The 72,089-nt window shown below is 38.5% G+C and overlaps 6 protein-coding genes and 1 pseudogene across 6 annotated transcripts; 4 read left to right on the forward strand and 3 right to left on the reverse strand.

Annotated features, from left to right (window-relative positions):
• The first annotated feature begins 7,823 nt into the window (after positions 1-7,823).
• LOC115232264 (Bloom syndrome protein homolog) lies at positions 7,824-13,816 on the forward strand. The gene is given in 5 exon segments (XM_029802097.1): positions 7,824-8,411; positions 8,414-8,823; positions 8,864-8,983; positions 9,015-9,432; positions 13,649-13,816. Coding segments are annotated over 5 exon segments (1,704 nt in total).
• Positions 13,817-15,320: 1,504 nt separating this feature from the next.
• Positions 15,321-15,758, reverse strand: LOC115232265 (mediator of RNA polymerase II transcription subunit 13-like). The gene has a single exon (XM_029802098.1). The coding sequence runs from the start codon at positions 15,756-15,758 to the stop codon at positions 15,321-15,323; it is 438 nt and encodes a 145-aa protein (XP_029657958.1).
• Positions 15,759-25,301: 9,543 nt separating this feature from the next.
• Positions 25,302-26,308, reverse strand: LOC115232266. The gene has a single exon (XM_029802099.2). It carries the CDS (start codon positions 26,089-26,091, stop codon positions 25,342-25,344), a length of 750 nt encoding a protein of 249 aa, XP_029657959.2. The 5' UTR covers positions 26,092-26,308; the 3' UTR covers positions 25,302-25,341.
• A 16,218-nt stretch (positions 26,309-42,526) lies between these two features.
• On the forward strand, positions 42,527-43,016 carry LOC115232267 (uridine phosphorylase 1-like). The gene is made up of 2 exons (XM_029802100.1): positions 42,527-42,604; positions 42,807-43,016. Exons 1-2 carry the CDS (start codon positions 42,527-42,529, stop codon positions 43,014-43,016), a joined length of 288 nt encoding a protein of 95 aa, XP_029657960.1.
• A 15,633-nt stretch (positions 43,017-58,649) lies between these two features.
• Positions 58,650-59,522, forward strand: LOC115232269. Its single transcript, XM_029802101.1, has one exon. The coding sequence runs from the start codon at positions 58,650-58,652 to the stop codon at positions 59,520-59,522; it is 873 nt and encodes a 290-aa protein (XP_029657961.1).
• A 1,507-nt stretch (positions 59,523-61,029) lies between these two features.
• Positions 61,030-67,155, forward strand: LOC115232271 (annotated as a pseudogene).
• A 3,975-nt stretch (positions 67,156-71,130) lies between these two features.
• Positions 71,131-72,003, reverse strand: LOC115232272. The gene has a single exon (XM_029802103.1). It carries the CDS (start codon positions 72,001-72,003, stop codon positions 71,131-71,133), a length of 873 nt encoding a protein of 290 aa, XP_029657963.1.
• Between the last annotated feature and the right edge of the window lie 86 nt (positions 72,004-72,089).

Here is a 72,089-nt window from a genome sequence, read left to right on the forward strand (position 1 = left end):
ATGCCTTCACCCTGTCCTAAATTGCATGTCAATAGAGAGCTCTTTGCCTTGCAGCTTCCAGCCCGGTTTCATCACATGAGGTCTACCCAAACACATTTTTGGACAATCTCCAGCCGCGTTTATCATCAACCCCTCATATGAGGACCAGTAATAATTCCCGCAGTACTGGAAGCAACATGTCTTGTCAATGAGAAATGACTGATCCCATATTGTGGTGTAGGTATCTTCCTCAAGGTGAGACAGTGAGATCTTGCTAGGCTGAATACATTGATCTCTATATAGTTCAACATATATGGACTTATTGTCACTAAGATAACATGCCGTTGTGTTACAAACACCACCGTCAAAGACAGTGCCTGTGGGCAGGTATGTCATAGGGTCAATGATATAATGGGTGACGGAGACAGATAGGATATCATTAATCGGATATCATTAATTGAGATTTTAGACCATTTCTTCTCATCTATCATCGGAAGGAGAATGTTTCTTAACTCAACGGTAGAAAGGAAAGAGAGAAATATTGCAGAAGCAATTAAAGTGTTAACACTTAATCTCATTTTATATGTTTTTCTTGAAACTGCAGTACAAAGACTCAGTACAGTTGCTGTGAGAATCCAATTGCATGGTCAAGGAAAAGAATGAAAAAATGGTCAAGAATAATCAAAATCTCTCATCAATCAAAGCTTGTTCCAAAGTTCAAAAACGAACATCGGTAAAGCCACAGCCCTTTTGCGAACCCATCAAAGCTGAATATCCCACAGAACCTTTCGAATGCTTGAACAAACTTTAAAAGAAAAGCATCCTAGCGTTTAAAGTAAAGAAGGAGAAAGCGCACTTGGAGTCTTTATATTACAGGATATTATTTACAGATCTTAATTGGAGAAGAAGTCAATAAATTTGCTTGAGATAAGATGCTTCCCGCTTTGAACAAGAATAACTAAACTAGCAGGTAAATCAAATAATCCTAGGTATAGAGTCATTCCTTATAACATTATCGGTATATCAAGTGGACAGGTACATACAAGAAAGAAGCTTGTTGTGAGTCTCCACAAATTGCAACGTTTACACATGTTGGGAGGGTAGGGAGTTAGGAACTTCTTGATTCGAAAATTTGAGCTAGTGATCGCCAAGTTTCTGAGTTAGATAAAAAGGCTTGTGAAGTCAGGATGACGAGCGGGATCCGCTTGATGTGTTTTGCTTCCGAATTTAAAAATTACTTAAAGAGACTCTTGTTTGGCTCCTAATCTTAATACACTGAACGTGCTCAGAGCCTATCCGGTTTATGGAAAAACGGTTCTCATTCGGTATTGGCGTATATCTACCGACTGTACTTTGAACCGTCCATTTCCAACGCCTGCGGATCATGGGCACCGCAGCTATCGTGGTCCAACAGGAGGCGAATCGAGGATGTCCAACAAAGGGTCCACAGATTAACCGAACGTTGGTCGCACGATAACAAACGCTCGGATCTGGGTCCTCTGGAGGACCTGATGTAGCAGAATTTCAGATTGTTTGCGAATGCCGCGACAAATGCGGCCAGCCCCCGGTGGGATCTTGTGTGGGCTCGTGGAAAGATCAACGAGCAAGGATACGTTGAGTGCATCTGGATCACGTGATGTTTGTTCGGTTTTTACCGTGGTCTTGGTGTTTTAATAATAATAATTTAAACTTATAATTTTCGAAAGGCTCCTTGTGATCGTCTGATTAAATCGTTCAACAATTCCCTGACTCTTGGGATTGTTCTTCCATGTACTTCTTGAACACAAAACTCTGCATAGATGATTAAAAACCTCAAACTCAGTGTCAGTGGACATTATTTAAATGAACTGTTCGAACATTTATTTAAATTTGCAAACTAAGCAACGATTTAAATTATTAATGCTATTCAATGAATTCATCTTTATAACAAAAAAAATTTATGTTAAAAAAAAATTTATATAATAATAAATGTCACAGGTTTTATTTTGGACCAGGTTTTATTTTGGACCGAGAAAAAAAATCAATAATAAAAATTTTATTCCACTAAAAATATATTAGTTAATGTTAAATTATACTTTTGTATAGTTTTTTCTTGATTTCATTTAGTTTTTTAAAAAATGGAAGTATGCCCAAAGCAACCAATCAACAAATTTGATGATTACAGCGTTGCCGTTACGATATTTATTTAAAAATTGGTCTTCCATTCTAAAAAAATTAAAAACTAAATATAATTCTATTAATTAAAAATTTTAAAAATATAACCCTAACGCATATACATTCTAATAATAGCCCTAACACCCAAAATCCTAATTCTAAAACACCCTAATTTTTAATTTGATTTTAAAACCCCTATTTTTAATAGTTGTCCAAACGATAAAAAACTTAATTTAATTTTAATTATAAAAATCTTAATCTCAACTAACAAAATTTGAACCTTAACCCTGAACATTTTCTCCTTAACCCTAAACATTTTAACCCTAACCCTAAACATTTTCTCCTTAACCCTAAACAAAATTTTAACCCTAACCCTAAACATTTTAACCTAAACCCTAAACAAATTTTTAACCCTAACCCTAAACATTTTAATTTTAACCCTAAACAAATTTTTAACCCTAACCCTAAAAAAAATTTTAACCCTAACACTAACCCTAAACATTTTAACCTTAACCCTAAACAAATTTTTAACCCTAACCCTAAACATTTTAATTTTAACCCTAAACAAATTTTTAACCCTAACCCTAAACATTTTAATTTTAACCCTAAACAAATTTTTAACCCTAACCCTAAACATTTTAACCTTAACCCTAAACAAATTTTTAACCCTAACCCTAAACATTTTAATTTTAACCCTAAACAAATTTTTAACCCTAACCCTAAACAAAATTTTAACCCTAACACTAACCCTAAACATTTTAACCTTAACCCTAAACAAATTTTTAACCCTAACCCTAAACATTTTAATTTTAACCCTAAACAAATTTTTAACCCTAACCCTAAACATTTTAATTTTAACCCTAAACAAATTTTTAACCCTAACCCTAAACATTTTAATTTTAACCCTAAACAAATTTTTAACCCTAACCCTAAACAAAATTTTAACCCTAACACTAACCCTAAACATTTTAACCTTAACCCTAAACAAATTTTTAACCCTAACCCTAAACATTTTAATTTTAACCCTAAACAAATTTTTAACCCTAACCCTAAACATTTTAATTTTAACCCTAAACAAATTTTTAACCCTAACCCTAAACATTTTAATTTTAACCCTAAACAAATTTTTAACCCTAACCCTAAACAAAATTTTAACCCTAACACTAACCCTAAACATTTTAACCTTAACCCTAAACAAATTTTTAACCCTAACCCTAAATATTTTAATTTTAACCCTAAACAAATTTTTAACCCTAACCCTTAACATTTTAATTTTAACCCTAAACAAATTTTTAACCCTAACCCTAAACATTTTAATTTTAACCTAACCCTAAACAAATTTTAACCTAACCCTAAACATTTTAACCTAAACCCTAAACATTTTAATTTTAACCCTAAACAAATTTTTAACCCTAAACAAAATTTTAACCCTAAACAAATTTTTAACCCTAACCCTAAACAAAATTTTAACCCTAACACTAACCCTAAACATTTTAACCTTAACCCTAAACAAATTTTTAACCCTAACCCTAAACATTTTAATTTTAACCCTAAACAAAATTTTAACCCTAACACTAAAATCCTAATTTAAGTTAAAGTTACGTTTTCTTATTAGTAACAAAAAGGCACTCAACACATGATTTAATTACATTGAAGATTTCAGAACGTTTGACGCAGTAAATTTTATTTCTTAATAGGCTTAACATCCGATCACGCCCAAAATGATTTTCATTATGTAATAGCTTTAAATTCAATATATTATCTTACTTTGATAGTTTTTAGCTTAAGTTCTCTCTCTTCCGAACAAAAAAACGAAGATTTTTGTTATTCTTTACAAAATATGCCTTTTCGTCAACAAAATTAAAAAAATTTGCGATTTTTTAAGGCGATACTTTTCTCTTTTGTCCATATTGGAATCAATTAATATACTATTCTTAATATCACTGATTATTTTCAATTCTTCTCTGGTTAAATCCACTAGAACCATTATGCACCCGTTAATTAATTAAATAAATATCAAGATTTTTTATTAATTTTATATTTTTATCTTTTTTTTTAGTGGAGAAATTTTGAAAAAATATAATTTTATTATAATCTGAGCATGTCGGTCCAAAATAAAACCTGGTCCAAAATAAAACCGGTCACAAAAATTTTCTGCATTTTGGTTAAAATGAACAACTACGATGTCCTCGACTTACATGATGAGTTCCTTAAAACCTTCCTTCCAAATAAAAATTAAAAAAAATTTTCTGCATTTTGGTTAAAATGAACAACTATGATGTCCTCGACTTACATGATGAGGTCCTTAAAACCTTCCCCCCAAAAAAAATTAAAAAAAATTTTCTGCATTTTGGTTAAAATGAACAACTACGATGTCCTCGACTTACATGATGAGTTCCTTAAAACCTTCCTTCCAATAAAATTAAAAAAAATTTTCTGCATTTTGGTTAAAATGAACAACTATGATGTCCTCGACTTACATGATGAGGTCCTTAAAACCTTCCCCCCAAAAAAAATTAAAAAAAATTTTCTGCATTTTGGTTAAAATGAACAACTACGATGTCCTCGACTTACATGATGAGTTCCTTAAAACCTTCCTTCCAAATAAAAATTAAAAAAAATTTTCTGCATTTTGGTTAAAATGAACAACTATGATGTCCTCGACTTACATGATGAGGTCCTTAAAACTTTCCCGCCAAAAAATCATAAAAATTTTTCTGCATTTGATTTAAATGAACAACGTTAATGTCCTCGACATTCATGATGAGGTCCATTAAAACCTTCGAGGCAAAAATCTCACGTATTAAAAATATCCTTGATGAAAACGACAGCGAGAATATTAACAATGATGAACTCCCAATTATTCGCGATAAAGAAATTCAATTCATCCTATGTTTTTCTCTTTAAAATTAAATGCATATATCATTATCGACCATGAATCAAAATTAAAGCTATTATCATATTTGACTTGGACAGAATGTGCAATTACAGATTGCACGACCTTTAATAGAGTGTGCAATTAACAGATTTTGAAAAACACTTTGATAGTTTTTTTTTTCTTTGATAGTTGAAAACACATTAGCACAATCATTAACACAATTTACCACCATTTGACAGCGCAATCAGAAGAATTTGCGTAAAAAAATTAACTATTTAGTTAAGTTTTTCGTAAAGATAGAATTTATTTTCTGTATGCCTCTTTTCCTAAACTTTTTTATTATTCAAAAATAATTTTTTAAATAGATAACCGAAGGAGGAAAAATGAAGCTGAAGAAAAAACGGTCAGCTTAAGGTAATTAATTAAATCTTTTTTGTGCGTCGCTTTTTTGGCTGCTGCTACTTCGCCTGCCGCATCTGCGCCTGCCCCATTCCCTTGAACCTGTCTTACAATACTGAACCGGTTTGTAATGTGAAAAAAAATTCAGTTGCGGGTTATAGAATTATGAATTCTAGGTTAATTGTTTGGGATGAATGCACAATTGCTCATAAGGGCGCATTCGAAGCAGTCGACAGAACATATAGAGATATCAAGAATTGTGAGGAACTGTTGTTTGGGGGAGCAATAGTTGTATTGGCAGGTGATTTTAGACAAACTCTGCCAATTATTCAAAGAGGGACGCCTGCGGATGAATTGAATGCCTGCCTCAAATCGTCATACCTGTGGACACACGTCAAAAAGGTAAGCTTAGATGTAAATGTACGTGCACATTTACAAGGCGTCAATAGTATATTTCCAAATATCCTTTTAGATATTGGAAATGGGGCAATTACTTCAGATATACAGGATCAGAAAATCAGTCTACCGGAAGAATTATGTATATATGTGAATACAGCAGAAGAATTATTCAGTTCAGTATATTCTGAACTATCAGAACACTACAGGAATTTCGACTGGCTTCGTGAACGAGCTATATTAGCTCCGCTAAATGATGAGGTACTTAATATAAATTTAGATTTATTAATCAAAAATCCCTGGAGAAGAAAGAATATATAAATCGGTGGACGTTATTATATACCATGAAAGAGCCTGCGAATATCCTGTTGAATTTTTAAACTCCTTAGATCCCTCTGGAATGCCGAATCATCTTTTAAAATTAAAGATAGGCGTTCCAGTGGTTTTATTACGAAATCTTGCGCCACCTAAATTATGCAACGGAACGAGGTTAGTTATCAAAAATTTGATGGCTAACGTAATAGAGGCGACAATATTAACAGGTAAGTATAGAGGTGAGGATGTTTATATTCCACGAATTCCGATAATTTCTGATGAATTACCATTTAGATTTAAATGGCTGCAATTTCCTTTGAGATGAGTTTTGCAATGACAATAAACAAGCCCAGGGACAGTCATTAAAGGTAGTTGGGTTATTTTTAGAGAGTGAGTGCTTTTCACATGGACAGCTGTATGTGGGATGCTCGAGGGTAGGCAGAAGAGAAAATTTATTCATATATGCCAAGGAAGGACGGACGACAAACATCGTTATCAACAGGCGATAGAATAGGGTTACATTAAACCAGGTACTTTTATACATCTACATAAACTTATAGTTGTTTGATGAAACAGGCCCTCCGCAGGAGCTAGGTCGCGGTGAGCGAAGCGAGCTGCCGAGCTAGTACATAAATAAAATAAAATCAACGTGTGCTGCTCTCCAATTGTAAGTTAAGATTGTAAGAAATCTGTCCAAAACTCTTAAAAACACAATCGGCACCCTCAGAGCGAATCTATTGTTATTTTGCGAAGTTGCAGTACGTAATCTATGAACATGTTATCAGGAAAAATATTATGCAGATGATATGGACTTATAGGATACAAAACTTTCACGGGTTGACAAGAAATTCAACAGATAAATTGAGGGAATAATTTTTTTCGGTAATAAAGCCAAAACGGCAATTACTGGGATCCCTGCTGTGTAATACAGAAAACATCATCATAACTCAAGAATTACCAACAGTTATTTAGGATAATTAATTAGGTGATTCCAACAATCCTCAAGATCTTTCTCAGCTTTTCTCGATGTTCGACTCTGGACCCAACGCAAGTGCGGACGGCCGGGGAACAGTTTTCGTGAGGAATTGAATCGGGGTGATGTGCTTCTGGTTGGTAAGGTCTTTGTCTTTTGGCAGGTAGTCCTGTTGGATGGCTAAGAAGCCCTTTCCATCTTTCTTGATTAGGTGATCAAGCATGGTCTAACCATCAAAAAAAACTGTTAACATTATTAAATTTAACAAACTTTATTTCATATTAAATAAAAGTACAATTTGTAATTTCTTTAATAAATAAAATTTTTACCGAAACAAATTGACCATGTCCTGTAGTGTTGGAGTTGTTAATAATGAGGCTATAAAATATCATTATTTCAGGCATTTTTAGACTGCTCTAAGTTCTAGAGATACAAAATTTATTGAAACAAAAACAATTTCTGAATTAATATCAGGAAATTGGAAATGTGACGTATCCCTTGGACCCTCATGGAAAAGCCAAGTCTCCGACCTTAGCACAGTCATAATAAGAAAATAAAAATATAGCATTTTATTACATATTATGGATCGCACAGGCCACTAGTAGTCAATCGGAAGGTAGAAGACAACCAAGAACCCACTCAAAGCCCTGTTCGTCCAAAGAAGAGGCATTCGACATCCGGATTAATCACCAGCCCAAAGAAACCTCCACAGAACTTGTCCGATTCGATATGCGAACTCCTCTCTCAGTCAGGCAACTTATCCGAGAGTGGAATACTCGACAAGGAAAGCCTAAAGGAGTTGTGTTCCCTCGTCGAACTCTGGTCTTGTCCTGCCATTACTGTACAAGGAAGTCAAATCGTTCGACAGACATTTCTCCGAATGACTGCTCTCTGTTTGATGGGGAGAAAGAAGGGTTTGTCGATTTCCCGACGGACGAAGAATTCTCCTCCGCCCTACAGAATGCTGAATCCGCACAGATGAGACCACAGAACGTGCAAAAGTCAGTTCCCGAGCAATCCTGCAAAATGAAGGACGACAGCGAGGACCCTGAACTGCTGAGAAATGACCATTCCCACAGTCAAATCATGGCCAAGATATTCCATGAGAAATTTGGACTGAGAAAATTCAGGAGAAATCAACTTCAAATCATAAATGCAGCCCTGTTGGGTTTTGATTGTTTCGTCTTGATGCCTACTGGGGGCGGGAAGAGTTTGTGTTATCAATTGCCTGCCATTCTGATGAAGGGGGTGACTGTAGTCATCTCCCCCCTCAAGTCCCTCATTCAGGACCAGGTGGCCAAGTTGCGAGCTCTCGACGTAGGGGGCTGATTAATTCGTAGATTGTGGCCGTCAATCTCTCGGGCGAACTGCCTGCGCAGACTCAGCGTGAGATTTACACTGACTTGGAGGGGACGGGACTGCCCCGAACCAAACTCCTCTACGTGACCCCCGAAAAGATAAGTGGGAGTGGTTTCCTGCTGAAAGTGCTTGACAAACTATACAAACAAAGACATTTGACCCGATTTGTCATCGACGAGGTGCACTGTGTTAGTCAGGTCAGTACATTCCCTGATTTGTAGTGGGGACATGACTTTCGTCCTGATTATAAACGACTGTATTTGCTCAGAGACAGGTTTCGGGGAGTGCCATTCATGTTGTTGACAGCCACGGCGACTGAGCGTGTGAGGAGTGACATCCTTCACCAAGTCCACGTGAGTACTCCCAAATGGTTGACCTTCAAAGAAGACTGTTCTTAGGTTTATCTCCAGTTTCAATCGTTCAAACCTCAAATATGAAATAAGGCCTAAGCGTCCTTCTCAAATAGTGAACGACATTGTCCAACTGATCCTCGACCGTTTCCACCACAAGGCAGGGATCATTTACTGTCTGTCGAGGTTGATTTGTTAGTAGAATAGACAGGCGAGAATGTGAGACTGTGGCCGAGCGATTAAACCAGGAGGGGATCAGTGCTCGTGCCTACCATGCGGGATTGAGTGATAAGTCGAGAGTGGAGTTCCTCAACAAATGGATGAACGACACATGTCCTGTGATGTGTGCCACAATTGCCTTCGGGATGGGAATAGACAAGCCAGACGTCCGCTTCGTGTTCCATTATTCACTTCCGAGTTCTATGGAGGGGTACTACCAGGAGTCCGGGAGAGCAGGAAGAGACGGCCTCACTTCCTGCTGCATTTTGTTTTATTCGTATTCAGATGTGGCGAGGATTCGACGGATTATAGAGAGTAGTGGTTTTGTGGCAACCTCCCAGCTGATGAGAGTTCTGACACCCATTCAAAGAAATTGCACAGGGACAACCTATATAGAGTTGTTCAGTTTTGTGAGAACAAGACTGACTGCCGTCGTGGCCAACAACTCGAGTATTTCGGGGAGCAATTCCACGTCGAGCAGTGTAGGAACAACAAAGAGTCCATTTGCGACAACTGTGCTGGTGTGGTATGTCCAAATGTGTACAGACTCAGGGGGAGTATATTCTCCGGGATGTTACTGGTGACGCCTTGTCAATTGTGAATTCCGTTTCGGTTGTAAATGAGACGAGTGGCCGGTTTGCTAGTAGTTTTACGTTGTCCCGTTTTGTGGATGTATTCAGAGGTTGAAGGAGAGTGTCATTCGTAGGATCCTCCCTCAGTCGAGTTTTGGAGTCAGGGCATTCTAGGTTGCCCTGTTATGGCAAAGGCAGCACATATTCCCGAGTCGATGCTGAACGACTTTTAAGGAAATTGGTGATTGATGGCATTTTGATGGAGGAACTCCACATCACTGAACAAGACCACACTGTTTGCTACCTGAGGCTTGGAAGACGGGCGAATGAACTTTGTAGTGGGAAACTCAAGGTCTTGGCGGGTCTCACTCTGTAGGTCGAATTTCAAGTCAGTTCGAAATGCAAAAGGTCTACTTGTGAAGGTGATTTCGTTGGGAAACAGCCTGTCGATCCATCAACCACGATCAGACGAGAACTGCTTGTTGAGTTGCAAAAGACTGCCAAAAACATAGGTTGTGTCATTAAAGAGAATTAGCCGTCGCAAATGACATTTCCAGTGTCCACATCTTGTTCCCGCCTGCCATGTTGAGACAGATGTCCGAATTAATGCCCAAAACGGAACTCGAAATGCTCGAGAAGATCGATGGAGTCACCAAAATAATGTTCGGGAGATATCAAATGTTTCGTTTCCTGACCATCGTCGCTCTCTATCGTCGAAAGATAGAAGGTTTGGTTGTTTTCCCAATGTTGGTAGAAGTTCCTAAGATCAGTGATGGTCCGTCCAGTTTTATTCCCGACGAAAAAGATTCGTTGGAAAACATGACTCACTTTTCTAAGGCCGGAAGTGGGTACCAGCGACGAGGGGTTTGGATGCTTTTTTTAATTAAGAAATTTGGATCCAGGAAATACAAGAACTTTAGAGCCAAGGGAACAAAGTCTAAGGCCCCTCCAAAGTATTAGTTCGTTCAAATTCTTAGGAGTGGGGGAAAGACGTCTTTGGCAAAGAAGAGTGCTGGTAGTAAGCTCAAGAATGTCACTAGCGCTGCTAAGTTTGGGTTGCTTCCTGCTCCCAAGTCTAAACGTTGACCAGTTTTATATTTGTTTTTTTAAACCTTGTTCAATAATGATTTGTGCGAAAATGCAACAATCTATTAAGCTGTAGAGTTGAGTGTAATTCAGACAAATAATATCTATTAGTTTTATCCAATTTCTGTAGGTAGAACTTGTTTATGCAGAAAACATCAAAGTTAACTGTTTTTTAGTATTTTTATATTTGTTTTTTTTAAATATCCATTAGTTTAACCCAAGTTTTGTAGGTAGAACTTGTTTATACAGAATACATTAAATTTAACTGTTTGTTAGTATTAACCAGGACTATGATTTACTATAAGATTTTTAAAACTGAAAGTAATTAGTGATCGTCCTGAGTTGCGTCATGCCAATGGATGTTGACAGTGGCCTAGTAAGGCACGTCATGTTTGAGTAAATTCAAATAATTCCACTTTTTTCTGTTCATCTGTTTGTTTTAAATTATCTGGGCGTCTGGAAAGTCTAGGATTTTTATTTTTTGAGGTTCCTTATTATCAATAGCGTTTTCGAAGAACCAAAAAGTAATTTATTTAATTGAGGTTCCAGTTTACTTCAGTTTATTCCTTCTTTTACAATTCACGAAACCAGTTGTTCTGATCAGAAATAGTTTTTTATTTTATGTTAGTAGGTGTCATTTGACTCATCCGAAAGATATTTTTTCAATATCAGCTCCATCTTGAATTTTTTAAAAGGTTTTTAGCTTTGCTCGGTTTTTGTAGTGCAATTGACGTGCCATTACTTACGTCTAGTAGTGAGCTGTATTTGAGTGTTTTGTTGTATATCTCGGTTAATACCTCGGAGATCTCACTCAGTTAGAACAATGACAGCTCGCTATAAAATAATAATCCACGTTAAAACAATTATGTTATCATAATGCCCCAAATGAGGATGTTTGTTAAAGTCGACGCACAGTACAATCTCGAAATTTAAAAAAAAGCAGAAAATTTTATTATTATTGTAGGGAAGCTATATCTGCAAATACTAATCGACTACACAAGCTCATTAATGCTTTAACGACCACAGAAGAAATAAAAATCTTGAAGTTTTTCAGAGGCCTTCAAGATGTTCCAATCACGTGAGACCAATACGATGTAATTTGCATAAAATTTATTGTTGATAGGGTGCAGGAGATCTTCCAGGAAGAGGTTGAAAAGGGCCTGAGATAGGAAGGATCCCTGGGGTACTCCGTTGAGCAAAAGTCGAGACGTAGACTTCAGGCCATCAAGGCACACCCTTCGTCCACTTAGGAAGTTGATGATCAAAGTTTTGGGTTTCCTTAGAAATTCTATTTAAAACATCTCGTTTGATAGGATCTTCCTCAAGACAGAGGCTTTGTGTATGTCAACAAAACAAAGCACAGTCTTTAAGTGTCTTGGCTTGTTGGCAAATCTAGTACGAATGAAATCCGTTAATGTCTGTAAGTATGTAGACGTGGACTTCTCATTTTTAAACCAATGTTGGAAAAGCCTTTCCGGTAAGAATTCTTCTATTCTTCCAAGAACTTTGACATGGAACATAACAGGGAAACAGGTCTGAAGATCCAGTTTTCTCTTAGTCTTCAAGGTTTTAGTATTGGACTTATTAGTGCCCGTTTCCATGATGACGGTATCACATTTTGGTTGATAGACTAAAGATAGCTTTTAAAAAGATAACACCTTCTTCATTAAGATTTCTAATAAAATGGTCGGAATTTTGCCTGGATCGTGAGACTCTGTCGTTATTTTATATTGAAAGTTAGTTTAACCAAAAAAATTTTTAATAGTTTAAAATAGTGGCGAGATTTAGAATTAGCCTAGCAATAAAGATTTTTTTCGAAATTTTTGATTTTTGAAAGAATATTGAAAGAAAAAGAATCATTTGAAGGACCATTTCCATATTATATATTCCACATTTAATTGATTAACTTGTCTGTAAATCCATAAAGACGTCCACAAATAAATAAGAATTATTTTTTAATATACAAATAATAAATAGCTTTTAATCAGTTTTAGGGATACCACAAAATTCGACATATTTTGTGAGAGAAAAATTTCAATTAGTTGTTATGAAATATTTCTTATTATTCAATTTTTCGACATAATTGGAGTTGTAAAGAATGAAATAATTATTTTGTGATATCAATTAGTCTTTATTAGCAGATGTTTTGGGATACTAAAATTGATTTTCTTTTTTTGTTAATGGACTGATATTGCCATGTAATAGCATGATCACATGTTAAATGACAGCTGCGAGTACGAGAGATTACATATTTGTACTTCTGATCATTTTGATATAAAAAACCATTGTTTTAAAAACAAGGTTTAGCAATTGAAAGATAATATTTAGTTGGAGCAAAAGATTAACGAAAGTGACCGTTGTATAAATAGGCTTCTACGAAACCTGTCGATTGGTATTATGGAAAAAGATGACGAGGCTGCCAGACGTGAATAAACACCAAAAATAAAGGCCCTAAGACGATCTGATAACAAAGAGGTCTCCCATAGCCTATTCTTCTGAACGGGATACTTTCAATTGAAGCGACACTTGTGACGTAATTAAATTGTTTATAAATATAATTTGTCGTTAATTTGTGTATATATGAGTAATTCCGAAGAAGATGGACTGGAGGGCATTTCTCTTCTTCTGAGGGCTGCTGAATACCTTGATAGAGAAGATGCCATGAACTGTTTGTTACGTAATGGCATAACTGTTTTTAGCCGCTGAAATGAACCTTCCGAACGATATTCGAGACGCTAGAATGGATATTTCCCCTCCCCTTTCTGCCAAGTTATGTAACCAATTCAAGTCGATTAGGGATTCACATTGTGAAATGGAACGACACAGGAGGCAAAGTATGAAGAGGAATTTGAATTTGTTACACGAGTGTCTTCCACCTGGTTCTATCATGGAGAGGCCTACTATGTTGTCTATTATCAGCAGCACAACAACCCACATTCATGTTTCCTGTATTTGTTCACTGTTTCAGGAATTGACTAAAGCGTGTATAAAAAAGTATGAAGAATATGTCGAAGTAAAAAAAAGATATGGAGAGGCATGTCAAAGAAACTTGGAATATATTGAGAATCCTCCAAAATCCGACCTGCCAGAGACCGGCGAATCTTTGAAGCCTGATAGTGCGGATAAATCCAATTGATATGTTTTTTTTAAATTATTTTTTGCATATTATTTGATTTTGATAAACATACTTTATCGGCTAGTCGATAAATTGTAGAATTCTTGACGTATTTTCGTGATTTTATTATTTTTGGATGATTTTCGATTTGCTAATTATGTTCAACAGTTTTTTGCATAGATAAAAGAATCAATTCTCTTATATATATTATTGAATCTTGGAATAACAAATTTAATTGTTTTGAGCAGATTACTCAGTTCTCGTTTGTTATAATTAATTACTCAATAATCAATACCAAATCCATTAAATTATTATGATTTCCGTAGAAACCATTGATATTTTATACTTCTTAAGATTGTCCTAACTGGAAATTTCTATTTGGGAGAAATATATTAGAACAACTGCCAATCGACTAAAACATAATTAAATAATCAATATATTGCTTATACTGTGACCGGCCATTTTTTACAATTAAAAAAAATAAATTTAACCTTTTTATATTGGATCCTCTATAATCTGAATAGCAGCCGTTAGACGGCTCTTTTCAAACTGTGCAAAACGCACTAAGTTTCAAATTTATTTATACCTGCTCGTTATGAACTCAACTTTAACCATAAGGTTCAACTCATAAAGGGCTATCAATCCACACCCAGGTTAACACAAAAAGACTTAAGACTAAGCGTATTTTGATCTTGCTGATGTTGACATCTGGATTCGACGTGTTACTTTCCTCAGCATTCTCGGAAACGAACTGATGAGTCTGATTATTCTAACGACTACTTGCAAACAGCTAAATTGACTCGCATAGATCTCCCTTGCATGGAGGACCCATCTTTTCTTCCGACAATGATGATTGTTAAATAAAGCAAACTTTAAACAGTTTTTTCTAACACATTTTCTTAATAAATTTTGATAAATCTCAAAACCTTGATAAACCAGACTTCTTTATAAACTAAACGATTTTCATGGTTCAGTTTAGACAGGTCAGTCCCACCCTGAACGGGAATAAAGTCGACAGAGCGTTTTCCATCTCCACATTCCAGTCAAACCGGTTTTAATATTGAGGGGAAGCAAGCGGGCGCTTCAAAACATTATTTAATGAGACGTGTCTGCGGATCCTGCCGGGACTGAGGCGACAAGAGACAGGGTGCAACCCTATCCTGTCAATTAGTTTACCACATCTACACGACGGTCGTGAAACGAGCTGGCTTTTCCAACGGATAGCCTGACCATTTAAATTAGCAAACAGTTCTCTCATGTTCTTAACTTTTGGAGAAAATAATATTTGTCAAAAAAAGTTAACAAATGACGGTACACAGGAAGTTTTCAGTAAAACAGTCGCAAGGATTGAACAATACAAAATTCTTAGTTCCAACTCAAAGTACATCATAGAGGCTGTGATTACTGAGTGAGTCTATTTTTGAGACACCCAAGCACACTTTGGGAACCACTGCCAGAACTAATTTTATCTAAAATAGAGATTTGATTGAAAATATCACAATAAAACAAAAGTATATAAGAATAGTCACACAAGTGAATTAAAAGAATCACCCAATCGAATAAGTGATTGGAAATGAAGAGGCAGACCAGAACGTCTATGACTAGTAACGAGGTCAACATCCAGCCATGAAAGTGCATTATACTGTTCAAGAACATATCTCAGAGTGTCCGTCGTCTTGGCCGAATCCAAAGGGTGGTCAGAAGGAGATCTCGAAGAAATGAGTTCTGCTTCACTCTGATATATCTGGGACTGTGTAAAATGCAGTCCAGCCCACAAAACACAGGCACACCCAGCCGGAACTCTCTCAGTGTCATAGAATCCGTGGAATGTCTCCACTCGAGCAGTGGTCACGTAATATCCCACAGCCAACGGTTGCTGTTCCAAAACAAAATTGTCACTGATAGGCTCATCCAAAGGTTTTGGGGAGGGAATGTCCACGCACATCCCAAATAACTCTTCCATGATGTTCATTCCCCCCTCGGGCACAGCAGGCTGCAAATCACGGCTAACAACCAACCATTGACTGGGCACTCATCGGGAAGACAGCAATATGAGTGGTGTCCCCCGTCGTGGAGAGGGGACTATTATTCTCTGTAATTGACAATCCTTGGTTAACCTTGAATGTCGCAATACACTTGCAAGTGTGGATGTTGATAGACCGACACAAGACAAACACTCAGGAGAGCAGGCAACTCATCGGGAGGCATGACACTGCATAGTTTGCAACACACTCTCATCTGGTGACCCATTCTCCTCACATTCCCCCGATTGACAAGCCTTGCCCATGCTGAGTACTCAACCCACCACAACCTTTCAATTCCTCGTGTCCAATCCGCCCCATTTTCGAGATTACCAATCTCCAAGGACGGGCACTCCTCGAAATGGCAGTCTGGACAAACGCCCACAGCTTGGCCAAAGACTGGTCGATGACAGCCACATGAGTGCAATCCAACCCATCTGCGCAGTTTATATTTATTATATTCCGCTCGAGCATTTCCCCTCGTTCGTCGCAAATAGTCGCAAACAAGGCGTCCTGATCGGGCGACAGTGAATAGGCGCAGTACAGAGTGAATGAACTTGTCTCCGCCGCACTCTCATTCAGAATGGAAATCAAGTCAGTCTTGGAGGGACTGGGGGACAGAATGAATGGTGGTGTGTGACTGATGTGTACAGGACAGTTCTTTATTACACAGGACTAACTAACCTTCTTCCTCACAGTCAAATCCTTCAATTCCTCGGACATGACAAGTCCACTAAACGAGGGCGGGAGAAAGTAGTGCTCGATGGCCATCCCCAGTTCGGAGTACACGGAAAAAACCAAGTTCATCATTTTTTTATTCCGAGCAAACTCGACTGTGTTGAATTGAAGAATCTCCTTTCTTTCAATGAACTACAAATGATGGGGCAATGACCACCTTCACACTCACTCTTCTAGAACACTCATTCATTTGTCTGCTCAGTTCCTGCAGAACATTGCCCACACAGTCCGCGTTGTCCTCGATCACATAAATAACCAAATTGGTGACTAAAATGATCCGAAATGTAAAACCATTTGATGAGGTGTTGCCCAGTATTTTCTTCAGCATGGGTGCTACAAATACATTTAAATAGGGCAACCCACGATCAATGTCATTATTTTCACATAGGCAGTCCATTTCCAGTCTCCCCTCACTTCCTCTGTTAGCGGCACGTCCCCGAACTGAGTGTCCTGGTCAAACGTGACCATTTCATTGGAAAAGTCTCCATTCACTGGCTCGTGAACGCCCATATTCATTTTGACAAAGAACATGTTGAAACAGTCGAAGAAGGCACGCAATTTGTCACTCATTCCCCCACCATTCGATGCCAACACAATATAATTGACACGCGGCCTCCACTTGGGGGACAAATAGGGCGACAACTGGAATTTGTCCCACATGGGGAGAGCGTAAGGAGAATAGGCGACAAAACTGGCGAGTGGGGCAGAATAACTCATCAGACGGGGAATTGACTGGACTGTGCTTTGATCTTTTGCCGACATTGTCTGGCAGAGCAGGCTCCAAGTCAGCTTGCGGACGTGGATTGGATTCAACACTACATTTGTGTCAAAGAGCTCCTCCAATCCACGCATGAGACTCATCACCTCGACACAACTCACACTCTCATTTGGGAGTTGGAATAGACAAAGCGAGGCCATAAACTCATCCAGCCACAATTTGTCTATTTGTCCGGCCACATCAAACAAAATGGAGTTGTGGACACTTTCCATGTACTCCTGGAGACTGGACTTGTCAATACGACGACTTGTCTTGGGAGGGAACTCGTTTCCGTGAGCACAGAGGGTTGCTATTGCCTTGGTCCGTTCAGTCCACTTGCGTGGCTCACATTCATTCTTTCTAAATTGAGTGTGGGTGACTGACTGAGTGAGGAGGACTTGATCGACGTGGAACATGCCCGAGCCCTCAGCCTGCATTCGATTGGCCGCCGCACTGAACCCACAGGAACAGGGAAACACCCTCCCGGCTGGGGTGAGTCTGGCAATGTAGGAAGTGTGCCACGACGACTTGATGCTCATATTGCACACACAGAGGGAACACATGTCAAAATTGACATCCGTCAGCAGAGTGAACAGGAATCCTGCAACCCCACCATGGCCGAGAACAGTCCATTCGCCAACATATAAGTAGTCCTACTGTCCGAACAAGTGCCATTTTGCCCGTTTTCTACCATTTTTGGTGGGAACACTCTTGGAGGATTCTGTCGGCCATGCACTAATTCTGTCTGTCTGAGAGTATAAATAACACTCAACCTCCTGGGAGAGACTGACTGGGGAGGCGTTGTCACCAAACGACTGTAGACAGGGAGACTGGAATTGCACTCCAAGGAGTAGTCGCTCGAGTAGAGAGAAGAGTGTAAACAAAATCGTGTTGGAATTGAAAGAACGACGCCAGAGGGACCTGATTGGTGGATAGTAATGACAACTTAAAGTCGAAAAAGTGCATTTGAAGGCATTGGACAGAGCAATGTCCATCGAATTTATCAACGTTGGCTCTTTCGCTGGCTTTGTAGACTCGAGTTTTTTATTCGTAATTTTGACCAGTCGTGGCTTTATACGAATCGAGCGGAATGAAACACTCCCCTCGGCCTTGTCGGGGAATTGTTGCTTTTTTGGCGTCAAAACATGTGTGATTTTGAGCCCCCTTCTGGCTGATTTAGCATGTTTGGGAACACGGGAGGTGGACTTGGCGACCCTGAGAACAGTCCTGCACCCCCCGCACTCACATTTGTCACTGAACACACGGAACTCCCAATCCGGGTGGGTGGGAGAGGCCTTCTCTTCCGTCGGGGGGGAATCGCCCATGAAGAGGACAAGGGCGGCGTGGTGGACCAACTGGACATTATTCCCTGCAATAAAAGAACAGGCAAACCTATTTTGATGTCCAAGAACACTCGATCGTTGGCATCGAAGAATGTTTTGGGGAGATTAAAGTGGTTAAGCCAGTCAATTTGCACAGACAGCATGTAGTTATCAGACAGACGACTGACCGAGCCAGTAAACGTGCCCACAATTCCCCAGGGAGCCAACACAACTACAAATAAGACAGAAAGGCAACCCCTTCTGCCACTCAACTGCTTGTAGTCCTGTTTTTGTGGAATAAACAGCCTCTGACAGCGTGTGGTGTGGATGACTGCACAGACAGTGGTCCCTTGGAGGAAAAACCTGAAGAAGAATGCGAAATGTCTACAAATACTCCAACAAGACAACAAGTTTGAATGTGGGTCAACAAAGCACGTCCCAACTCGTATATATTTGTGGGCCAGTGCTCTACAAATAGCACACTCGAGTACTTTTCGAAGGCATTGTGGATGGCTCGATAGAACATGAGGAGAGCGTCATAGGACATGCCCTGTTCCCAACTGCCTTCAAGCACTACAATGGGGGACTGGCACAACCCTCCAGTTGTTCTCCCAACGTGGAGGCCATCGAGGGCACATCGTTGCTGTACCAGAACAGCCACAGTTCGTAGTTCTTCCAATTATCGACAGGAATGCGTCTCCAGGCAGCGAGGAGGTTGTTCTTTCGACTGTGGGAGTAGGCCAAGATCACTGGGTCTTCCAGGATAGTATAATTCGAGGGATTTGGATTGGTGTATCTTTGCCAGCGAAGGTTGTCAAGTTCCGTCTGAGGTTAAGCAACACGACAGACTAGGGATAAGACATTTGTCAGGCAGTTTTCGAGACTACCGTAAAAGCAACTCCTATTCATTCGCGGACACAAGATTATTTTGTTTTGATTTCAAATATTAATTTATTTATAATCTAAACATATCATTAAATAAATAAACTAATTAATTACCTAATTAAATACTCAGCCTTCAGAGTGGACCATCATCTACTTTTAAGAGTTTTTTCAAAACTAGTTGACTACACCTAAGACTTTTTTAATTGCCTAAGTAATGTTTAAAATTGGCTAACCAATCTGTCCTGTCGTATGAGCCCTAGTCTGTCTATATTATTATTTAAACAACAAAAGAAATTAAGATTAACTATGCGATTGGGTAATGAGTCACATTTTCAGTATTTTGTACTTTCTGCTTCACTAAGAAATTTGTCTTTGCTTTGCAATTTTTAAAGCAATTAACCGAATTGTTTTCTTAGTCAGTCAATTGTGCGTGAACTCTCCTCTTGAAAACTTTTTGTCTTGTCTAACAAGTTGGTGATGATTACACTTTCATCAACAAACATCCACCTAGTAATATTGACTCCACCACATGCTTGTAGATACAAAGTTTTCGCATCCGTGTTTAAATGACCTTAATTTTAAGTAGCTTCCCATTATTCTGAAATGCCCCTGAGTGCCTCGTCACGTAAGAGTTACCAGTTCTTAAGAAGCTCTGTCCAATTTCGAAGTGTTCATTGCAGTCTCACGGTGGAGTTAAAAAAGCCCATCCTACGTGATCTCCCTGCTCAAAACCATCACTGTTAATATACTCTAGCTGAATAGACAGTACACAAATCATTCCATTATTTAAACCAGGTGTTCTCAACCGGGGGCGAATCGCCCCCTAGGGGCGAAAATTTTGTACAGGGGGGCGATAATATATTTAATAACATATTCGAATTTTAATATAATACAAGTATTTATACATGTTAATTTTAATAATGTTTCAGATTTCAGATTTATTAATATTTTTTCTATAGTGTTAATCCTTAAATTTTATATTTAAAATCTCTTAGATTCAAAGATTTGTTTGATTTGGAATTTGAAGCATGGATGATTGATCCGTTTTCATGTGTGCCAGAAGATATGAACGAAACAATCCAAGAAGAGATAATTGAATTGAAATATAATGAAGAATATATTCACAGATTTCAACAGGATGGTATCTCTAAATTTTGGCAATCAAAGATCTACAAATGAATTTCCAAATTTATGGAAGGAAATGAGTAATGTACTATTGACATTCCCTACCACTTATTTAGTTGAAAGTGGATTTAGTTTTGTCAATCATAATACACAATGTGAAAGAAATAGACTGCAAGTGTGTTAAGAGGCGATATACGCCTAAAGTTGAGCAGAATTAACCCGACATAGAATATTTAGCGAGTAAACATCAATATCAAGGGTCTCACTAATAATTTTTAATAAAAATTCAATTTTTTACATTTGATTTATTATTTTATATTTTGATTTTTGAGTTATATACAAAAAACAACCAATAAGGGACAATGCCAAAAATTTTTAAATTGTATGTGGACAAGGGGGCGATAAAATTTCAAAGGGGGCGACAAAATATCTAAGGGGGCGATGAACAAAAAAGGTTGAGAATGCCTGATTTAAACAATGTGCAAAGTACTCCGTCTGTAATTAATTGTTTTACTATCTTTAGGTTTTGGGATTATTCATACAACAGTTTGCTTCCAGTCTATAGGTCCACTTGAATGTAAAATCTCACATATGTTAGAAAATAATTCTCCAGTGTGTTCTTGTAAGCTTTTATTGCAATCAGTCATAACAATGTGCATTATTTTTGCACGTTCTGGTCGCACTGACTCTATTTTAAAGATTATTGAAGAAAACTTTGGACCGTTCGAAAATGTGTTGCATTTATAGCAAACATTCAGCTCTAAATTATATGTGCGATTCAATTGCAGAACGTCCAATTTTTTAAATAACGCTTATACTTTGTCGATTAGTTAAATTGCAAATTATGAAATTCACCTTGCGAATTATAAAATTAAAGTTGTTTTGGTATAGTATTATTTCCCCACCATTGTTTCGATGGTTGTTTAACTACAACTTCCCATACCTTTGCGTGGTATTAAAATAATTAAAAATCTATATGATTGAATTTATTTAATTATATAAAATAACGATATTTTGAATAATAATAATTTAATTAATTATAAAATAAATATCTATTTTTAATATCTTTGGTTAGATCGATTTATTATCGTTAATTACCATAAATCAGCACCTAAAATCACACCCAAATGCATTATGTGAACAATATATTCTCAAATGTACGTGGATTATACAACAGATTCAACTCCACGCCAACAAGTGGGGCAATCGACATAATTGTGATCGAACAACATGACGGCTCCTTTGCATCCACCCCTCTCAGGATAATATTCGGAATGATGCAAGTTCTCAAGCCTCAAGACCAACACGTTCTCTCCCTTTTACCCACATTCCAGATCGACGTCCAAATCAACGGCGCCCCAGTCAAATTGGACCTCCGACTGAATCAGTTCGGCCAAGTTTACTGGGAGAAGGAGGAAGAACACACCCTCAGCAGAAGCCTTTCCACGGGAACACTCGGTGACCTCACTCCCCCATTTTAGACTTGCTGGTTTCGAAGGACGACGGAATAGTCCGCCAACACAGTTCTTCCCAGTCGAATTTGCACTGTGACCTATTTCCCACCCCCCAAATGGATAACCCCCTCTTCCTGTCAGAGGTGGTGGGTGACGAGGACAAGTGTGTGCAGTACTTGGGACACTCCGAGTTGGCAGTGGAGTCGGCACTTATGCGGGGGAGTGAGGTCGAGCAAGTACTTCCCGGACTGCAAATGTCACTTTGTGGGGATTTGGAGACCACCGACGACTCCCTCGCTTTGAGGAGATTCAACGAGCATTTGGTTGCCTGGGAGGAGTACAGCAAGTCCCCCTCCTCTCTCCTCAACAACAAGAAACTTGTCTTTTTATTCGAAGGACGGTTGGGCTGTCACTTCATGTCCCAGTTTTCACACGTGGAACTCAATCCATTTGGTATCCCTTTCCGTGTTTGGGGCGCGTCTCCCGCAGGTTGGTCTGCCCACACACCACAGGAGGTGATCAAGTCACTCAACCGCTACCCCCCCAAGTCTAAGCGGAGTCTAGTAAAGAATATCATTTTTGGGAGAAATGAGAACAGGTACAGTTATTCCCACATCAATAAAACACTCTCCACTTCCCCCGTGGTTTGTCTGTTCTAACAATTCCAGAGGTTTGCCGACTCCAGCACGAGTGATTTCACCAACAGTGACTCGGAAATGAATTCCCCGCGCAAATCTTATTCCCTGAAGGCGGGAAACCTCTGTGATCGGCCTTGTCTTTTGAGTTCCGAGATCATTGTGATGGCAAAGTTATATTTTGGTAGAGACAAATGAATTTGAATCCCGGCTGCAATCAGGCCACGTTTTCGGTGACCACGGCATACCAAGGCACGTCCACGGTGAGATGTCGAATATTCCGTTGGTCGTATAAGGATAAATTGGTGGTCTCGGACATTGATGGGACGATCACCAGGTAGTGGGCAAGCTGTATTTCAGGACTGATGTGTTTGGACAAGTCCTGCCCTATTTGGGAATGAATTGGTGCCACAAAAACGTGATTCAGTTATTTCGGGCCATCAGCGACAACGAATACAGAATAGTTTATTTGTCCTCCCGCTCCATTGCCCAGTCGGCTTTGACCACTCAGTTCATCTCCAGTGTGCGGGAGGACGGGGTTGCTCTCCCGACTGGCCCAATCATGCTCTCCCCTTTCGGATTATTAAATGCTTTTAACAGGTGGGCTGTCCTATTGACTACAATTAGGGAGATTATTCACAAGTGCTCGCAAGAGTTTAAAATTAGTTGTTTAAATGAGATTGTGGGCTTGTTTCCCGATGAGGTCTCCAATCCCATCGCAGGGGGATTCGGCAACCGTGATACTGTGGGAGTTGTGTTGTGAATTGTGTAGGACGAAGAGACATACCGTGCTTTGGGACTCCCCTCTACACGGATCTTTATAATTGACCACAACAGTAAGGTTGTGATTCCCAATAGTGTCAAGTTGTCTACCAGGTAAGGGGTTCTTAACATGTAGTTATACGACGGTGAAGGAGCACGTCGATTCCTTTTTCCCTTCATGTCGGAGACCTGATGCTCGACGGGGGGTCGAGGAATTCAGTTCCACCGATTATTGGAGGCTGCCTTTACCCAGAATTGGTTGAGGAGTCTTATATTCATTATAATTTTTATAATCTTTGAATAAAATTATTTTTTTAATAAGAACTGTTCATGAGGTGTATTAATCCTAATATCTTGTCTGGGGGATCACTCAACTATTAATTAGAAATTTAGAAAAGACCACTCTCTCGTCCTCCTCAATTGCGTAATATTTGGAATGAATGTCGTTTTGCCCAATCTTGAATACCACAATTTACGTAATAATTTTATTCGGTAGAACGAATTGTTATAAATTATCCTCTCGATTGTTGTTCTGTTTATGATTTCTATCTGTCTATTGCTTCTCGAGGCAAGTTCATTTCTATTTCACTACGGCCAATCCTGGAATTTCCTCGGTTTGTCTTCCCGATTGATTTATAGGAAATGATTACTCATATAAACACAAGTTCGTCACTTTGTTTTCTCCAAACTTTTCTCACCCGGCTTTCAACGTTGAATACAAATTCGTCTTTGAAGAAAATACATTTCAAAGCGTCACCAAATATCGAATTTACAAGAAAAATGACAATTTGATAATCGCAGTGCTGCCCGAATACAACAGCAGTGGGACTGTGGATGTTTTCACTTTGGAACCTCGAACTTTTACCAAAAATAGATGGACAAATTGCACGTGGATTAGGAATGAAATAAAACAAACCACCCAAATCCGACTCAAAATTATTGAAAGTGGATATAACTTTATATTTCACGCAGAGTCAAAATTCCCCATTTTCAGCATCTGTTTTGTATTGCTGACTCTGACCCTGTCTATTGGAGCTCAGTTCTTAACCTCCGTGGTACAGCCCGAAATTACTGTCCACGAGTATGTTGATTGAGAAGTTTATTTCTAGCCATCTTATACTACTTTCTTCGAAAATCCGGGCTACGTCAAACAACGTCAGACACTGGTATGAGTCAACTGAATTATAATTTTCCATTTCTTTGATTTGTTGACTTTGTGTGCTCTAATTTATTTGTTTTTAATCACCACTTTTATCAACAGTAGAGTGAATAAGACCATAAAGATGCATAGTCCATTCTTGCCCTTTTTGTATGATATTTGGAACAAGTCAGAATAGCTCCAGTAAAATATATTTGTAAATTAAAATTTTTAATATAATTGGGGAAGAGAGTTTGGTTAAAAACCACAGAGTCCATTTTCATCGATTTCATGTTGGTTAATATTTGAAATAAATGATCTAGTGTTTCTAAAATACAATAAAGTTGTATTGCCGCACATTTCAAGACATTCGACAGCATTCACATCTGCGTCCATCCTCTGCATTTAGTTTCTTAGAATACCTTTTGTGTCAAGCTAGTAATTATTGAAACATTAATAAGAGAATTGGGGACTTTTTAATGATTTTTATCGATTTATAATGTGTGTAGTTTTACATAAATGCGGTTTTGGAAATTCCTTTCTTCAACCACTACTCACAATTAATCACATAATATTGCATTTATTTGATTTTAAATCAGAATACTCCCCATGAATTTTATCATATGATTCAAAAGTTAGATTAAATACAATTAGAAATTACCAGCATTTGTTATGGTGTCATACAAAACAAAAATATCAATTTGAAATGTCAAGGACACTTATCAGTGGTAGGCATGGGAGTGAAGAGGAGATATAATCCAAAATAATCACATTGAAAGACACTCAGCTTAGGAATATCAATCACTAATTTTTGTCCTTGACTCGAGTAGAGGGCATAGATGACTTGTTCGTCAGTGGCGATTAGTTTCATCGAAATCAATTTTTTAAAGAATTCTTCATAAACATTGCAAAATTTCAGCATTGAGTCGACGTGACCGGCCATCATTGCCCCCGAGATCCACGTGCGAGCATTCTTAATGATGCTTTCGATAGTCTCATCCTTGAAGGGGAATGCCTGAGACATCAATATCCGGCCATTCTCGATATACTGACTATGTTTCAATTCAAAATCCTCCACAGGAGAGGCGTATCGGAACAGTCCAATGTCCACCCATGCAAAATAGGACGATTCGTTTCCAAAAAGCATAATTGCCCTCCTAACCATATCGTGTTTAGAATGCATGATTGCCGAATAGTTGTAATTGCCTGTTTCCTCAGGGAAAACTCCAAATCCAGGAAGCTTGAATATTTCTTTAATTTGTTCGATGTTGCGAAATCCAATCAATTTTCTTCGATCGACAAACATTAAAGTTGTTTTTTTATTAGTCCTTATTGAGGCCATATAATTGAGGACATTTTGATCATCCGAAAAAAACACGAGATGATTTTGTAAATACCCAAATTTTTTTATCCATTCATAGTAGTCATTTGGAGTTCTTTCCTTGTTTCCTGGTTTCATGAAGGTTCCGATGCTGTAATATGCACTAACCAACGTTAAACTTTCTCCGTAGGTCTCGGTGGTTTTTTTTTCCTAAAATAAAATAACAAACACAACTTTTTGTTTTCCATAAATAATATAAAAAATAATAATCAGCAGAATCAAAATAATCTTGAATTTTGCTGAATTTGAAATTACTAAAACCATTTTCTAACTAAATTTAAAGCGTTTATTGACAGAAAAGAGCTTTATAGTTTGATCGATAATTACGCTACTAAGCAACTTTATATCAGAATGTTCAGTTTGCGGTCATCTACGGCCATTATTTAGTCACTTTTATTATTTATTGAAATTCCTCCTACTCCGGTTAATAAAATGAATTCCACGGAAACATTGGATATGTTAAAATAAATGTAATCACTGTTCATACCTCAGAACACATAAAGAAGTAGTAAAGTGGTTGCATCTAAACTTATTTAAAACAATTTGGAATCAGATAAACCAAGAGGCTCAAAACCCATCCAGTGTAATGAGTTCGCTGAAATGAGAGAAAATACAACGATCAGAACCGACATTTTTGTAAAATACAACAAACCTGACATCTTTTTACATAAAAAGACCACAATCAGAATTACTCTTCTTGAGGTTGGAATAACGTCACAGAGCCAGTTAAAACAAGTCGAAGTAAAGAAAAAACGCACTACGACCTGTTAGCAAGCAAAGTAAGAATTATCCAAGCAAAAGTTATGATAATCCGTCTCCTGCTTACCTGGGAAGGTATTGTCTCTATGCACTACAAAACAGCTCGACTCCCTTGGAATAGAATAAAAAACAAAGGCATATATCAAGTAGGTCGTGACCCTAGAGAGGTTTCAAGATACTAAATACGGATTGTCTATTCAACTCTTAGGAAGAAAAAAACCTGATGAAGTACAACTAGAAGATAACTCTAACTCCTCCTTTTTACTTAAAATAAAGTGTGTGTCCTGTCTGTGGAGAGCGATAAATTACTATGGCTCTGTGTAAGACGATATAATAATATGTATGGTCCGTTAAAAAATTCAAAGATTAATTATGAAACAAAAATTAAAATTTTCAAGATATAAAACCTGGCCGGGTTTCAGAAAGAGATCTTGCTATAAACCGAGCAAATGTATCTATTTAAATAACAATTAATTACAGGCACTTTTTCCTTAATAATTAAATGAAATTTCCTTGAAATTGCAGGGAAATTTTGTAAATATGTTTGACGTCAGAGTTACAATAATTACATATTGTGAAAAGTTAAAGAATTATAGACATAACTTCGAATCAGGAAAATACGATTGTCTATATTCAGTATGTAATTCATTTAATGAATTTGATATTGAAATTATTGTTAACCATCTAATTAATGTGGAAAAGAAAATGACAATCAGATTTGAAGACGTTATTAATATGGAAATACCAAGATGGATGATAAATCCTTTTTTGACTAGCACTGTAAAGGTGCAAATGGATTTGCAAGATGAATTTTTTTGTATTTTTATCATTATTTATAGAAATTAAATATAATTATTCTTAAAAGATTTTGTTTGAAAACCAGGATTTGTCTACCTTTTGGCGAAAAAAAAGAATTAAAAAAATATTCAAAGATTTGGGAACAAATAATTAAATTTTTATTATGTTTTCCAACAACATATCTTGTGGAATCAAGATTTAGGGACCACCTCAGAAGAAAGAGTCCAAAGGGGCCGAGGAGGTTACCCAAATGGACAAACTAGGATGCAAATAGTCCTCCTAAATATAATTTTAAATAATAACAACTATTGTTTTTTTTCATTACTATTTGTAAAAACAGTTTTAAACGTTTTTTGTTAACTAAAAGAACTCTTTAATTCTTCAAAGTACTCTAATGGTCTATCTTTTTTATTTAAATGTTTTCTCATAGGATGATTCAACAATTTGGACGGTTTCATTGCATTTGATAGGAACTGACTTATTACACGGTAAACAATATGGTTTATTATCAAAAGAATTTCTTATAAATCTAAATGCGAATATTCATTTTTATATTGACGAATTTTATATGTAGAAGCGGATAGTGAGGACTGAGAAGACGACTCATCAAGAACAAAAACAAGCATTGTAATTTTAAAAATTAAAAAAAATTAAAATTATTAAATTTGTTTTCGATTCCTTTACGATCGATCTGGGTTGATTTCCGACCCTTGGAGGTCAAATCGACTCCAGGTTAAGAACCGCTGATTTAAGGCATCAAATGGATGGCTCGAGAGGTTCAAGAAAAAACACGAGTTAGTATTCAAAACTATAAGTTGAAAAAAGAATTCGTCTTATTTTTCTTCAGTATCTAATTTTTTCTCTGATTGTGACAACTGTTTATGAACTATCAAAAGTGAAAATATTTTCGGCTGTGGTGAAACGGTTTTATATATAAACCAAACTTCGTCGAAATCTTTTGTTCAAATTCATGACAAATGACTTAAAAAATAAAAAGAGAAGGTTTTCCTTCTCCATTGTTGTAATGCACTTGGTGAGAAGCTAAAATCTCTAATAACTGGAAAATTCAAATTTCCTAGGTGTTTGAAAAAATTTAACGCCAAGGATTACTGAGAACTACATGCTGCCTAAAAAGATGACTATTTTCGCAAAATGGTTATGTAACGTAAATCAAGATATGATCAATGAAAACAGAAATTTTTTTTAATGCTAGATAATGCGAGCTATCACAGAAATGCAGAATATTCCAATGTTAATTTATTTTTCTTCCAAAAAATACGACCGATTTAATTCAAGCCTTAGAGCAGGGGTGCGCAAGTGCGGCCGAAAGTCGATGAATGTGCGGCCGTGAGCACAATTAGGTCATCGAGCAACTAATCTTAAATATAATGCTCATAGTGTTAATTAATCAAGAAAAACCCTCAATAATAATTAAAAATATTCATTATAATGGTTAACCTTTATTAAAAGTAATTATCATAAACGGCTTAATTTATTTATGTCACTGGTGTACATTATTCACCAACAAGCACTTTGTTCACAAATGAAAAAATTTGAATATATCTTTGCAAGGTAAAAACCAAACAATTTGTCGAATGTATAAAAAAATTAACGATTTTATGGATACATGCCGCCTACTGAAGATTCACATAGAAAAAAATGAATTATTTCATTTTAAAAAAGTCAAAAATCTCATTGATGACAAAATAATTAATTATGACGATCTTACACCAAATACATTTAATACTATATTCGATTATATTTTGAAACAATTTGAAGAGCGATTTAACGAATTTAAAAAAAATTGAACTCAAACTTCAATTAACTGCAGCACCATATACTGTTTTGATTGAGAATGCGCCATTGGAATTTCAAATTGAATTATTGAAATTAAAAAATGATTTAATTTTGATAAATAAATTTAATGAAAGCGAAGATTTGTTGAATGTATGGAAATCAGCGACAGCTTATCCAAATTTACGTGAAATGGCAAGAAATATTCTCGTTTTATTCGGAAGCACATATTTATGTGAGTCTATATTTTCCAAAATGAAATATTTAAAAAGTCAATATAGATCTCGGATAACGGATGCAAACTTAGAGTCATGTTTGCGCATAATGATATCTACCCTACCAGTGCATTTCAATAAGCTTGCAAAAAATACCAAAGATCCTGCCCGTCATTAGAATAACTTGTATAATACATTTCTTTTAATTAATTTTCCTTCTTTCTTATCTTTTGTCCATGAAATAATTATTTATTTTAATAATATGATGTCCCTGATGAACGAGAGCATTTCCTGTCCAAGAACTCATTCGGTCTCGATGACAATGGGCAACTTATGAGGTCACTTTTAATAATTAAAAAAATTACAATATTAATATCGAAAACATAATGCAGAAAATGTGCGGCCGTGGATGAGAAGGAAAAAAATGCTATGCGGCCGCAAACCCAAAAAGCTTGCGCACCCCTGCCTTAGAGAATAAGATATGGAAATAATTAAATCCTTCAAGTCCCTCTAGTTCAATAAACTGGTTGATTTTACCACTATATTAAAAAAATAGTTATCTGATTTGAATTTTAATAATACCAATTTTAGAAAAGTCATTACAGTTGTCTGGAGGTATGGAAAATGATATCAGAGACAACGACAATTAATTCCTGGCAGAAAATTAACGAAAACAGATTAAAAATTGGATGAAAAATTAATCAATCACGCGATAGCAGATATAATAATAAATTCGACAGATATTATTAAGGAAAAAATCATTGGGTAAAATAAAGATCGTCCCTGTCGTTATGACCAGGGACGGGAATTTTGTCAAAATCTTTAAGAACAATTGGAGGCGTTCGGAGTGGAGGAGAGGGTGAAGGTATACATCCAGACATGGTGTTGCGAAAGACCTTAGAAAGCATGCAAACCGAGACAAGGCACGGGTTATCGATGCCTGTTGAAGAGGTAGCTCCTGAATCTAGACTGCGCGTTGACATGAATCTGCCCATCCGTGCACTGAACGTGGGCCCTAAGAGGGTGAGGTTGATAGAATAAAACAGTACAAATAACGAAATTACGCTAAATGTGGGGGCTTTTGTTGATTTAACTTGTAGGTGAAGATAGAATCAACAACTTGAGGTTAGAAATGCCCTGATATCCAATGAATATTCGCTTAAATAAATTTTCTAATGTTACTAATTAACATATATTTTGCGTCACATGCCTTCTCGCGTCCGCGATCAAAGCCGGTACGGCGGCGACGAAAGCTGAGATTCGAAAAACAAAAATACGGATCTCTTTCGGACAGATTCATCTTCAAACCAGTGTCAGTCGAAACCTCAGGCACACTGGGATCATCAACACTTCGTTTCCTCACCGAAAGAGGCCGCCACCTCGGAAGAATTAGAAACGACCTCCGCGAGCTCAATCGGCCTTTCGAGCGTGTCTCAATAGCATTTCTTGGGGGAACAGTTTCTCAATTCTCTCGCGGGTAGATTGCCTTTTGTTTTTTATTCAATTAACATATTTATTCTACTTTCGTACTTTCTTTATTAATCCAATTATTTGTTAAAGTTTAGTTATTGTCTTCATCTCAGTTCTATTAGGTTTACCGTTTTTGAGTCTGTCGTCTAATCTGCCAGGAATTCAGCAAACGGTTCTTTTCGATTGAAACGACTGAATGAGTCACGACTTTAGAATACGGGTATCTGGAACTTTTTATAGATAACAGATTGCCGCATTTCTTCTGACACCCGCCATTGTCGAATTTAGTCGACTTAATGACGGATCTGAGCCGAGTTAGTAGACGTCATGTTTTAGAAAGCCACAGTTTAGTTATCGGGACTCCATCCAGACCATTTTTGAAAAATTAAAAGTTTGAGTCTCTAGAGCGTAGCCATTAAAGACTTTGATTCTTTAAAGCTGTTTGGGGTATAGATACTTGTTGAATTTGGAACTGGTTAGGCTGCGAATTGACAAGCGTGCTACATGCAGTTAGAAAGAAGAATAAAAAGGACCTCATCTGCAAGTGGTCGTAAATTGGAAGCATTTTGGAGGTTATTGGCGAAAGTTTATTTTAAACATCCAGTTAAGATTTACAAACTCACATTTTGTAATTCCAGAAGCCTGTCTATTGTGTTTTGTGTGATAAACTGAGATGAATCAAGAAAGGCATAATTATATACTAATTTACGAATTGTTCGTTGATAAGAATATTCTTTGACTGTCATAGTGTTCCAAAGACATCTATTTGTTGTTTTATAAAGACGATTCAGAAAAGATATAGATCAATTATAAAAAGTAATCAGCAATTAATATCCATAATTTTCTTTACAGTTCATTTGATTTGTCAACAAACGTCAAAATTTAAGAAATATCCCATAAAGATAACTAAAGAAACAAAAATATAAAAAAATTAACTATGGGAAACAAAAAGTGATCTCTGTGATAAGATTGGCAAAAAATAAATGGAAATGAGAAAAAAATTGATAATAAAAATCAACTGGAAAATTGAATTTCTCAATCCAAACAATATCTTAAAAAAAATTTTTCTAAAGTAAAGCTATCGCTTTTAATAAAAGTATATTATCCATCAAAACACCAAAATCTCAACACCCCTTGTTAATCATTGAAAGTATTATAAATAAAAAAATAAAGAACACTAAACATTCGTATACCAAGATGTGGAATTATTTTTTTGGAGGTTGGAGTTCTTTAATACAACTTTTTGCTCATAAAAATTATAGTTTTTATAAATAAAGTGTTCTTGCGGGGTTTTATATTTGTATAATGTTGAATCGAGTTAGCGGCCTAGTCTTGATTCGATTCGTGTTGTATCATGTGGAATAGAGTTCGAGCCAGCACTGCGGGTGGACTTTTTTGTCTTTGATGTAGTTAAATTAAATTGTGATCTTAAAATGTTTAAAGTTTTTTTCTCATCTAATAAAAATATCAACAAAATGAAACAAAAAGCGTGTCAAGAAGCACTAAAATATTTTCAACCAATAAATAATCGTTTTAAAATAGAGTGGTTTAGTCCTTTAGATTCTTTGTATTTTAGAATTTTTTTCTTTTGTAAAGATGACATTGAGTGATTATAAGCATTCATTAGCATTAAAATCAATTTGAATATAAACCACTACACCAAAGAATATATCATATCTAATTGTATAGTCTGTTTAAAAATACAATGTAAGACTATTAATATGATTTATTATTTACATCACTATGATATTGTCTCTGAGATGATTATTTATATCCGTGAAGTGCATTATACTCGCTCATTGCTTTATGGGAACTAGGCAACACTTGCTGTTCTTTCTTTCATCTTGCATCCCACTTGATTAGTTCTACCCAATTTTATTCCGCTCTATTAACTTGGACGTTTTCGAATTGTAAAATAAATTTCAAAATAACGTTCAAGGAAATAAAAATTTTACTCCTCTTTATTTGTGGTAAGTAAATAAATGCGAGACAGAATAATTTACATTTGAGCTACACAATTGCTATATTTTAAATCCCCCATTCGAATAATCCTTCTTTTGTCTATAAGTGTCAGTTATATAAAAGATATATTTGTTGTAATCTTTGAAATTGATATTTATTAAATAATAAGAGAAAGACGTTTTTGACGTTTAAGCAGCAGGCTGCCCTTTATTTTATTTTTTTAGAAAAGTTATTCAGTCAAACGTTATTCTCGTCTAAAAGATAATTGATTAATCGCTATAAAACTATATAATCAACCGAATTTCTTGGAAACTACGCTTGCCCATAAATGTAGAAATAAACTAATTATCTTTAGTTTGAAAGATGAGTGACAAGGATGAAGGTTCAGATCAATCCGACTTGAATCGAGGTATGAAATCACAACTTACTCTAAATGTGGTTCTAATTAGGGTAAAACTAATTAACCATGTGTTAAATGGTAAATAATGATATTTGAAGCCTGTACATTTTTTAAAACAGAATAAATAAATTTTATCCTTAGACTTTACCGAATCCTCGGAAGAAAATAAAAACAAACAATCACCGACTAAGAACGAGTCTGAACAAAATCGACAAAATTCAGACCAACCCGGCAAATTTGTACGTGCAGACCAAACCTTGCAGAACTCGGAAATTTCCCAAAATGATAATATTTGTATGCAATGTGGAAAATCATTCTTAACTAAGAGTGGTTTAAAGCAGCACAAAAATATCCACGGGACACTAAAGCCACATACTTGCAACGTAAGGAAATTTTATTCATGAATAGATATGTTTCAAAAGCTACACTCAGTTCTCAAATCTGTGTAGACACAAAAGGTTACACCGATCCCTTCTCAGTTCTAACGGAGTCGAAGTTCAAGCAAATGCAGAAACTCAACGAAACTCGTTTTCCATAGAAGACATTCACAAGGATGTACCCAAAACGAGTTTGGATGTTGGAAATTGTTTTATTCCCACTCAAAACATTCAGTCGGCAACTCCAACAGTTTTCAGTTCTAATCAAATGTGTCTCATGTCGATGATGGTAAACTATCAGCAAAGCATAATCTACAACCAATACAACGCGATTTTTAACGAAATGATGAGCAATATTATTAAAAATCAACAATTTTTGAATTATATAAATTCTTCCCCAACTACCACGAATTTCAACCAAATCAGAGAAAAAAAGCAATCCTTCTGTCATTATTGTAACAAGATATTTCCGAGGTACGCCAACCTCAAACGTCATATGAGAGTCCATACTGGAGAACAGCCCTACAAATGTGATCTTTGCAACAAAATGTTTTCTGTCTCGTCAAATCTACTTCGGCATATGAGAAATATACATAAAAAATAGACATATATTTGATTTTAATATTTATTTACAACAATAAAATTCTTATTTATTTAGTACTCTTATTTTTAAATAGATTTTATTGAGTCAAAACTGAATGATACAAAAGCAGAATATTTCTTATTTAAAATCATTTTAGTACCCAATCCTTACATACTTTTAAAACTAATCTGAAATATCCGATAACTTAACTAAAAAATCGATTTCTGTAAAAGTCAGAAATCATTTGAATTGCTTCAAAATGTTTTTTCCAAAGTGTATTCAAACTTGAAAAAATTTGTCATTTTGACAGATCATAATGGCTTGCACGTTCCTGTGGTGATGGTTTCCTATGCTTTGTAAATAAACCCAGCCTTAAAATGAAAAGACTCGTGAAAAATATGGCTACGTCATAGTCCACAACTTAAAAAACGTCATTCTTTTAGGAGTTCTGTAAAGACGTGAGTTTGTAGGGAAAATTGTAGTATATTATTATTATTATTATTGAACCAGAAAACCACCGTCATAGCCAAAAGAAAGAAGAATTCAGGTGATCCCAGCCTCCCTCAGCAGTTCGCGCAGCCTCTCCCGATGTTCCGCCGTTCGTTGTCCCGACGCATTTTGGTACGGACGGGGATTTTCAGGACGAACCTCTCTGTTGTTCCAGGCTTTTGGAATAATCTTTTTATCGGAGAAAGTATTTAGCAGGTTTGCCGCTTTCACTCGAATTTTGTCGATTTTTGATATATTGTTTGCACTTAATTTTGTTCCCCAGATTCCGCACGCATAGCCGATCGTAGGTTCCAAGTATTGATTATATATGTTGTTTAGGCCATATAGGCCTTTGCATTCTCCTGCGTTCTTCAGGAAGGCATTCAGGAAGTTAATCTTTCTTGCATCCGCCATAACTACATTTTCGACTTGGGTTGAAAAGGTTAGAAAGGTGTCGAATGTAACACCAAATCTTCTGGTTTTGCTCTGCGGTATAATTTCCCCGTCTAACTTCGCTTCAATTGAGACTTTCCAAGCCTTCTGTTTTTCGTAAACAGAGTCAAAATAGATTTTTCCGGACTTGCCTCCAGTTCGTTTCTATATAGCCATGAACTCAGATTGTTGAGGTTATCCTGTATTCTATCCGTTGCTTTTATTATGCTCACATCCCTTGATGCGACGATAATATCATCTGCACATAGTAATAACAGATCGTTGTCCCCCTCTGGCTGTGGTATGTCGTTCATCATGAGATTGAATAAAAGTGGAGATAGTGAAGAACCCTGAGGGACCCCATTTGGTAATAGTCTCGATATGGAAGATTTGTTTCCACAACAAGCCCTTCCCCGACGGCCGCTCAGGAAATTCCCAAGCCATAGTTTTAGATTCGTATCAATATTTGAGGAATAGATCTTTTGTGTGAGTATTTTCCTTGGCACCGAATCGAAAGCCTTCTTTATGTCGATCGAGCAGACAATGGATTTTTCCTGTTTAGGTTTCTTGTTTAGACCGTCTGATATAAACTTCATTAAAGCATTTAGATGTGTGACAGTTGATCGCCCCTCTTTGAATCCATGTTGGGAACTGACTTTTGGGAAGAGGGGGCGAATCAAAGTCATAACCATTCTCTCTAGAATTCGTGCCTGGACGCATAAAAGGGACAGTGGCCTGTATGATCCAGGTTGCTCCTTCGGTTTTCCAGGCTTCAGGATTGGGTGAATGCACGACAGTTTCCATAATGTTGGAATTATTATTATTATTATTTGGAATGAAATTGAAATTGCACGAGTAGTTGTAAATACTCGTAAGTGCAGAGATAGCTGCATCGCCCAATTTTTTGAGCATGATCGCTGGGATTCCGTCTGGTCCGCAGGAGCGTGTATTCTTTAGTCGGGAAATTTCTAAAGCGACATCTCGAGGTAGGAAGTACGATGATGGAGGCTCCCTTTTCGGTTTGCCCTTAATAATTGAAGAGGATTCCGATTTTTTATAAGCCTTGTGACTTATCTTCACGCAATGTTTCATATAAGTGTTTAGGTCTAGTTGGTGATTGTTGTCATCCTCGTTTGTATTGTCGGCGTTTTTAATGTTACGCAGCATTTTCCACATTTTCGAGAGTGAGCACTTTTTGTTCATCCCTCGGGAAATCGTGTCCAATTTTCTTTTTTGCACTCGTCTCGCACTTTCTGCGAACTCCATGTTCAATACCCGAATCCTTCTCGTTGTGAGTTTCGTCAGATGTGTACTGTGTTTAAGGCGATTTCTTTCTTTTATTAGTTTGACTGTTTTAGCGTCGTATTTTCTTTTCGTGAGTTTCAGGACTCCTTTCTTTACAAATAGATCTCTCCCCTTTAGAATAACTTTGTTAAAGTAGTTGACTGCCGTGTCGAGGGAGTTGAAATTCTGAGGATGAAAGTTCCATAGGGATGAATCAACATATTTTTTATATCCTGTCCAATCGGCATTAGCGTAATCGTGAAATATTGCATGCTTTGACCGGGTCGCCGGGGTGCAATTGATTTTTATAAGAATAGGGTTGTGATCGCTCCTCAAGTCAAAATTAACGGACCAATGAACCAGAGGTGCCAGTCGTGGTGAGCAAATAGTAATATCGGGTGAAGTGAGAGAATTTTTATCGTTGTAAGGGGTTCGAGTGTTCATTCTTGGGTCGTTTGCAACACACAGATTTTCCAAGTGAGAAATTATTAGGTTCCCCCTCTTATCTGGAGGTTGCTTCCAATACCATGAGGGGTGTTTGGCATTAAAATCGCCAGAGACTAGCAGGTTTGTGGATAAGTTAGTTCGCCTTTGAGGTGAATTAAAGTCGAACTGAGGAATGGTTCTTCCGTCGTTTGAACTTTTTCGCTTTGGCTACAACTCCCTCGCATGTCGTGGCAAATTAAACGCTCTTCGCGACATATCAAACTAAACCAGATCATTCCTCGGTCACCCCGTGATTCCACTCTTAACTGATACCTACAGAGATCTTAGGGTTTGGACTGACGAGATGACGACCCTGCCGTTTGGGACCTCACGTGTGTGAACTCCTTTATTGCCCAGAAGATTACACGGAGTCTGCTCTGACACATCGGGTCACTTTTAAAAATGGTTACGACCACCGGTATCTGGTTGAACGAGTCTTCCTGGCTATCTCCCGATAAACATTTTTTTAAATAGCCGAAAATTGAATTTATTAGCAACATAAATTTGTACCATATTAAAAAAAATAAATTATTAATACAAAAAAATTTAAAGTTTTTATTGTGGAGCACAATGAATGTTTGAATTTGTATTACAATTCAGTTTATAAAACGACTGTCCTCAAAGCAGGAGATCGAAATCACTTTAAAGGACACAAAGCGACTCCAAACGAAGAACGGAGAACCCATTTTTTACACAGGAGAAACCATCAAAGGAAAAGTACCCAAAATACTTAAATTAAGGTCAATTTTAATTGGTCAGTCCCAAACTTCACTCACGGGGGAGTAGCAGTCCAGTTTATGTGTTCTGTCGAGTCTAAATACATTTCTAAATACACCACTGCAATATCTTCAGAGGACCTTCTCAAAGCAGGGACATTTTACGGGCCAGAAAATGTGAATTTCCAGCTGGGGACTTGTTCGGCAATTTCGGAGACATACGACGGGAAGCTGGGGCAAATAGAGTATTGGAAGCATCCGGAATGTGATAGATATTTCCTGAGGGTTGTCGTGTCCCAGAAAGTGAAGGACATTGTGAAAATATTCCCCGTGGCCATCCACAACACGTGCGGGGAAATCGACCAGAGCGAGGTCAATTTCAGTGTGTGTTTGACCAATGCGATGGACGTGAATGTCCGATTTAGTTCGATCAAGTTAGGTCGATGAGTATTACTGTAGTCTGGATATAAACGAATTGCTGTTTGGGACTGTCACCTTCAAGCACTACACCGCCCGCATTGTCCGCGTCAATTTGGAGTTGTGGCGGGAGGAGGTGGTGGATGTGGAGGACAGTTACCAGGAGAACTCATCACTGGTGTACCAGATCACGGTGATTGAGGGGTGTCCTGCCAAAGGTGTGAGGTGGGGATATTCTAGACGTCGAAATCCCCTTTCGGTTTATGTTGGGGGGGCTTGATTTGAGTCCTTCGCAGGAGTATGGACTGATCTGTGTGAAGGTGCAGTACTACTTTGCCCTGTCCATGTATGATGACGAGGAAAGGAGGTACTTCAAGAACAAGGTTGGGTTGCTGCCCGACTGCAGGCTGTCTTCTTCCACAGGTCGGCCATCGAGAAGAAGATCAGTGGGGAGGTGCAGGCAATCAGACATGAGGCTGCCAGAGTGTTCGGCACATTCTCGGGCATTCCCAGTGGAGTCTGACTATTTAATAAATTAATTTATTTAAATAGATTATTATTAGTGTTGTTATGTCATTTCAAGGACTGTTCAAGTCACTAGTGAAGGAGACACAGAACATAGTGGACAAGGCCGAGCGGACTGTCAGTTCATACGTCACCTCCGCAGCCATTGTATGATCGATGATACACCGACAGGACAAACTGAGGAATGGCAGTCATGTCAAGTTATTGTCTCGTTCTTCTGGCCAATACTTGCGGATAGTGAGGACGGACAAGGAGGACTGGGAGTGGAGTGCACTGTCAATGAGCGAGATGGAGGTAGGTGGCCTGAGTGACCCCAGTTGTGTGGGAGGTCCTTAATGTGGGCAGAAATGTGATTTGTCTCCACAATAACAACAACTACATGTCCATGAGGGACGGAGACCTCACTCTCGTCAACTGTGTATGTCTCTCTCACTACTGTAGGCTATCGGAGTGATGGTCCCCCCTTCCTGCCAGTTCATGGTCAGGACGCAGGACACCAAATTTGTCTCCTTTGAGTCCGAGTCAGAAAAGTTTAGTTTTCTGGGAGTCGTACCTGTGGGGACGTCGATTGCCACTTTTCTGTCATTTCCTGTTAGTTAGCTGTGCTCGCTTTTTTGGATTTATTAACTAACCTTAAAATTATTTCCTTATTTTGCGCTCTCCAGTGATAGTCCATTCCTGAAGCCTTCAATTGAGACTCATGAAGCTCTCCTGGATCGACATCCGGCCGTTCCAAGCGACTCACGAAATCCACCTCTCCCAGGGATTATTCAGTCATTGTCAGTCTCGGACGATGACATTAATTTTATCCTTCGCTCCAAGCAGCGGGGCGGGTCTAGACGGGCTGCGACCAGGACATTTTAAGGACCTAATCTCGCCGGACACTGGAAACTCGGGATCACGGCTTCTTTCGTCGATCCGTTCTCTTATCAACAGAATGCTTTCGGGAGATCTTCCAGAGCTAGTCCGTCACTTTTTCTTCTCTGCAAAACTGATCGCGCTAGAAAAGAAAGGAGGGGGTGTTCGACCCATTGCAGTTGGATCTGTCTTTTGTCGGCTAGCTTCAAAGATGGCATGCAGGGCTGTTATCCCAACATTAACCCCGCTATTGTGCCCTATTCAACTTGGAGTTGGTACCCCAGGAGGTTGTGAAGTTGCAATACACGGAATCCGTGCATTCAACCACATAAACAACAATACCCCCATATTATTGTTAAATTGGACATCCGTAATGCATTTAACACCATTCGCCGCGACTCTATATTGGAGAACTGTCTTGTCCCGAAATATACAACTATGTACTCAGCTCATACGCGAAACCATCCACCCTCGTCCATGGCCCTTACCATATTTCCTCGTCCTCGGAGGTTCAACAAGGAGACCCATTGGGTCCTGTTCTTTTTTGCCTTGGAATTAATCACATTGCTAAGAGCTGCTCAACCCCGCTGAATGTTTGGTACCTTGATGACTGCACCCTCGGAGGTCATCCCGAAACTGTCTTCAAGACGCTCGTTGACCTAATTCCGAGACTTGAACACTTTAAAAAGTGAAATCATTAATTTTGGGTTCCGTCGTGATGAATTCGAGGTTATTGTTTCCTCTTTCAGTGAGATAATTCTCGGAGCGTCCATCACGCCTAGTATCAGTCTGGAGATATTAGGCTGCCCATTGACAGATGGTGGAATCAAGGACGCTCTTGAATCTAATTTGTCCGTCTTAATTTGTTGGATTCACATACAGCCTTCTTCCTGCTCAAAAATGCTCTTGGCATCCAAAAATTAAATCATGTGCTACGAGGGTCACCCTGCGTCTTAGAAAATGATCAACTTCATTCTATTAATGTCCTTTTCCGGAAAACAACCGAACGCATCATAAACATCAAATTCGACGATCAAGGCTGGAAACAAGCTTCCCTTCCTGTCTCCTTTGGAGGTCTTGGCATCCGAAATCCTATCGATGTGTCCCGCATTCCTGTCTTTACTGTACAGCAGTCAAACTCTGGTTCAGAAGATTCTCCATTCCCTCCCCGAATCTTCAATACCTAAGATGACTGCCTACTTTGACAGTTGGAGCGCAAACGAATCGAAGCTGCCGTCGGACTTGTCCTTACAGAAGAGTTATGACATGATTGTGTGCGAAGGTCGGTTCGAGAGTCTCCTAAAGACATCGAATCAACACCGTAGATCATGCTTGCTTACCGGGAGGTCCACGGGGAGTGGAGAATGGTTGGAAGCTTTCCCGATCGGAAGCTTGGGGACTCTCTTGGATTCTGACACACTGCGAGTTGGTATCTGTCTACGTATCGGTCTCAAAGTTTGTGAACCACACAAATGCCGCTGTGGTGCATCGATTGATCAATTTGGACTTCACCTCTTTCTTGTCGAAAAAGCGCTGGTAGATTCCCGAGGCATTCAGCTCTCAACGACGTCATAAGAAGAGCTCTCAATTCAATCGGATTCCCATCAGTGCTGGAACCACCTGGATTGGACCGAGAAGATGGAAAACGCCTAGACGGGATGACTATCTTTCCGTTTTTGGAGGGAAAGCCTCTCGTATGGGATTCAACATGTTCCGACTCCTTGTCCAAGACAAACATGTTGGAAAGTGCCTGCAATGCTGGCACAGCTGCGGATAAAGCAGAGGACATCAAGAAGAAGAAATATGATGGGCTCACCGGTCGTTACGTTTTCCGGCCGGTTGCTGTCGAAACCCTGGGATCGATTGGGAAGGAGTCGTTGTCCTCAAGTGTATTGGACGTCTCAAGACCTTGAGAACACACAATCCTCTGGAGACGAGATGGCTCCTCCAGAAAGTGTCCCAAGCAATAGTGAGGGGAAACAGAATCGCCATCAGTTCTTCTTTACATACATTAATAAATTAATATCGTGAAAAAAAAGTTTAATTGACTATTTATTCCCTTCAAAACACAAGTTATTGGAGCCTCCTATGGGGGCATGTTGGCCTCCTGGATGAGAATGAAGTACCCTGCTTACATCACCAGGTGGTTTTCCTCTCTCAGTTAATCACCTATTTGGTTGAGTGATTATTTCTATACTATTTTCAAATCAATTTACAAACTTAAATTCACTGTAACAAACTGTTATATTCAAAATAAAAAACGAAATTACTCTCATCGAAGTGGAAATCATTTCCAAGGACCGCCTGAAGCTGGTTGAAGTTGAAAAATGTTATAAATACGATCTTGAGGGCAAGAAGTTGTCCAGCCTATACGGCATCCAAATAAAAATAATTCCACTGTTTATAAGCTGGGACGGGGTCGTTTAAAAGTTTTTAAAAGACTACATTTAAAAGTAGACACGCAAGTCTAAATGGAAAAGTTGGTATCAAGGACAGAACTCGGATATACAAACAGTCAGTCGTGTTGAAAAAACCTAGAAAAGTATGATGGTTCAGCAAAGCAAAATCACTGATGCAGAGATAAATTCATTTATTGATCTCTTAATTAAAGCAATTGGTTCGTATGAAGACAATATGAAGAGTAGGGGAAAAGGAGTCGTAACTGATTTGGAGGCAGAGGATATTAGAGGGATGTTGCTACTTACTCCTCTAAAATGAAGAGACTAATCTCTCGCGGATGATGAAAAATTAAAATCCTAATATTTAGTTTATTCAATTCTTTCAAATTGATATTTCAACCTTAATTAATTCAGCATTCTAAATTGATCTTTTTTCTTCTGTTTTGAATAAAGTCCATTAAATTAAACATTTCTGGTAATCAAATCTTTTTAATCACGGCAATTGATAACAACACTTAATTTGAATATTTTTAATAACAGTAAAATAGAATGAAAAACACTAATTTATACCACCTTGGAATTGATGCTTCCACAATGGACTTTGAAAAAGCATTCGGGAACATCAAAGTACTCTGAAATATTTCCACTAAATAGTACGTCTGCATTGGCGGGAGTTCAGTACGAGCCAAGGAATATGCTCGTTCTCTTTCTAGGACTTTGTTCGGGATCGATCAAGAATTGGATAATATTATTAACAAATCTGACCGGTATGTGATGTACAAGACGGGACCAATCCTCGTGGCAAGCGTAATATTTGTATATATTTAAGCACGGGATTGGAGAGAGTTCAACTTCAGTCATGCTCTATGAACTCTTTAAGCTTTTAAAATTTGCAAAATGTGTCGACCCCCTCATAATCAGAATTGGGACATGTGGCGGACTCGGACTGGATCCGGGGACAGTCGTCATCACCCAAAAAGCTTACGATGGATTTCTTCGAGAGTTCCTTTCAATCGTTGTTCAAACTATTCACGTTTAGGCTGTTTTAGGGAAAGAACAAAAACTAATTCCACAATACGACAGTGAAAGTATCTCAGAGTTGCTCGAATGTAAAAAAAATGATGACGATTTTAATCTAATTACGGGAAACACAATGTCTACAAACGACTTTTATTATGGCAAGAAATGAAACTCTATTTTAGCTCAGGGACGTACAGATGGACCGATTTTAATGTACGATGAACAACAAAGTCAAGATTTTTTAAGATCTCTGTCTTGTTTGGACATAAAAAATATAGAAATGGAGGCGTGTGCTGTCGGAGCTATTTGCACTTTCAACAATATAAGAAGTTAGTAAGATTGATTGATGTAGATGTCGTTATTTGCACGATCCTAGTGGATCGGTATCAGGAATCTCAAATAAATAAAAACAAACAAGAATTGCAAAAAATCTACGAACATGCATACAAGATAGTAACAAGATTTTTGAAAAAGAAACTTGGTCTTAACTAACATTTCATTAATCGATTTTCTTGTTTGCATAACATAATTTGTCTTGATCATATTTTTCTAGAATGCGTGGTTGTGTTATAATCCTGAAAGCGTCAAGATCGTATGTATTTTTCGTGCCTTTTAATGCCTTGAAGTTCTTTTGAGGTTACAGTATGTAGTGTTATTCTGGGTCGACTATGTCCCCGAATAGGTGCCATAAATTTTGAAAACAAAATTATTGATGCAAAGCTGACCTATTAGAGAAAAATTCTAATTAACATAATATGTGACATGGCGGATGAATACGTATGGGGAACCGGTTACATTCATAATGTCACTCTAGCCCGACACCTAACCGCTGTTCCTTAACTTTAAATCAAATTTTGATTTTTTTGGACGTTAACAAAGACAATTAGAATGTCCTAAATATAAATTTTAAATTAAAATACTTGCATTTTTGATTGAGTTAAACTAGATTTTCAAATTGATTTTCAATATTTTCTAAACACATAATTTGATATAACCTGCAACAAAAGTGTTGATTTCGCCTATCTATCATCCCTCGATATCTTTCGAAAGGACTCTGATCTGAGAAAAAATGTACAGCTTGTTATAATAGTACACTACATTTTGTTTAAAAACCTACAATCATCAAAGACTGTAAAAATCCATTTATAATTATTATTTAGAGCTAAAAACTCGTTTATAGATCCAAAAGATCTAGCTAAAATCTTTCATTCTGAAAAACATATCCCCAACATACATTAAAGTTTATAAAGACGTAAAAACTCTTACTTGATTTTGAATGAATTTATTATGTGTGTAAAAAAAAATTTATTATGTCATTTTTATTAACAAGGTAACTTTGTCCACAAAAACAATTTTTCCAAAGCATGAAGAGCAATGTTCAGCAGTACTTCGAGTGTCGACTTATCATGAGACAAAAGTCTACATCGTCGACATTTATCACTTGAGTGAATGACTCGATCCTCACTAGTTTTCTCACATCTCTTACCACTAATCAATGTCTAACTCTAATATTCCATATAATATATATGGTGCGTCAGATAGAGCTAATATGAATATCATTTCATCAGGATATCAATTATCATCATTCGCAAACAGACAATATTAATGTGGAACAAACACAACACAAAACAAAAAACGGAAAGTCGCGTGAAATAAAGCAATAGAATTTTTATAAAAATATATATTTGTAATTAAATTGTAAATAAAAGATACACATAGTCAAAAAGGTTTACCTATATTTTTTCCTATAGGAATCCCAGAAGTTTTACATTCCGTATTCAGAAGATCTCGCCTGCTGTTTTATGAAGGAATTGTCTCTCAATCCTGTAAGCAGATTCTGTTTGGTGTTCTTTTTTTGTTATTGTTTTTCCTATCAAATATATAGGGAAAAATTGTCCTTTTTAAATTACGAAGAAGACAGGTTATTCCGATTTAATTAAATATATATTTTTAGAAAAATTCTATTGCTTAAATTCACATTCATTTACGATCCAAAACGACTGGGAATTAACACAACGGTTTTTGAAAAATTGCTTATTTAAAGGGATACAAATTTTACAAAACTGTAAATTTAATACAGAACACGTTGCGACACATACAAAGGAACTTGAAATTCTAAATTACGTTGAATTTCCCATTGGAGAAGTATTTTCGAATTTAACCAACTTGGGCTCATTGTAATCAACATTCATTAATATCAGTTACTGTAGTGGAAACTCGTTGACGAGAATACTAAACAGCTTATTTGAAAACTTGAATCACTAGAGTACTAAGATTATGCAGTAATCTTCGTTACCTGGATGTAGATGCCTTTGCAAGTCTACGCAGTTTAAAAGCTTTGTACAAATCCTATAAAGTGACATGCCATCAAATATTATTTTCTTTCGCCAAAAATCGGTCCTCCACTCCGTTTTTAATATTTTAAATTACTGACTGTGTAAACGCCCCGTGGAATCGTTGCCTTCCTTCACTGTAAAATTAAGTTTGAAATTCAAAAAATTATATTTTAAGAAAATTCCAAGATTCTACCAAAGGTTAGGGTTCTGATTCCTTGTGGTGTGTCCACGGCGATAACCAGAGACTTGTTGGCACCGTTGCTGGCTCTCATCCTCATGATCAACTCCAAGACGGGGATGTGGGCAGAGGGGGGTACACACCACACCACATGACTCGAATGACAGACGAGGGGCACATCTATTGTATTCGATGGTGGCTAACCAGGGTAAAGTGTCAGGTCGCCCCCGTATTTGATTCCCGGACAGACGACCAACCCCAACGATCCAAAGTAGTCCTCACAGTTCTCACGCCTATTTTGTTTTACTAAAGAGTTGGTAGTGTCGGAATAATTGAGGGTTGTGTTGGTTGGATATTGTTCTCCACTGTGATGCATACAGCTATTTATTACATTTTCGGGCAATGATAGTCCAATTTATTATATTATTAGATTAATGACCGGTCTGCCACAATAGCACATGACTACTTCCACTGCAAAGGTTTGTTCCCGTCGTGGGGCACTTCCTTGTAGACGTACTTGAGTGTGTTGATCCTCTCTCTCACTCAACCCACCCCCAAAGGAGTCCACCTTCCCTCGGAACAGCTCTGCGATATCAGCATTCCTATTTCCTTCTGAGAACTGACTAAGCCACCTTCGAATCGCCCGAGGTGTTTGGACGTAATTTCCTATATGAGGGGGTACTTTTCGACGAGGGTCTTCAATTGAGAGAGGGTGATGCAGGTTTTGTCCTCAGCTGTCCAAACAGTCAGGTCCTTTTAAAAATTAATGATGGTAAATAAGTTAAAATAAAAATTAATATTTAAGAATAATTAGTCAGTATGGCCATCTCACATTTGTTGTTTAACAGCAAAGTATTATTAATTGCCTTGTTGACTATCCTCGTTTTCTATGGAATACTATCAGTGCCCGAGTCCCCCACAATCAGCCACCGAGAACTAATGTGCACTCTCCTCGAGGCTCTCAACAATGGGGCAGAACAGGTCCGGTCAGGGAAGGCCTTCACGGAACATTCGAAGGGGTTTTCGGACGGGTTCAACCAACCAGTCACCTCAACTGACATTGATTCCAACAATCACATTTTGTCCACTCTTGATTATCATTTGGGGGGCAAAATTAGAGTGAGGAGTGAAGAAGGAAGAACAAGAGCAGTGGCGATAAGTGGTAATGTGACGTGTGACTTGGACTCCCCGACCAACATGGAGTACCCCACAGAGGACATGACAATATGGATCGACCCCCTCGACGCCACCCAGGAATTCACTGGTTGCCCGATGTGTGCAAATTGTCGTAGAAGGTCTGTTGGAGTATGTGAGCGTGATGGGGTGTGTGGTCGTGGGGGGGCAGCCCGTCATCGGCATCGTCATCTTCCCCTTTCAACACCCGTCTCGTCGAACATGTGACCGACTTGTGGGAGGGCGTAGATTGGGGGTACCACTCCGACGGGAAGGGACGAAGCAATGTCCTCCTCTCCACTGGGGGTGCCACTCCCTACCAACTGGTCATGTCCCGCTCACACGCGTCCAAATCGGCCTTTTCCCAGATGGACGTGAATGTGACGCGGGCGGGGGGATCGGGTGAGTGGGGGACTTGACTGGCAGGGTACAAGAGTCTGCGTGTGCTGGAGGGGCAGTACGACCTGTATTTGCACACATCCCGCATCAACAAGTGGGATTTGTGTGCTCCCGATGCATTGGCCAGGTCGAGTGGAGGCCGCATGGTCGACCTGGACATGAACCCTGTCGACTATGACCACGACCACGTCCATCGATCGGGGGTTCTCGTGTATAGGGATGCAGAGGTTGTCAATATCCTCACTCCCGCCCTTCAACAATTACGCAATTGACAACTGGTGTTATTGTCCCCATTCTTTTACATTTATCACACAATTCAAGTCCAACAACAGAGGGGGGTTTCTCACGGGGTCTGCCTCCTCCATGAAAGATAGCACGTGGACTGCGATTTGTCATTGTTGGCCTCGTCGGCAGTTGGGATCCCGTCATATGCTGGTTGTTCCATGGGTGCCTAATGCTAATTATGGTTGATGTGTAACGACGAGGGAAGGTTGGACATTTTGACTGTGTGGTACATTCGAGCACCGTCCGTAAAGGAGAGGAATCGGTGGGTTGGACATAACCGTGCCCAACGCATCAACCAACATGACAGGAGGGACAAGTACGACTTTTTAGATTTTGAGTATCGTCATTTTCGGTATCTTTTATTTCCATTTCACATTTCTCCATGTTTTCGTCATTTTTAAGAATGTTTCGTCAATAAACTCATCTTTTATTCTTAACTCTATGATTTCTTCCAGGTCAGTTACATCAATTCATCTAGTATTTCTCCGAATCCCGAGATTTCACACGAAAAATCATCAATAATTCCACATTTGATTATTCCTGTGTCCAATGGTTGTAATCTTGTTGAGTTGTTTGGAAAAAATAGATTCAATCGTATATCGTTAAGTTTTCCCACTTCTTCCTAATACTCTAGTAAACGTGCACTTCTGAGTTGACAGTCGAGAACTGCTATTCACTGTTATTATAAGCTGTCTAAAATTTTAAGTGTTTTGGATGAAGCATTCTTGACTGGCTTAACCAAACACGTTCTTTTTTGATTTGAGTTGTTCTGTAAAGTTCTGTTTGAGGGATTCCAGCATTTTTAAGCTTCGACGTAAGTATATTCTTTATTCTCCACGAGATACCTTCACAGACTTATAATGTAGTCATGGAATATCAAACTGGAGTTTTGAGTACATAAAAATAAATCTTAATAATTTATATAACCCCATTCCCTGGAAATTAAGACTTTATACAACCCTTTCAATGTGTTGGCGAGTATTTTGACTGTACGTTATCCCGAGTATTTTGACTGTTTTGGTGTGGGGAATTTGAATATTGTTAATTTTGATTGTCGAAGTGAAATTGTGTTCTCGTGTATTACTTGTTAGAAGAGTGACTGATGATTTGGTTGGTGATAGGGATAGCCCGTTTAGAGTAATCCAGTTATATTCTCAATAATGAGGACCTTCCCGCCATAAAAATTAACAAAAATATTTTTTGGATTTTGGTTAAAATGTTCAGCACGCATTTTCTTGACTCACATGATCAAGTCCTTGAAACTTTCCTACCAAAAAAATTCTACATTTTGGTTAAAATGAGCAACAAGCATGTTCTCGAATTACATGATGCGGTCCTTTAAACTTTCACGCCAAATAAAATAAAAAAAATTGTTCTCTATTTTGGTTAAAATAAACAACGAGAATGTCCTCGACACGCATGATGAAATCCATTAAATGTTTTCTCTTTAAAATTAAATGCCAATATATCATTATCGATTGTGAATTAAATTTAAAAAAATAAAAACGAAAAAGAAAAGAAGATACCACAAAATCCAAAAAGGAAAACTTCAAATATGCCACGGAATGAAGTTAGTTATCAAAATTTGATGGCCAACGTAATGGAAGAGACGATATTAACATGCAAGATTGTTGATTGGTGTGTTTTATTGGAATGTTTGATTAGTGTGTTTGTGTAGGTGAGGATGTTTATATTCCACGAATTTTGGTTTGTTTTTAGAGAGCGGTGCTTTTTCCATGGACAGCTGTATGTGGGATGTTTGAGGGTAGGCAGAAGAGAAAAGTTATTCATATATGCCAAGGAAGGAGGGACAATAAACATTGTTTATTAACAGTCGTTAGAATAGGGTTACATCAAACCAGGTCGTTTAATATATTAGCTTATAGTTTTTTGATGAAACAGGCCTTCCGCAGGAGCAAGGTCCGGTCTGTTTTTGCGGTTTTATAATGAAAACAATATTACCTTGGAGGTTCACATAGAATGGAAGATCAAAATAATTCAATTACCAAGTCGTTTCCAAGTTTAAGAACTACATTGACATGTTATTGGGACATGGTGTGTCGTAAGAGAGTATGATTGTCCAATTGGGCACAAAGATGTTCTCATTAATTATTAAACAAATGTCGTTTTAAATAGCAAAAGTCAGGCATGGACCAACTCCAACTGGTCGAAATCAACAGAATGGAGCAAATGGACGGCCCTGTCAATAAAGGAGGCGTGTTGTGAGTCCCCCTCGGCCACGATCTGATTCATGGACTGCATGTAGGCATCGACGGTCTCCAAACACACAGACTGGGAGGACCCTACGACGAACAAGCCTCCCCACCTGGCAATGGCAGATCCCTGAACATGTCACACAAAGTGTTCCTCAGTTTGCTCAAATGAGCCTCCAATATGGCATTGTTGGCCATCTGCTGGGAGTGCTCCTCCTCCAACTTGGCACTCGTCGACTTTAACTTGTCGATGGCTGCGTGGAGGGTCGCGTTCTTCTCCTCCAGGTCGGTGATCTCGCAGCGGAGGGATTTGAGTTCGTTCTCCCGCACTGCCGTCAGTCAACAAACAACCCCGGTTGTGCTCGATGAACTCCTCCGTGAAAATGGGCACCGTGAAGAACGGAGTCACCGCCGCCGACTCCTCCTTCGTCGCCCCCCTCACACTTATTTCCTTCGTCCTCCGTTTCCTTGGACCTCCGTGTTTTCGCGGCAGAGGCTTGTTCTTCAGGTTGGCTTGGCGAATGTATTTCTGGAATGAAATATATCTTCACTCTTTTGCGGTAGTCTGGCAGGCGTGTCCACTCCAGTGATATTTGTTGTGGAGAACTGGCCTCCTTCCCCATTTCCTTTCTTCTCGCTATTTCGAAGCGTTTGAATGCTGGTGGGGTAGACGGGGATGACTACCTTCTCGTTCGTCCTCATTTATAGAGATCTCTGTCATGCAATATGGTACTGCATTATCCATCTCCACGTCGTCCATGTTTGTCAAAAGTTTATTTAAATAAATTATTTAAATAATAACAATTGTTCTACATATTTTATAAATCCATAAAAGGACACAATCATTCCTAAACAGGTGTGGGCGTTAACTGAGGGGGAGCTAAATGGAGATAGCCTACTTTTCTCAAAATCACAATCCTAAAAATTAAAACTTGTTTATTAATATAAATTAAAAAGTATTTTATTTCATAAAAATATTGTTGTTTCTTGTGGTGTATGATTCGTGATCTTCAATGTGCCTCCGAAATGGCCGATTCTCTCACACATAAAATAGGACATTCCCAGGAGGGGAGTGGGGGACAGCGTGTGTGGGGTGGCCTGAACACTCCCGACCACCCGTCAATCGTCATGGTTGGTCATATCATATATTTAGCGCCAATTGGAGTCGAACAGAAGAGATTCGTTGTTGGGCATTCTGGACGACTGTCGACTGCACGTTGGAATGTACTTAATGTGTAGATCATGAGGGAGGCTGAGGAGTATTTGGGGAGAAGGATGGAGGAGACGTGGAATAAGTGCAAATCACAAGTCTTTTCCCACTCTTCCCTGTCCTTGTCGGTATGTTCTACCACAAAGAGCAGAATAGAGTGACCTGAGTGAGAAAACAGTCCTCCACCAAAGTGAGTACGTCCGCAATTATGTCTCCACAATAAAAGAATTTTGTCATGAAATATTCGAAAAGCAGTCGAGGGCGTGTCTGATGGACATGTTCCTGAATTGCCCCAGTCGGCCTCCCCCAGTTGTGTCCATTCAGCAGTCTAGAATGTCTACGATCTGTGGAGGATTATCAGCAAACTCAGTTCGGGTGTGTCCTCTGCAGAGCGAATTGACCTTTCGTTGGACTATCTGCACGAGAGGTGTCATTTAGTGGTGGATGGGCAGTTTCATGTCTAAACTGGAGTGTGGTGGACTGCCGGGCATTCTGGACATGACTCGGTCGATGGGGATAAGTGAGGACTACGAGGTGGAGTAGTGTGGATATGAGTAGGACGGGATAGTGGAGGGAGTCCCCCTCTGGCAAGTCATCTTCTACTGTCTCCGAGGGAGGGTGTACGACGTGGTCACTCAACTGCTCTCCTCCATGGTCCCCAATGACCCTCTCTCCCTCTGTCTCCTCTCACACATTCGAGGGGAGGCAGTGCAAACAGACCGACTGGCACTCCCCTCCGATAAATACAAACGACTGATTTGTTTGATGTTGTTGGGGGAGAGTGGGAGTGTCCACGTCGAGGGGGACGACTGGTTGTGGTGGACACTCTCTCTCCTCAGGAAGGATGGGGGCACTCAATACTTGTCTATGGGGGACTGCACAGATCTAAGAGTGCTACTTTTGTCGGGACAGTTCACTCAAGTCATGTCCGCACTGGACAATTGTGACCCCCCTTTCTTTGTTCACTCCCTTCCTCTGGTCCTCATGCTCATCCAGAGTGGGGTACTGGCCAACAGTCCGGAATGTTCTCGAATGTGCTGGCGGGTGTTGAAGACCTACGTGTTCAGGTTTCTGAAGGGGGATTTGGGAGGGACGTTGGACTGTCTCTCCTTCCTGTGGTTGGCTGGTGGTGTGACGTGCAGTCCCCTCTCCAATGGGAATAATATGTTTGTGGAGACGGTGGCCTCCCTCATCAATCACACCAATTTTGAGGTCATTTTGGGGAAGAGGGGTGGGGGATATGGACTGATTGACAAGTACTTCGACAGTCCTCGCTCGTTCGTCCTCTCCCTGGCCGACCATTTGAGGGAGAACAGACAGGTGGAGAATGCCATTCATGCATACAACTTGGCCAATGTTGTGTCCTTTGTGAGTGTAGAGTGTTGACGAGTGTCTGGACTTGTTTTTCGAGAATTATCTCATCCTCCTCTCCAAACAGGACAGTCCGGAGAGAAGGAGTTTGGAATCAGTGGGACTCCACTTGGCCGAAAAGTACTCCTCCATGTATTATTCAGTTACCGGAAAGAGGAAGTAAGACATGAGAAAGTGCAGAGTTTGTACATCATCCTCGACCTGACCACGTTTTATAACTTGTTCAACCAGGGGGACTACGAGGAGTCCATTAATGTATTGTCCTACTCCCAGCCATAGTTAATCGAGGCCATCGGACTCTTCCCCCTCTCCAACTCACTCGTCCACTCCAAAGTCCAGCGGTTTGCCAAACTGTCGGCTGAGGTTGCATTGGGAGTCATGTCTGGTAGGTCAGGTGGTGTATGTGTGATTTGTTATTGGCCAATATGATGGCCATCCAACACATCTTCCTCACACTCTCAAATGCTTCGGTTCATTCCCTTTCATATTCCAGGCCAAATGTCTATTGAAGAAGAAGGGGAGGGCTCTCATTAGTTATGTCGGACATTTGCCCTACCAGTTCCCACCTGAGTTCACTGCCAAGTTGATTGAGATCGAGTCGTCTTTGCTTGTCGAGTCTCCCGTCTAGTTTGTTATTTTTGTGTTTCCCATTTGTATCATCTTTATTTCCAATCGGATTAGGCGACCTTTAAGTTCTGTTTAATGCTCCCGATATGTCCTATGAGGCCAAGTGTACGTCAACCTGGTCCTGTGATCGAAACCCCCAAGACAATCAGCAGTCTTTAGAATTATTATTGGTCTACAGTTTTTCGTCGGCTCTTCAGATTTCCCGATTTCTCTATAAAAATTCTTTTGCTATCGTGACAGAGTGAGTTTTACAAATATATCATTCAACATTTTTACAGCTCGATGCTTATTTTGAGATAGAAATAAGTCGGTTACTCATGTCTGATATTTGGTAGAGAAAAAAGGGAATATCGGCTCGTTAAAAAAGGTGTCAAAATAAAGTTGGATTCGAATATGGCAAGAATCAAAAATAAATTTGAATTAGGAACAGATATCCGATCCTTGATTAATTACTAGTCAAATTTCTCGGTTATAACTTATGTTTTGCTATACGTGTGCTTCACTTAAAAAATTAAGCTGTGATTAGGAATTCATTAAAAATTGAGATTATGGCAAAATATCGACCGAGAAAATAGTTGAGAAATTACAATCATGTTTTAGTTTTCCACCAACTACATCTCCTGAGCGAATTTACAAATTACGACGACAATGCATGTTGTACGCAATAATGATTAATCAAAAAATTAAAGCTCATTCTTTTATGTCCAAATGATTATGAAAGGAGACAATATTTGAATGCTGATGGAATGTATAATTTTATCTTATAATTTTACCAGCTTGAAGACTTGTAGCAATCTGAGAGGGGTTATTTTTGTTTAAGTAACAAGAGAACTCATTCATGCGAGGATGACCTCCTTATTTGCGGAAGGATTATCGCATAGTATATTTTCATTAATAATATTTTAGTTGTCTCAACATGCAATTCGCTTATTTGGTAGCTCCCACGGCCTTAATATGAGTGTTAAATCAGATAATTTATTACAATAATATATCTAATTTATTAAGTAATGTTTTGGCTACAATGTGGCAATTTTACAGCGACTGCCTACTTAAATGTTTACTGGTTTAGAAACGAAATATAAAGACGCCAGCTCTCTCACCATCGTCCACCAAAGAAAGCTGTCTCAAAATATATGAGCACTCAGATATGTCTGCGATAGTCTTCTCTGTTGAATGAAGTTGTATTATCATCAAAAGCATACATCAAAGGAAACAGGCTTATTTACAATGGGAATCGTTCCCGCCAATATATAAATGCGCGCGTTCGTTGGCAGTTTAGTTTGAATGAACAATTGTTGGTTGTCAGTTCCCGTTTGTGCTCAGTTCTGCCAAAATAAGTGTCCTCTATCCTCGGACGAGTGTGTCTACGCACACCCAAAGGCGGGAGTGGAAATCATAAATGGTCAGACCACCACCTGCTATGACTACCTCAAAGTAAGTGTTGTTTATGTAATTATCCGAATAAATGCTTTCGGGGCAAATGTAAGTTCTATCACCCTCCCAAACATATTGGCCAAAGGGTGACTAGTCAGGGAACTCGGCAACGAACGAACACTCCACTCATCTGTCCAGTAAATATTCATGTTGATCATCACTAGTTAATGATCCCCGTCCTCTGCTTACAAAATGACCCAATTCCCTGTTACGCGGTTGTGCCGTACTTGATGTACCCCTTCTGTTTGCAGTACCATGCGAGTTTCACTGAGGACAACTAGTTTTGTTAATAAAAGTTTGTTTATGACTCTACTTTGGCCAAGTTGAATTCGATGCAATTGTCATTATCTCAATTGATTGTAAATAGACAAGGGTTCCTTCAGATTTTGTGTTATTCTTCTGCTAGTACAATTCCATTACTCTGAACATTCTACAGAAACATTCATGACCCACTATTTGTAAAATTATTTTCAACTTGACACATTGTCATTTTTATAAATATCGCTTATTCGGCAATATTGTTAAAACATCAAAGATAACTCAATACTGAAAGTTTAGTATGGTTTTAAGAAACAAGATCAAAGAAATATATTCGAGTTTTCTAAAAGTATTTTCACTGCCTCCTTTATACAGCATTTTGAGAAATGTTTACAATTTGAATATAGCAATGCTTATTTTCTTGGCTTAAAATTATTATAACTTATTAAATTTTTATTGCTCTCTGTTTTCAATTCTGAACATCGCCTTTGACAAAATCGGTTGAACCCAAGAAAACTTCCTGTCAGGTTCGGAGAGATCGGCTTCCGATCGCCCAAAGACTGGTTGCCAGAAGCTGCTAACTTGTCCGAGAGATTCTACTCCTTTTCAATGAACTCTCTTTGGATTTACTGGCTGATGACCTGCAAAAATTTTGGACCGCAGCCAACCCCCTCTGAGATGTGCAGACAGAGGACTGGGACGAGATTTAGGCACACTCCGTTTCCATTCTACAGCCCCTACTAGACCAACACGCCTGGCCTGCCTGCATTCCACAGCACACAAGCACATGGTTCCTGGCTCAACGCCTTTCGTCGAAATTAACGGACTCGTTGTTAAATGACGAGACCCTCTGGAATATACATAAAATAGAAAAACTAAAATTACGCTTTTTCCCAAAAAAAAGAACACAGGGTACTTGCTTAGGTTCAAAAGGGTGATGTCCACTAAGTCAAAAATTACTCTTATTGTTGCTAAAAGACCTAAAGATCGCCATACTGCAAATTTAGTAGATTTGAGAAAGTATGTTAGCCTTAATAGCGATAATGAATGGGTATTCTTTTTTTAATATAAATTGTTTTTTTAGAAACAAATAATATTTTAACAAAAAACTTGTAAAAACATGTTAGGGGTTTGCAATCGACGCTTAATTTAATAAATTCTTAATTGTAAAACGATTAGATCAGGGGTGCGCAAGTGCGGCCGTGAGTCGATGAATGTGCGGCCGTGGGCACAATTAGGTCATCGAGCAACTAATCTTAAATATAATGCTCATAGTATTAATAAATCAAGAAAAACCCTAAATAATAATTAAAAATATTCATATTAAATAAAATTCTATTTTTATATAATGGTTAACCTTTATTAAAAGTAATTATCATAAACGGTTTAATTTATTTATGTCATTACCTGTTAAAAGACGACGTTCTTTGAATTAAGAAAAAAGAAAATTTAATATCAACTGTGAAAGTGAATACTTCGTAGTCGAAACAGACAACAATAGCATACAATGCTTATTGTGCCATGAGATTGTGAAAACTATAAAACGGGACAATGCTAAACAACATTTTCAAAGACATTTAGACCACCTAGTTGTCAAGTCCAAGTGTTCAAGAGAAGATTCCGCCGAAAATTTGAAATACAAATTAAGACAACAAAAAAAATGTTTAAAAACTTTTTTAAATGTGGCAAATGCAAGAGTTGAAGCATCCTTTCGAGTTGCTCATATCCTTGGATCTGCTGGAAAACCTTTTTCAGACGGCGAACTTATGAAAAGATGTATCATGGAATCAGTTAAATGCATTGATCCCGACAAGGAGCATAACTTTGAAGCAATTCCACTTTCACGTGACACAATTCAGCGCCGAAAGTTTCATATTGCCGAGCATCTTAATCTATCACTCTTACAAAAATTAAATTCTCAAACTACTTTATTTTCACTTGCCATTGATGAGTCGAATGATATATGTGATTCTGCTCAGCTGATCATATTTATTCGTACTCTATCCTTCGATTTTGAAATACATGAGGATTTTCTATCCATGAAGTCACTACCTGGAAATGTACGGGGTCAAGATATATTTAAAATAGTTAAACAATGTTGTTTGGAATTCAAATTGGACATGACATGTCTAAGAGGAATATGCACAGATGACGCACCAGCAATGTTGGGTAGAAAACAAGGATTTGTTGCACGCCTAACTGAATATGTCTCAGAAGAGTATAACAATAAATCAGTTATTGGCAAGAAATATTCTCGTTGTATTCGGAAGAACATATTTATGTGAGTCTACATTTTCCAAAATGAAATATTTAAAAAGTCAATATAGATCTCGGATAACGGATACAAACTTAGAGTCATGTTTGCGCATAATGATATCTATCCTACCAGTGGATTTCAATAAGCTCGCAAAAAATACCAAAGATCCTGGCCGTCATTAGAATAACTTGTATAATACATTTCTTTTAATTAATTTTCCTTCTTTCTTATCTTTTTTCCATGAAATAATTATTTATTTTAATAATATGATGTCGCTGATGAACGAGAGCATTTCCTGTCCAAGAACTCATTCGGTCTCGATGACAATGGGCAACTTATGCGGTCACTTTTAATAATTAAAAAAAATTACTATATTAATATCGAAAAAATAATGCAGAAAATGTGCGGCCGTGGAAGAGAAAGAAAAATAAATGCTATGCGGCCGCAAACCGGGTGACTCAAAAATCTCAGAAAATCCTCGGGGTGACTTACGACAGTCATATGTGTTTCTCTCAACAAGTCGATAATATTACTACGAGGTGCATGAAGAAACTGAACATCTTGAAAGTGTTTCTTCGTAAATGCAGACAGTGTATCAGCTTCCCCGCACGACAAGCCTTATACCGGCAATTCATCGAACCCTCCCTTAGCTATGCTTGTGAGGCGTGGGGAGGGTTTATCAGTGGAACGAACCGCGCTAAAATCGAGAAAACTCAAGATCGCTTCCGAAAAGCACTGCAGGGACCGAACGAACATCTACTCATCGCCCCATTTAATGAAATCTTGAGAAGAAACCTCGGGGATACAGGGCCTAAAACACCACCACCGCGCCCTCACAGAAATTGTGCCGGGACAAGGGAGGAGCACCGGGCAAAGTTGAGGACCCTCCTCAGAGAAGCCGGGATCACCTGATTAATTAGTTTTATGTTTTGGACGGTGATCTTGGTTCTAATAATAATAATAATGCGGCCGCAAACCCAAAAAGCTTGCGCACCCCTAGATTAGATAGTCACTACTGGACCAACACGCCTGGCTTGCTTGTTAATTGATAGGTTGCCAGTGCGACATATGCCTCATTGAGAGAACAAAGTATGCCTCATTGGAGAACCCTGCCTTTTCGTCCCCCTGGCTTTCGAAACGAGCGGGATAATCGGCCCAAAAGCTCTTGAGTTCCTTTCGGAAATCGGCTTGATGATCTCAAAGAAGAGTCACGAGAGACGTGAGTCTAGTTGGCTTTTTCAGCGCATTTCGCTCGCGATATCGCGAAACTGCTATCTATTCGCGCGTCCTCTCAATCAAAGATTAACATCATTAATTTACTTAATTAACAATTATTTTAGTTTAATAAAAAAAAATGAAAAAAAAAAAAAAAAGTGCGACATATTATTTATTGTTTTTCTTGGTATTGTCTTTTGGAACATACATATGGAAAATATGATTTTTTATAAGAAATTTTTTTTAATATGGTCAATTTGCAAGATGGGCAATTTGCAAGAGTGAAGTATATTAGCACTTGAGGCACGTAAAAGTCTAAACTGACGCCTTTGCCAATTACACAATTCTAAACTGACGCCTCGCGAGGCTGGTCGGGTGTCTCGTGAGGCCTTTAATTAACTTAGCTATCTTTAATTTCTTTCTTGCTTTCATAACAATAAACTATCATTTAAAAAAAAAAAAAGTCAGTTAATTATTTTGAGTAATTCGAATTGAGGAATGAGCGAGTTTTTCTTGTCTTTAGTTTTTTCTTAATAAGTATTTATAATCATTTTTTTGTAACGAAATGGTAAATCTAATTTTCAAATTTTAATTTTATTTTTGTAATAATAGTTGAACTGATTTTTTATAAATATCAACCAGTTTCAATCGCATTTAACAATGTTTTTTCACAAGAAATATAAAGTACTGTTAATCATGTCTGTTTTCCTCATCATACTATATCATCTTGTATGCCCAAAAAAGCCGGAAACAGTAAACAATGAAGATTTTTTAATAGTTTCTGCCTACTACAATCTTGGGGAATTTTTGAAGCCAGACGGAATTCGGAAGCCTTCCCAGTACTATGTGTGGATTTATAAATACGGTTTTGTGAAAAATCACATTGTGTTTTTCTCGGATAGCAAATCTTTTCTCGACCAACTGTTAAAGGTCCGAAAAGGAAAACAAACCACTGCCATTTATCTTTCTCGTTGGGAGTTGATTGGATTTAAAAATATTCAGAAAATACAGGAAATATTCACTCTTCCGGGTTATGGAAAGCACCCACTCCAAACGGGGAATTTCGAGTATTCGGCAATCGTGAATTCCAAACACGAACTAGTCGAAAGGGCCATTCGAATGTTTTCAAATACGTACTCGTATTTTGCATGGACAGACATGGGGTTATTGCGTAATACCGACCCTCAAATGGACTATAGTTTTACAACTTCCAAATACATTGACAATACCAGCATTGTCTGGTCCCAGGTAAGAGATTTTCACGAAGAATCCATGGATATAATCACCAAAGACGCCAAAGAGTGGGTTGCGGGTGGCATGTTCCTTGGTCATGCCAAAGTCCTCCTCCAGTTCTGCGAAACGTACAAAAAATTATTTTATAAACTCCTGGACCTCAATTTAATCGCTACAGACGAACAAACTCTCTACATTCTCTTCACCCGTCAAGGACGGGCTCTAGCAGACAGTAATGTCAATATGCACGTGTACAATTGCGGGTTTTTCGGACTTTACACTCTCTTTTCAAATTTTAAAACTACTGACAAATGTGATCTCAGGGAAAAACCATAACTACAAAAATAACTAGTTAATACTAATCAAACAAATTCTTTCTAAATTCATGTATTTTAAGTTTCTTTTTATTATTTTGATTTCATCTTGATCACAAACAATTTTTATGAAAATGTGAAAAGCGTTATAGCTTTACTGTCCTGAATAAACAATATCCAAAATATCATTTTTGTTAGTAGGAGGAATTGAATTGATGTATTTTCTATTACTAAACAGACAACACTTGCTTTTTAAGAGTTGATATAAAATTTTCTATTTGAGTTTTTGTATATCACGGGGAATTTTTCTTAATTGCTGAATTTAAGAATAAAATTCATTCTGAAAGAAAAAAATTTTTAGTTGCCTAAATGTTGTTTTTCCTAAATTCTACATTTACGCTGTTATTAGGTAGGGTTATAAAAATAGACAGCTTCACTTATGTGATTTGTCCAATTTTTATCCCCTTCATTCTTCATCATTTTCGATAAGGATCTTGTTAAGGTTTGATTAAACCTTTCCACAATTCCTTGGCTTCTGGGATTATTTGGCCTGCTGTGGACTTGCTTAATCTTAAATCTTTTGCACAATTCATGAATATGTGCATTTTTAAATTCAGTCCCATTGTCAGACTGCAATATTTGACAAGGGCCAAATTGTAAAAAAATTTCAAGAAAATTTTTGGACACTTCATGTCCACTTTTATTGACAAGATTACGTGTAAACACAAATTTAGAAAAAACGTCGATAACAACCAAGATCCATGCAAATGAATCATTTAAGTGTTTAAACCTACAATAAACAAATGAATTACATTTTTATGAATTACAGGGGTTTCCCCAGATAGAGGGGTTTTCTAATATTAACGAAAAAAACTAACGTTTTGTTAATTTAAAACCAAAAGATGTTTATTCTTAATTTCATTTAACAATTTTAGTCTTTACTTGTCGGCAAATGATCCGTTATTTTCGCTCCGAATTTGTACTTTTGAATTAATCGATCCATTGTCAAATTAATCGATCCAAAACGACCTTGTCGAGAAATGAATGTTTATCACTATTATCGGGTTCTCTGAAGCCCTCAGAACCTTCACATCCATCAAAATTACATCCATCAAAACAACAGAAACACGTTATTATTAGTTATTATAAAATAAAATTCAAAAATTATAACTAAAAAATATATAAAATATTAAATGCCCCATAACGGGGTTTATCTTATAAAGAATAAACAGAAAAGCTCCTAATAGAAATTCAAATTGCCCCAAAACCCGAGGGTGCCCCACGTCCGGGGTCGCCCCAATAAGGGGTTGCACTGTATTCATATTTATACATTCTGACTTTTTTTTGAACACGACCCATAAAGATAACTAGAAATCACGGTTAGAAATAAAAAATTATTGACTTCTAACATAAGATTTTAATTTTTCAAATATTAGCAATCGCCCACCGTTGAGAACCACTGATTTAACGTGCTACAAATTAAGTAAAGACACAATTTATAAGCAATTTTGTGAAAGTGAATGTCCGAAATGAGCATGAGAACTAATTTTCCCGACAAAGACGTCGACTGGAACTTGGCTGACCTCAAGAACAGTCAGTATTGGCAGAAGTATTATTAGTAATGACACGATTTGTGTGTCTAGTAGTTGGTCTAAAAGACAGCAGAAATTGGTCAGTCCTCAATGTGTTCAGAATTCCTTTCCGGAAGGGCAGGTTGGCAGTCAGTCGAAAGAACACGTGATTGTCGACAGACCTCTTCCATAAACTTTTGGCCTGTCTTTGATCCTTCATTCGATATGTTTGGGTCGTGTACGTGCCTTTTTGTCTGAACTTGACAATAAAGTGGAGTCCTCTGTACGACAGTTTGACAATCTTTATTCACGTGAATCGGAACATCCTGAGACTGTCCAAATATATCACAATTCCAATGCAGCCCACTCCGAATGTGACTGCCAGTCCGTCGATTACTTCCCCCTCAAAAAATTCGAAACTATAGCGTGGGAGTTTTCTGACGATGTCGAGGAAGTGCACGTCGGCCTCCGTGTTGGTAAGTTGATTCAACATTTTGTGGGCCTCCCGAATGGTGGCCAAGTATTCCATCGAGGGATTATCCATCAGAACGTGATTGATGGCCTTCTTCTGGTAGTCCTCGGTCATTTGGTACTCTCCCAACTCACTCTGGAGAAGTAGGAGGCTAACAGTGTCTGCACTCCGAAAGAACATTCGATTTTGTTCTCTTCAATGTCTTTCCGGAGTTGGAGACACAGCATGTACTTGGTCAGTTCATTCCCCACTTTGGTGGGGTCAGGGGGATAATACTTGACCCCAAACACCACAATCTCGTCTAAAATATTTGACCATCACAGAAACCTTTGATTGGCTTGTCCATGTTTAGCCATTTTCTCTCACTGAATCCCCGAATAACGTAGAAGGAGAAAAAGTTGTAGTCCGTTATTCTGTGTTGGTCACAGAACATGTTCAACACAGTTTGTGCTAATGTGTTCTTCTAAGAACAATTTTTCAGTACAAATACGTCTTTGTCGATTGTGAACTGCTCTCCAGTCAGATTCATTACTACACAAGGCTTTGAAATGCCACTAAGTTTTTCTGATCTTCCATTTTTGGGTGTTCTGTTCGTGTTTGTGGGCACCATTCCGAAAGAACTGTCAAAGGAAAGGTTGCTCATGTTAAAAGTAGACATTCTAAAACAAGCTATATTTCTTCCTTTCCGGATTCTTAACCGATAAAATATTTTATGCTTTGTTAGAAATAAAATAAAACTTGGAAATTTCTATGAATTGTATCGGCATATTAAAATGTCCATTTGAGACATTTTCCATTTTAGCAACAAAAATGACAAGCATATATTTCCAGTGACAAGACTCCATGTGACTCCTCTGAAATTGGCCACCTCTGAAATTGACCACACTTATAAAATTATCTTAAGAAAAATTCGAATTTCCATTGAAAGTGACCAATTCTCAAATTGACCATAAATTTTAAAATATATTTTATATAATTTGCAAATTAATAAAATTTCAGTTATTTTATGTCTTCGAACAATTCTCATGGTAATTTAACTTATATCAAAAAATACAGATTTTAACTTATAAAAATCAAAATGAAGATGTTTCATGTCAGTATTTGGCTGATAGATTTTCCCATTTGTTTAAAAAGAAGATTTCCGGAAAAACAATTAATAATATTATTTTGAAAAAAGATTTTTTTCTCAAAGAGTGTAAAAAACAAAATCTATCTTCAAAAATGCGCATAGACTCAAGTTCCCACAGCTTGATGCTATGTTAGTTGAATGGATGGATTCGATTGAGTCTAAAGGTAATTTGTACTAATTTATGATTAAGGTGGCGTTCTTAATGATGCTTTAATTTCAAATAAGGCTAATTTATTCGCAGCTGAATCAAAACTGGATAATTTTAAAAACTCAAATGGATACCTTCATAAATTCAAAAAGAGGCATGGTTTTCAAAATTTCGATCAGCACAGACTTGCATGTCTCCGCGCAGGCTGCTGCACAGGGAGTGGGGCCTGGCTGGATGCTCTCCCTGTCCCTTCCACCGGTAACCTATTAGACAAAGATTGCCTACGAATTGGTTTATCATTGCGTCTTGGATTGGAAATCTGCGAAATACACAAATGTCGTTGTGGTGCTGTCATTGACCGTTTTGGTCTACATCCCCTTTCCTGTCGTCGCAGTGCAGGGCGCGCACCACGCCATGCAGCACTTAACGACGTTATTCAGAGGGGGCTCACGGCCGCTGGGATTCCATCAATCCTCGAACCCGTCGGGCTTGCGAGGGGAGACGGAAAAAGACCCGACGGCCTATCGACTTTCCCGTTTGAGTTCGGCAAGTCTCTGTTATGGGATGCGACGTGTTCAGACACTTTCTCGGAGCTCAACCTTCCTTCTTCAGCTGTCGAGCCTGGCTCAGTCTCTCGCAAAACCGAGAAGATGAAGATTGGAAAGTACAAGGAGCTCTCTGAACGGTATCTGTTCACTCCCATCGCCGTCGAGACTTCCGGCGTCATCGGCGAAAAGTCTCTTTCCTTTCTAAAAAAGCTTGGCCGCATGGTCTCCCATAAACGGGGAGACCCACGCGAGTCCAAGTGGCTTTTCGAAAGGATTTCCTTGGCCATAGTACGTGGAAACTGTGTTTCCATTTACGAGGCCGGAAATTTAGTTAGTTAATAACTATTTGTTAATTACATATAACATTCATTTAGAAAGATTGATTTTATTTCTCAAATTGGCCATTTCTCGAATTGACCACAAAAACACGTGGAACCAAAAATGGCCAATTTCAGAGGAGTCACTGTATTTTGAAAATCGTGCTATCTTAAACGCCAAATTTGACTAATTATTAGGAATGTGGTGTTCATCATATCCGAATACTTCGAACTGACTGAATTTTCTTCTGCCCTCGAAGTTTAGACTGCATCTTGTCTCGCCTTGCCTCATAAGAGTCACAAAAGTTATACTCATTCCATCACATTTTCCGCCAGAATTAGAAGTACCACTAGTACAGTGAATGGTTTCCATCGGTCTACATTGATAAGTGTTATGACAAAGGATACCAGTGGTCTACACAGGTCTAACAGACTACGTGGTCTATACAGGTTTAACAACTAAGTGAATAATTATGTTATGAGAAGTGTACAAGGAATGTGACAGTTTTGGCATTCCAGAAGGAGTATGAATTGTCGAAAATGAACAAATAACTGGGCCTCTCCCCTCCCACCAATCTTGTGCCCTCGAAGCCATGTTGAAAGGCTGCTTCAGGAATAAAATGTCGAATACGGCCAAGAATCAACTTTTCAAGAATTCTCGAGAAACTAAACTTTCTTAAAGCATTTCTTGGAAACTTGGAAGACGCCAAAGGAACTTACGGATTAGAGTCTCTATACACCCAATACATTAAACCGGCAATTGGTTACGGATGTACAGTATGGGGAAGCAATCAGGCATATACAAATGTCAAAAAATCGACAATATTCAAATGGAGATGCGCTGTAGAACACAGAGAAAAGATGCGAAGGTTTCTAAAAGAGGCTGGGATCACCTGAAATAGTTAAATATGGTTATGACGGTGTTTTTGGTGCTAATAAATAATTTAAAATTTGCTCATAATAACCTCGACGAGGACATATTTCCTAGACAAGCGGAAAAGTTGGGCCTAGATGAAGTGGTTAAAAACTTGATTTGTTCCAAATTCTAAGTCACTCATATTTACATCGGTTTACTTTAATATCAGCCAACTTGAGCACACCTCATTCTGGTGATTAGGTTATGTTCTTGTGTGGTCCACTAGATCTCCCACCTCCCATAGTATTTGGATATTTTAATAGTAAAAATTCAAGAAAAAATTTCGGAATTTTAAAACTTAAATAAAAATTGTACAATCGTGTCTAGTGGGGATGAAGTTAAGCAAATTAGGGATCGACAAATTAAATTTAGAAGGCAAGCGAGTACTAATGCGGTATATAAAACAATATAATAGGCAGAGTAGATTTCAATGTACCAATGAAGGGGGCACATATAACTAACAATCAAAGGTTGTCGGCTATCCACAATATAGAATTGTGGCTGCCCTTCCCTCCATTAAATACGCCTTGGACAACAAGGCCACGTGCGTCGTATTGATGAGCCATTTGGGACGACCTGACGGGTTGCCCAATCTAAAATATTCACTCAAGCCAGTCGCCACCGAACTGAGCCGACTTTTGGAAATGTCAGTCCTTTCCTTATTCCAGGGATGTCACATTTGTCCCCGACTGTCTCGGAGCTGACGTATGCAGGACTAATAGCCCGCCAAAAGTGATACTTCTCGAGAACTTGCGATTCCACGTGGAGGAGGAGGGGAAGGGAATTTCAGAGGGCGGGAAAAAAGTGTGGATTGAATAATTCACAAGGTGACTGCCTCGGAAGAGCAAATGAAGGCCTTTGGGGACGAGTTGTCGACTTATGGAGATGTTTATGTCAATGATGCCTTCGGGACTGCCCACAGACCTCACAGGTTGCACGTGCACTCACACCGGAAGTTCGATGACAAGAATCAGGTTACCACAAAGAGCTGCCGGGTTTTTACTAAAGAATGAGCTTGATTATTTTGCGTGTGCGTTGGAGAGTCCCAAACGTCCATTTGTAGCAATTTTGGGGGGGTGGTGTTTCAGAGTGACAAATTAGAGCAAAAGTGGTGGATAAAATCCCAATAATCGACAACCTTCTGGGAATAGTGGACGATCTGATAATCGGGGGAGGGATGTGCTTCACATTTCTCCGGGAAATAAAGAAAATGGAGGTATAGTCCAGTAATCACCAGATTGGGTCCTCGATGTATGACCAAGAGGGGGCAGGGAAGGTTCACGACTTTTGGAGGAAGGCGAAGGCCAATGGGGTCACCATTCACCTCCCTGTTGACTTTGGGGTCGCCTCCGAGTTTTCAGAATTGGCGGAGAGGACAGAAAGTACAATTGAGTCAGGAATTCCCGCCAATTGTTTGGGGCTTGATATTGGTCAATCCTCCTCAGATATATTTGGTGGTGTGATTGGCAGGGCTGGGACAATCGTGTGGAATGGGTAGTCGTGGGCTGACAATTGCAGTCCTCCGGGAGTGTTCGAGTTCCCTAATTTTGAGAGAGGGACCAGGCTGATGGCGGAGGCAGTAGGGAAGGCGACAGAGGGAGGGACAGTCTCCATAATAGGTATAGGAGGGTCAGCACAGTAGGTGGAGGAGACACAGCAACTGCTCTGGTCAATCTGGGGATAACTGCGAGAATGAGCATGGTCAGTACTGGAGGGGGTGCCGCTCTAGAACTGCTGGAGGGTGGGTTTCACTCGTACATTATAGGGAAAATACTGCCCGGAGTGAACTATTTGACAGATGCATAACTAACACAACTAATTAATGTCCTTATTATTAGTATAATAAGTTATAGCCTCCTTGGCCCTCTGTTCTTAGGGCCAGTGGGTCGAGTGTACGTCTTAATGGACATATCGACCTCCGGGTAGACTAGACTGGTGATGTACTCCTCAGTCATTTCCTCCAGACTCTCCAACTCGCACTAGGGATGATCCCCCGACAGTACCGGGAATAGTTTGTCCACCCCGATGGATGAAATGTACTTGAACAGTCCAGCCTTGGACGAGGCAAGCGTCATCCTTTCTTTAACTGAAGACCCATTGCCGGGAACAATATATACAAACACTATAAATATATAATCCCACCAACCATAGACAGATTGAGAACGTTTATCCCTCTGGTGGTCATATCTGAATAGGAAGAATCCCTTCTTGTCCACCATCCGTCCCAACTCGGCAAGACTGGTGGAAGTGCGAGCCAAGAAGACGATGGTCTCCCTCCCCAAATCCACGTCCTTGAATGAGAATCCAGACAAACCAAGTGAATGAGGTTTCCTTCCTTTTTGAGCACTTTGTTCAATTCAGGCAACACATTCTGGTCGACCGGGAGGTTGATCTGTGAGGTGGATAACCCAGCAGTGGTCATGGCAGTCCTCTATGTTAGGGACACACTCAACCTCCGCACTGTCCAGTTCTCGCTCACTCCTCTCCTGTGCACTCAAGGCATCCTCAGTGCACCCAGAACACAGTGCTTGGAAGGCAGCCAGGGATACGTCCTCCTGGGACATGTCGAGTGAGGAGTACGTGGGCAGAGGCGGAGGGGATGACCCTGGCAACCCTTTCACGGCCGAATACTCGGAGGAGATGGCTTTGGGCGAGTGACATTATCATCTTGTTACGAGTGGACTGGGGAATCCACGTGATGAGGACATATTGGTAGGAGGTGGAGGTTTGTGTATCCAGGCGAATGAGCAGAAGAGCGGGTTCCGAGTCGTTGCATTCGGGGAGAATACACAAGTCCCACTCATATTCGCACCCCACTCTGCACTGACGAGTGTCCTTCAGGACTAGTTGTTCATCCGACAGCACAATTTTGATAAGTCGGAGATTAGGTGGAGTGTTGTTTAGGAGATTTGTTAGTTCAGATGATACTATTCAGGTTATGCATTATTACATTACGAGATAATGACACATTAGAACACATCACCAGATTATAGTTCTATTTATTTATTAATCCTTAATAAGTTAATTAATTAATTTCAATATTAATTAACAGAGTCCAGAGTCAGCAGGGGGGTCATAAATAATTTTATGAATAGTTTTGAACTGTGGAGAAGAGGCATCCCGACACAACTCGAAGATAAGACTGTCAGTAGTGGTGAGATATGCCCCAGCACTGGCCATGCGAGAGAAAGCATATTTTCTACAGAATAAGAAAGGGCGTGCCTGTCAGTCATTGTTCTGGCAGAAACCGCATCGACAGGAATGTGGACAGAATATCCCGCCTCAATCAAGTCCAAAGCAGATTGTTGGACACAAACATGTGCCTCGATTCCACATATCACCACTGATTTGACTTGAGCTGCTCATATTAGACAAGTCACCAACATTGCTCCATCAACCACTCCGACACGGGTGGTATCACCATCGAGAATTTTGTTTTGGCAAACACTGGTGAACTCCCCAGGTCGATTTCAGGTACAGTTGACCCCAGGCCTACAAGGAGGGATACAAGACTTACCTTTGGGGTACTGCTCGGTGGCTAGAATGGGCATTTCCATTATTCTCCCACAACACACCAGACGGTTCGCCAGAGTAACAATTTCCTTGAAATATTTGATCGAAGGCGCGAATTTTGACTGCAAATCACACACAAAAAGTGCAGTAGAACCAACTGTCAACCGCCCTACATTAACCATACAATTTATTTCAACTAATATATAAAGTACATAAATTATATTATTAATATATAAATAAACTTAATACATTCTTCTCTAAAATGGAGGGAAAATAAACACAGTATAGAAATAAATAAAAAATTTTATTTGAAGAGAAAACTATCATTTGGGATAATTCTCGGTAGGATTACGTAGAATGGATTTAGGCTGGGAATGATAAATCAAACAACCTCTGGGGAGGACGAGAGGGTTGCTGTCTTCTTGAGAATGGACTGGAATGTCAACAAAACACAACCACTGGGTCTTTGTGGCAATTACTAGTCAGATTTTTGCGTAGAATTGATCTGGGCTGGGGGAGTATGGATGTGGCACTCGCAGGGTCTTCTCGTGGTTGTTCGGTAGACTTGGGAACGAACTCGTCTTTTTTCCGTAAAATAGACTTGACAGGCTTAGGATTAATTTATTTTCAGCTACAATTTTATTTTCTTGCATTTATCAAGACTATTTATCGAATCTATACTTATTTTGGAAAGTACCACGTAGGTTAAAAGTATACTACCAACAATCAATTATCTGTTAACTATTACTGTTGAAATACAAAATGATTAAATAAATATAAATTATATAATTAATTATTTTAGATCAGACTCCATTCTTTCTTGAAACTTAACAAAATATATGAGCTATTCATCTGGTCAACGAGGACGCTCTAATGGAGTTACCAGATCTGTATCTACTAAAGAATTGCCCCACAATAGTCCCTCGGGGTAACACGCAGAAAGCCGGCAGATCCAAAAGGATCAAACTATTTCCAGTCCAAAGCGTATGAATCGTACGAAACAAACCATTTTTTATGGAAGATATTATGTCACATGGGCAACTATGTCGTTATGGGCAGTCTGTCCTTTTACGTGTTTCTATGGAAACCGCGGAAAAGGTATTAAATATTGAATATAGCAATTTATATATGGAAGAGTGTAGATTAATCAATTATTCTAATTAAAAATTACATTTGAATTATCTTTTAAAAATGGCTTACCCAAAAGTATATTAATTTTAACAGCGTGGTCTCTCACACTTTGTGATGTCGGGTTTAAGGGTTACGTCAGAAATATTAACGAATACAATCAAATTAAGGAAACGTTAATCGGATATTCCCGGAGGATATGAATGCTCGAAGCAAACACCGGTTGGTTAAAAAAGCTTCCAATTTTGTCAAAAATGTCTGAAGAATCGTCAGCAGAAACATCATTTAATTTCGAGTTAGGGTTACGTTAGGGTTTGGGTTAAGGTTAGGGTTCAGATTAGGGTTCAGATTTTGAATATATTTATGTTGTCACTTGCCAACGTTAGGGTTAAGGTTAGGGTTCAGATTTTGAATATATTTATGTTGTCATTTGCCAACGTTAGGGTTTGGGTTAAGGTTAGAGTTAAAGTTGTTACAAACTTTGCAAAAAATTTGATGTAAATTATAATTTGCTAATGTTGCAATTTATATTATCAAAAATAAAAATAATTCACATTATAATTTGCTAATGTTGTAAATAATTTTACTATTTTAAAGCAAGCATGGTTCAAATATAAAACATCATTTTCTCAAAAATTTATAATAGTTGGCCTTTTAGTAAATATTTGCTATGTAGTTGCCATGGAAACACGTAAAGGCCAGGTTGCCCATAGGGGTCTGATCACCCATGTGATCACCCATCTGATCTGGTCTGATCACCCATTATGTGACATGGGCAACTATGTCGTTATGGGCAGTCTGTCCTTTTACGTGTTTCTGTGGCAACCGCAGAAAAGGTATTCAATATTGAATATAGCAATTTATATATGGAAGAGTGCAGATTAATCAATTATTCTAATTAAAAATTGGATTTGAATTATCTTTTAAAAATGGCTTACCCAAAAGAAACACCCGAAAATAATTATTACAATCTAAAGCTACTGATGATCGAGAAGACGTTGCCCCTCAGGATCGCAATGGATATTCTTTGGAACAACCATTGCTTCTCCCGAGGCTCTCTCTGTCTTCTCGAGATCAGATTCCCGATTTCCCCGACGAGTTCGAACGATTTTTGGCTCATGACCCCGGAGGTTTCTACGGATATTGGGGAGAAGATGAAGTTGTCCAACAGGTTGGAATATTTCTGAACTTTATGTGCCTCAGCCTTCTCAGCGGCTGAGCCTGGACTGATCGCGGAGTCAACTATATTGGTCTTTGAGAAGGTGTCTGTGCACGTGGAGTCCCACGCGAGGCATTTCCCATTACTCCACGGGAAAATGGTGACTCCATCTGGGCGTTTACCGTCTCCACGGTCAAGCCCAACGGGTTCCAGTTCTGTCGGGAATCCAGCTGCTTGTAACGCAGCCGAAATAGTCTCGTTGATAGCGGAGTGTCTGGGAGCACGGCCAGCACTCCCTCTGCATGACAGGGGATGTAGTCCTTTGGTATCGACTTTACTACCGCATCGGCATTGGCCCCCCGAACAGACATTAAGTCCCAAGCGTATTGCTACGCCAATCCTCACACAGTCATTATCGAGAAGGGTATATTAAGAAAAAGTGATTTGTATCCGAGTGAGAATACAAATGGATTCTATCCGTTATTGACGTCTATAGTCTGTTTTATGATTATAATTATCATAGTTTTGCTTTTTCGAGGCCATTAATTAACGAGTCAGGACTCGAGGTTTCAAAAAATCTCGAGTCCCTATTTTATCTAAATGATCCCTGTGAGATTTTAAGGTTGCCCATAGGGGCCTGATTACCCATGTCACATAACAAAAAGAAACTCAAAATACATGAATTTAGAAAGAACTTGTTTGATTAGTATCAACTAGTTATTTTTGTTTTTATGGTTTTTCCCTGAAATCACATTTGTCAGTAGTTTTGACATTTGAAAAGAGAGTGTAAAGTCCGAAAAACCCGCATTTGTACACGTGTATACTGACATTATTGTCTGCTAGAGCACGTCCTTCACGTGTGTTGAGAATGTAGAGAGTTTGTTCGTCTGTAGCGATTAAATTGAGGTCCAGGAGTTTATAAAATAATTTTTTGTACGTTTCGCAGAACTGGAACAAGACTTTGGCATGACCAGCGAACATGGCACCCCCAACCCACTCTAGGGCGTCTTTGGTGATTATATCCATGGATCTTTCATGAAAATCTCTTACCTGGGAGAAGAAAATGCTGTTATTGTCAATGTATTTGGAAGTTGTAAAACTATAGTCCATTTGAGGTTTGGTATTACGCAATAACCCCATGTCTGTCCATGCAAAATACGAGGACGTATTTGAAAACATTCGAATGGCTCTTTCTACCAGTTCGTGTTTGGAATTCACGATTGCCGAATACTCGAAATTACCCGTTTGGAGTGGGTGCTTTCCATAACCCGGAAGAGTGAATATTTCCTGTATTTTCTGAATATTTTTAAATCCAATCAACTCCCAACGAGAAAGATAAATGACAGTGGTTTGTTTTCCTTTTCGGACCTTTAACAGTTGGTCGAGAAAAGATTTGCTATCCGAGAAAAACACAATGTGATTTTTCACAAACCCGTATTTATAAATCCACTCATAGTACTGGGAAGGCTTCCGAATTCCGCCTGGCTTCAAAAATTCCCCAAGATTGTAGTAGCCAGAAACTATTACAAAATCTTCATTGTTTACTGTTTCCGGCTTTTTTGGGCATACAAGATAATATAGTATGATGAGGAAAACAGACATGATTAACAGGACTTTATATTTCTTGTAAAAAAACATTGTTAAATGCGATTGAAACTGGTGAATATTTATGAAAATTCGGTCAACTA

The sequence above is a fragment of the Octopus sinensis genome, unplaced genomic scaffold (assembly GCF_006345805.1).
Source record: "Octopus sinensis unplaced genomic scaffold, ASM634580v1 Contig20285, whole genome shotgun sequence".
NCBI classification, from domain to species: domain Eukaryota; kingdom Metazoa; phylum Mollusca; class Cephalopoda; order Octopoda; family Octopodidae; genus Octopus; species Octopus sinensis.

Coding starts and splice junctions, on each gene's coding strand:
- LOC115232265 (XM_029802098.1), bottom strand. CDS start 15,758: ATGGAAGAGTTATTTGGGATGTGCGTGGACATTCCCTCCCCAAAACCT.
- LOC115232267 (XM_029802100.1), top strand. CDS start 42,527: ATGAAAAACACTAATTTATACCACCTTGGAATTGATGCTTCCACAATG. Junction 42,605..42,806: donor AAGCATTCGGGAACATCAAA/GTACTCTGAAAT, acceptor TATATATTTAAG/CACGGGATTGGAGAGAGTTC.
- LOC115232269 (XM_029802101.1), top strand. CDS start 58,650: ATGTCTGTTTTCCTCATCATACTATATCATCTTGTATGCCCAAAAAAG.
- LOC115232266 (XM_029802099.2), bottom strand. CDS start 26,091: ATGAAACCAGGAAACAAGGAAAGAACTCCAAATGACTACTATGAATGG.
- LOC115232272 (XM_029802103.1), bottom strand. CDS start 72,003: ATGTCTGTTTTCCTCATCATACTATATTATCTTGTATGCCCAAAAAAG.